The following is a 72,089-nucleotide window of genomic DNA, read 5'->3' on the forward strand; positions in this document are numbered from 1 at the left end:
AGAAATACCTTGGAAACACTTTAAAAATCTAAGACATAACAGGAAAAACTGTCTCAAAGTGTTTGTGATCAACTGCCATCTGCAAACTTTGCCCCAACCGATGTGTGTACAGCGTACAGACTGCTGTACACAGTCAGATCGTTAATTATTTAGCTGTTAAGATGATTTGAAGTGCATGTAGTTCTCAGGATACATCTAAAAGAAACATTGTTTCTAGAAACCCATCTCATCTTATTCCGTATAAAGTCAGTTTCACTGTATGGTGCCTTTTGTGTCCAATATATAAATCATTCATGTTAGGTCTGCTTTAAATTAGTATGAAAAGTGGGTACATTTTGTATTCATGAAAAAATACATATAGCATCAATTGGCCTCAAGGTAAATATTCCATTCTTGACAGTTTGATATAGGAACACTCTTGTTTTGTCATGTTCCATAAGCACCTCATCAGATTTCGCTGTGAGGTAAAAGGATATTATATCGTTTTCAAGTGTTTTCTGATATTCTCGAGTTGAAAAGCGTTTCTGGTATTGTCAGAACATCAGCTGTTCTTTCTTCTTCAGTGGTGGTAATTTACAGTATGTGTCCACCCTTGCTGTATCCCCTGTGTTGTCATCTCGATGTTTTTAAAGAAGCAATTCAGCCATAATATCAAACATCCGTAAATAGAAATTGTCTCCTGACAGATAGAAAAATAAAACATTAACCGTGTGTTCATTTAAAAACATTTTAAGCATTAAATCCTTTATTTGTCTGAGATTTATTCGGCCGTTTCAGATGAAAACTGCTGCACTACTTTGTCAGCACAAATATGCACATTGTCGAGACTAAGCGTCATTGAGCATCCTCCTCTGGGGCTTCTATGTTCAGCATCAGCACAAGTGATTTATACTCATATCTAGGGTCAGTCCGGTTTTTCAACCTGCATCAGGAGTTTACAGTTTTTAAAACTTTTAACAAATGCAGGTGGTGACGAGCTGTGGATCTGCCTCAGTGATAACAACCGAGGAGGCCCAGATTCTGAACTGCCTAAATCAGTATGCCATATTCACAGAAATCATTACACTCATTATTATTCACATTCATGCTCTTTGCAATATTTGGCCAATCAGCAGAAACAATGTCCGGTAAACAAATGATGCCTCTTTGTTGCGCCAGTCGCAGTCGTGCATAATGTGGGCGAAAAAAGGTGTATTTTAGCCACGTAAATCAGGAATGACACGTACCAATAACAACTTTTTGAGATGCTGGCGGGTGTGAGAGGCTGCTGTCACTGATGCAACAGCCATCACCCTCAGTGAGTCAGACAGGCAAGGGAGGTGACCGTCCATACTAGAAACCCAGGCCGAATTTTTAAACAACAGAAGGCAGTGTAAAGAATTCTGCAGCTACAATGTTATCTTGGTGTCTCCTTTATGATTCTATAATGTAGAGTGTTATTTTTCATTACTAAAGCTGAAAAAAAAATCTTCAAATAATAATGCTTCAATCACAGATATTGACAACATTGTACAAAATGTGCAAGATAGCTGTGTGTGTGTGTGTGTGTGTGTGTGTGTGTGTGTGTGTGTGTAGCAGCCATTCTTGAGAACTGAGACAGATCATATCCTAAAAAATTATTAATACCAGCACTATAGTTACAGTTTTTGTGGTGAATATTTAAGGATTTATTAAATATATGTGATGTGAACTGGTTTTAATTTCTAAACACCCTTGTCTTAGACAAGAAGGCACAACTTCCAGCAATTTTAAAAAATGTGTTAAAAGCCTTCAAAATCCAAAAACTGACAACACCTACTGACAACATAGTTATACGGATGTGCTTTACTAGTCACATTTGTGTCATGAAAATGTTGGCTCTTTAAAAATGTGTCCCTCTGTCAGAAAAAAAAAAATACTCCTGTCTCACTTCCTGGTTTAAAAAAGGGATTACTGCCCAAGTACTGGTCGGCTTTCTATTTCTTGACAAATTAATTGCTATCAAACGTGTCTCAAACTTAACATGTCAATTTCAGAGCCCTTATAAATCACAACTGAGCAGATTTATGATTTTAAAATGTTTTTTTATTAGCATTAAGAGGACTCTTAGCAACTAAATAAAATGGCAACAATCTATGACTATGCTGTCAAATGAAAAAAGTACACTCGTTCCTTTTAAAATAAGTTTTTGTGCCAGTTCTCAAGAATAAGTGAAATACATTTTAAAAGAAAACAAACTGCAGCCTGGGAAAATAAGGAGGAAAAGTTGTTAAAGAACTTGTTGAAAGGATGTTGACACTAAATGTAAATGTAAATGTATCAGTAAAATATTCACTGGTAAAATATTTAATTTTCATATTTAATATCCACTTGAAGTGGATAACGCTCAAAACAATCTTTGCATGGTCGGCAATCACAGCATTCAGTGAAGGTTAAAGAAAGATCACGGTCTTGGTTAAATATCGAAAAAGTCTTGAGGCACTTTCTACACTCAAAAAAATAAAATAAATAAAAACTAAAATCAAGGCAGCAATTCAATTTCCACAAAACAAATTAGTAATGTAACCACAAGTTTCTTAAAGTTCGGCACAAGGCCAAATTCCCTCCCTTGTACTTTTTTCACTTAAATTTCAAAGCACCTGCAGAAACACTTCAACAAACAGCAATCTGGTCACCTTTTGATTGCTAATGGAAAAAAGAGAGAAGGCAGAAAGCAGAGAAGCGATTGTCATAATATCAAATACCAGTAAATATAAATTATGTCTTGAGAGAAAGAAAAATAAAACATTATCTGTATGTTCATTTAAAAGCATGTTCCAAAGATTTATTTTTGTCATTTCTGATGAAAACTGACACAAATATGCACTTACCACTCAAAACATATTTGGCAAAACAAATTAGTAATGTAACTTTTGGAGGACATGGTTGATCCACAAATTGCTTAAATGTCTGCATGAGGCCAAAGTCCCTTTAATTCCTTCCACTTTTTCACTTACATTTCAAAGCACCTGTTCAGACACTTCAACAAACAGCAATCTGGTCACCTTTTGATTGCTAATGGGGAAAAAGAGAGAGAAATGAAATGGATTTCTCTCCAAGCTCACCAAAGAGAGCTTTTATTTTTATTTTTTTTTTGACAAGTGTTGCAACCTACCAGTAATTACTCTGAGTTGAGCTCAGTTTGGTTTGGGAATGCGAAACGCCGTCCTCGGGGGCCAGTGGTGCTTCAGTGTGACCAAACGCACAACTTGTCTCCTAGGAAATGCATTTATATACAACTGATTTGTAAAAGCAAATATGTTTTGAAGGAAACTTAATGCTGGATTGCGTTTGTTTTATTAACACTGTTACGACCCCCAGCTTGTGGTAAAACGAGAAGCAACATAAACCAGTTGTAACTGGTAAAAATAAAGTTATTTATCGACAGTATTTGGATAACTGACAAACAGAAATCGCAAGAACTACAAAGGAAAATGGGTCGATGGAAGCTGCTCAAATCTAAGAAATAAACAGAACCAAAGGAGGACTCTCAAAAGTAGAGCTACTAATAAATGGGTAAATGAAATCAAAGGATGCAAAACAAAATCCTCACTAATTTAATTTGCATGACAAAAACAGAAAGACAATGGAGACTGCAGCCACCTAATATTTCTAGACAAATATCAAACCTATGTGCAAGAAAAAAGACAAAATGAGTTATTGGATCTATTCCCCAGCCCAGTCCCAGTTATTATGACATTATTCTAGTTAATGCAACATGTAATTAACATTCACACAACCAGCATCAAGAGGTGGTGAGCTGCTCCATTCGACCTGATAACATTTGGAAACATTTGGAAAGAGCAGAGGAGAAGCAAATCATTTCATCCCCATTCATGTTAGTGGAGAGCTAAACTAAAAGTTAGCTGCTCAGCTAAAGATAAAGGTGGGTAATACTGCAATATTTGGTAACAGTCCACTGCTGAGTAATTCAGGCGCAGAATCGCTGATATTGATACAGATACTTTTTATTATTAAAAGGGGCTTAGATGTAGGGGAGAGCAGAGTGTGAATGCATCACCATTAAGCTACATCTCCCAAAATATATGAAATATAATTGAAATATCAACTTTTAGTTGGCTGAATATATTATATGAGTGTCTGAATATATATGTGGATGATTAAAGTTTGAAAATATAACATCAACCAATGATCTGACTATAATATTAATTTATCTACTATATACCTTGATATTACTTGTCTGATCTCTCATGCTGAGGCATTTACCACCTCTTCCTCCTCCTCTTCTTCTCTCCTTTCCTGAAGGTTTTCTTTGTCCTTGTTGTGTGTTTGAACAAATCTGTGGCAAACATCATAAACTGAAAACACACTGCGAAAGGGTCAAAGTTCTTGAAGAAAACAGGAACAACACCCCAAAAACAAGATCACAGCTATTAAATTGTACACAGGGCCCTTGATACACGATGCTATGCCCCTATCCTGATTGACAGGTCTACCTTCACCCTGCTTTATCATCTGTTTTACTCTAAATGGGACCGTAATCTACTAACTGGACATCATGCTGTACTGAAGAAGACTTGAAACTAGCAAGAGACATGAAGTTTAAAGAAAATAAAAATAAAAGTTTTTTGAGGTCTTAAATCAAGCAAGAAGTAGGATCATTTTCTCAGAGATTTCTATTCAGTCTAATCTAATTTCCTTTTTGCAGTCAGTGGATTTGCTCCTGCTGGCTATTAGGAAGAATGCAGGTTTACATGGTTTCCCTTTAAGATCCAGAGGCTACGTCCAGTTCTAGCGACTGTCTTTTTCATGCATCTGGTACTATACAAATTTAATTTCTTGGAGATATGGTTTAGCATACAAAAACAGCTTTACATATATTGTATACCCAAGACCAAGAAGGTCAAAACATAATAATGCTTAAAACTCAACATAATGGAACGTGTATTTCAGTACTACTTGAAGTAATGTAATGTTGTTCCTATGCAGCTTTCTGTTTTAATAATGGCAGTCTACTTTTGTGGATTATACCAACTTGACATTAACATCCAGTTCCCTTCACCTGCTACTCTTACTTCAGTAAAAGCGTCTCAGTTGGGTTTCTCTTTGTATTGTACGTCTGTCGTCATGACATCCACATCTTTTTTTACCCCTGCAGTTCAGCCTCCTGTTTTTTTTCTTGCCGACTTGGAAAGAAGGTTTTAGAAGTTTAATGTGAGACAAAATTATATTTTCTGATTAAATGTATTATGTTAGATATAAAATCCCTGAATTGTTAAATTGTGTTGTTTAAATTTTTGTAAACTCTCCAAATCAGCTAGCGTTAAGTCAGGCTAATGTAAATGTAATGTCAACTGTAAAAATATACTTTTCTTGAAACCATACCACAAGGTTGTTATGAGTAGTATTTTATTTGTTGGAAAACTTTTAAGTTGGCCTGCCTTAAATTTAGATTGCATCAAAGCAAACTTTGGCCATATAATCTGTTAACTTTATTTGAGAAAACTTAATTAATTTGTGTGAAACCAACTGAAGTAATTTTTTAAGCTGGTACAACAATTCTCTTTTGTCGGTGTAAAAGAGGCGGAAGTAATGAATACAAGTCTGTAATTTTACTCTTGAAGCTGCTACAAGTTTTTAACTGATTATGATGCAGTCTCAGTTTAATATTGATGCCTGCCTACATAAGGCATTAGGAATAATTATATAGAAACAGCCAATCCTCTTGCGAGTGGTCTCGTTTGCTTAATGCCATCAGGTCTGATTCTCTGATGAAATGAGCCTGAGTTTACATTTTCCAAGTTACAGTGAGTAGTGGTAGGCAGTTAAAAAGAACAAGAAGGATATTTTTATTTAGATAACTTTCATTTTTGACATCATATTTTGTGGCTATTATGGTAGCTTTTGTCCACAGGGGTCTCCAAAATCAATACAGTATGAAAGTTCTAATTAGTTACTTTTGAAATTGTAATTCACTCATGAGTAGGCATAAAATTTGACAAATCTTTAAGCTGCATTTGTGTAACCAATGAGGCATTCTGATTTCAATCCAGGAGGCTTTTTTTTAAAAATGAGTAGTTTAATTAAAATTAAAATTCAGTACTCTTTCAACCATTGATTATTACCCTTTTATCACAGCCGAACCTTATACAGTCAGAATGAGAATGAGGCAAGACTCACGTTTTTCCTTTGTGCACTTAAATGTCAGTAACGTCAGCTGTGTCATCATTAGTCATAATGGGTAAAAAAAAAAAAACACTGGTCTAACATGTGTAATGGTTTTAGTCTTCACGCTGAAACACAACTGCTCATGCAATTATCTCCCCCACCCCCATTTCTCAATAAGTATTAAACCTCTGTTCTCTCAGTTCAAGCAGCTGATGCTTCAATATGTTCCGACTGGAGTATTTGTCTTGTGAAATCTGAATTTTCATCACCATTTTATTCTCAAATTGCTCTTTATCTTGCTCATGATGGTGTCATCTGATTGCCCCGACTGACTCATGCGTTTGGACTATGAATACAGGACGGGCGCATTAATATCAGATGGTGGGGTTTTATTTATTTATTTATTTTCTGAGTTATGATGTACCTTCAGCATGAGCATGAAGGTCACACTTTCAGAAATACATTGCTGTCCTTTGCATTTCCAGCTTGTTTTCTTTTTTTTTTTTTTTTTTGCGTGCCTCTCAGCCCGGTGAATTTCCAATTCACTCCCCCTGCCCGGACCTATTTTTCATCTTCATTTCACAGCTGTGGCATCAAAGGTAGTTTTTCTGTGTCCATTAAGCTTTTAATGCTGAGGAAACAATCCATTCTCTCACAGCAATGTCCCCTTCGCTGTGCATTACCTCTGACCCTTCTCTGCTGGACAGCTCTCCCGCTGTGATTTTCCAAGTTGAAAGGTGCGGACTTAACAGGCTCTCGCTGGAGCCAAAAACAGGGGGTCGGTGGATTTGACATCTTGGTCGCGATAAAAGGGAATGACTTCCCTTGCAGTGGGCAGGATTTGATTTACAAAAAAGTACAGCTCTGTGCTGGATTTTTTTTGCTTTCAAGAGCAATAGGACAGATTTGCTTGTGTTGTAAAGAAAAGAAAGAATTAAAGTAAAACCCTCTATCTTTAACCTGTCGACTTTGTTGAATCCCAACAGTTCTCCAGCATGGTGATTTTCTCGATGGCATGATTCCACGTGTGCCGCGAAAAGCTCAGCGACCCAATCAGCAATCAGCCAACATTGTTGTTGACATTAAAACTCAAACCGTCGGCCTTGTTAGCAGGGAGCAAAACACTGAAAGGACGCTAAATGTGTGATAATGCAAGGATTTCATTGAAGAATATGTGTGTTTTTATTCACAAAGAGGTGGCAAATCCATTTTTTAAAATTCAGCTGAAAACAATGTTGCAGTGGGGTGAACACGCAGATCCTCAAGTGAAAGCGTAATTACGCCAAATAATGTGCAATCACGCCAAGCTCCTCTCTCCCTCTCTGTCTCTCTCCGTTAAAACCATCCCAAATCAGTTTTGTATGAATGTGTAATTATTTTTGCAGCACAGAGAGAAAAAAAACAAAAAAACAATTGGCATCCTGCAATTTGCTTCCTCGATGGAGGCAGTGTACATCTGAAAGCGGGGTTTGTGTCGGCAGCCAGCATTGTCGCCAAACAGCCAAGATACACTGGCACTTTGTCGTGTTTCCTCTCCCCGCGCTGACATCTGTGGGTCTCCAGTGTTTTAGTTAAAACAAAGACTATTTGGGAAGAATGTGAGTGGAAGATAACAAAATGGGCCTAAGGTGACAGTGTGTTCTGCGATGCAACAATCGATCTAAAATAATTACAATCTTTATTGAGCTGAGTTGGTTGTTGTGGGTCTCTAATAGTGGTGGGATGCAACTACAAGTACATTTACTCAAGTATACGTACAATTCTGAAGCCCTTTATCTACATGTACTTCACTACCTTTCAGGGAAATATTGGACTTTTTACTTCACTACACTTTTTTGTCAGGTTTACTTACTAGCCACTTTACAAGTGGTTGAATAGAAAACATATTACGATTTCAGCTACAGCTTAGAGGATTATTAAATTAATCAACTGACTGATAATTAATTGGCAACTATTTTGATAATCATTTAAGTCATTTTTAACCAAAACATTTCATGGTTCCGGTTTCTCAGATGATGATTTGTTGCTTTTTTCTTTTAATTGTTTCTATTCATTTTTAATCATTTTGAATTTTGTACAGTTGATTGGACAGAACAAGCATTGTGAAGGCATCACTTCAGGCTATGCGAACTTCTGATGAGCATTTCTCCCTATTTTCTTTTTACAAAACAAAGAACAGATTGATTAATTGATTAGAGGAGCAATATGTAGCAATTGCACGTGCGAAAAGTTTTCCTGTTTTTCCTGTTCTTATAATTATTTTGTATGAAAACATGCGAAAGTGGCCGTTTTCATGAGTAAATCATAGTATGAGACATAAACATTTATTATTTGGTTTAAGCAAAATGTGTTTTTTTTTAATGATTAATTGATTAATCGTTCATTATTGTTACCAATGATTGATTAAGGAAAGTGCTCACAATTTGCAACCCTAATCTGAATACCACTGGTACAGTATATTGTGGTTCTTGCATAGAAAAGCCTGCAGAACATGAAGCGTGTAAGCGTCTCTCACTGTATGACAAATTTACATTTTACCTGAGGAATACGTCAGGTCTGTATTTTACCATTATGTAGCTTTGAAGACCTCAACACCCATCATCGAACTGACATCACTTCATGGCAATTTTCGATAAAGTGTGCATCAAAAGCTCACTGGCGAGATACAGGCACATGTCAGGAGGAAATCTCTAACAGCAGTAGCTTATCGAGACAGGATCTGTCAGGGCCTCCTGAAGAGATGTGACAGGGGAAAAGGGAGCCCAGAACCTGTATGAATCAAATGCAATCAAATGAAATCCTGTCACCAAAAGTGCACATTCTCATCAATCTCATAATGCAGACAATCTAATAAAGTCAGCAATAACAAAACATCCCCGTGGGATCTGTCCTGGACTGTATGGAGAATGCAAAAGACAAATGTGACACAGCCTTTGATTTGATCTTTTCCCTTTTTATTTTCAGTTTAATGTTTCTATGAAGTCACCGTGTCATGTAACATATTGATTCTTTGTTCTTTCATTAGACGACAAGTGTAGGCATGTTACAGACAATGACGACATTCTCAGCAGGGGTGGCAGAGGAGTTGTTGACCTTCTGAAAGTGTTACACAAATAATATTGCCTTGACTCGTCTTCAATATATTTGATAATTTGGACTGTGGACCAAGGCCCTTGTAATATTCAAGAAGATGAAGGACAACAATGGAGTAGAGCGGAAATTCCTCATACAGCAGACCTCTCTCCTCATCTGCATTAGTCGACTACATGATTAAACATGACCACCCTCGCTAATCAGCACTAGGAATACTAGTTGTTTAAACTATTTATCAATATTTCATTCATACACAATGCCAGTTATCTGTTGCCTCTAAGATGTTATGCAGCCTCTTCATGCCGACTGTTTTTAGCATGTTTTATTTTGTCAGTGATCAGCTGTTTGTTTGGTTCAGGTTGATCGTCGATATGTTTCCTAGAATGCAGAGTAAACAAGATTATGGGATGTGGCAGCCCAAGAAGAGAGATCGTGTGTCTGTGATTTATTTCCAGAAGTGTTGAATGGGGCTAGTTTGAGTGCAGTGTGAACAGATTTCAGGTGAGAGCTCCACTTTAAACATTTTTTGCCCAGTGAGGTGAGTGTGGAGTGTCTTGTACTGTTTTTTTTTGTCATGAAGTGGATGTTTTTGCAGACTTGGATCCAGAGGTTGGCATCAGTAGAGACTGATAGGTCTTGCTCCCATTTTATTGTTGGTCTGACTGTGATATCAGTCTACGTATTTTAGAGAAGAGTGAAAATTCCTTATGATCAAATCTTTCTTTGTCTTTCCTTTTCGTTGAAACACGATGTACTGTAGGCTAAACCAGCCTGTGTTTGATTGTGTTCAGCTGTGTATTATGTCTCCTCCCAGTATGCTGCTACATCCTCAAGCCAATATTACCACCATGCACAAGGAATCACAAAGTTCTTTTCATTTTGGTAACACAAAAGTAATTCAAAGAGTTACTTTATCAACATTGTTACAGCACCCTGCGATAACCTAAGAAGCAAAACACAAGGGCAAAAGTTGTGGCTCTCTGCATAAGGTTGTCCATTTTCAATCAGAACAAGGTAATAATCAAAGGGGACTTAGATGAGTGTATCTATTCTCTCATATGATTATGAGGCTTGGACAGAACAGAGTGCTGCAAATTAGGAATTAATGTGGACGTTTTCATCCTTTGAAAGAGCTGTGAAACAGAAAAATAATCATCCAATCATAGTGTTACAGACAAGTCAAGTCTAGGTTTTCAAGAACAGAGAACTGACAGGACGTAGTTTAAGTTACTGAGTACACACTGAAAAATAAAGGTGGCAAATGTAACCATTTCTATAAAAGTTCTTTGTGGACCTTAATTGACTTGGTGAAGAAACACTGAGATGGTTCTTTGAACATTTTAAATTAAATTATTACGGGTAGATGACACACAAGGACATGAACATAGTTGACATTAATTATTAAAGGTAAAGGTCAGCTTTATTGTGACATACACAGAGTACAATTATACAGTCTGATTCAATCTCAGAAAAGACTGTAACACCTTTCAAAAGCCACATACCTGCCACCAAATAACTCAAATCAAGAAACTTTGTTTAGATTATGGTTCATGTGTGGTTCTATAAAGTGCTAGAGTTTCTTCAGTTGTTGACCTTGCTTTGTAGAACCGCAGAACCTTTGAAAAGCCATTATTTTTTTTAAGAGTAAGTCCTTCGTCTAGGCCTCGCCAGCGCTGAAGTCTGCTCTGGTGGGTGGCAGGCCCCACTCATTCCTTCACATCAGTTTAGGTTAGTGCTGGATGGATTCCAAAATAAGAAGGCCAGTTCTCAAGCAGAAGTTCTTAAGCAGGAAGGTGGCGAAGCTGCAGGGTGTCCTCAGCTGAACTACTCTAAAAGCTGGCATCTCTCAATGCTCATTCAGCCCCCGTGTACTTCCCACACCTGAGCCTCGTCCCGTAATTAACTACTCCAGTGGACGCGTGCGCACAGCACAGTGGCGTCATCTCAGCCACACAAAGCTTAAACACAACTCATTTTTATTTCTCAATTAAAAGGTAAAAGGAAAAGAAAATGATCAACTATAACCGCCACTATCTCTCTTTATAGGTCTCATAAAACATTTCCAATAAAAAAATAAAAAACAAAAACCCTTTATTTAGCGTTTCTCTACTTCTCGCAGATACACTTCAATACACAACAGAGTTCTTCAGGATGACAATTTTATGAACAAGATGTTATGATTTTCATGTCTGTTTTATTGTTGTGATGTCGGTGTTATTGTCTGTCTCTGAATGCTGAATCATTCACCCTTCTTGGTTTTTCAAAAGAAAGAACGCCTGACCTTGTGGGGGCGAATCTTAAACTGAGCAACCAGACGGATACAGGAAAAGGTAAAAAGCAAAAGTCTCCTCTGCTTTTTATCAAACTGAGAAACCTCTGTGGAAATATACCCTCAACAGAAATATAAATATAAATGCAGCTCTTTTGTTTTTGCTCCCATTTTTGTGTGCGTGGACTTCTTCTACGTAAAAAGTATGGCTGTTTGACATGGAGTTATAGATGACATTTTTTTTCCCAGGAGGGCAAAGTCATGACCCCTCCCACTTACGCTAATCCTAACTAACCGCTCCTTATGCCCAAACCGAACCTGACATTAATACACAAGACACACATTTGTAATAAACTCGCCATTCAGAAGATGATCATTAAGAAGGATTAAGGATTAGAGGTTGAGGCTGTAATAATACACTAAATAGGAAACAGCCCAAGAGTCCATTAAAAAAATCTCACAGATTTGTGATTTTTTTAGTTCAGGAAACTGTATAAACTTTGGGAAATGCTTTACATGTCAAATTCTTGATCACTTGTCCCTCCTTGTGAATTCAGCAAAGTAATACTTGAAGTATTTCTTTGTTCGCGTTAAAATATTGTCAGGTCGTCACCTGGCATTTTGCTGTAAGGTTCATGTGGGCTCCTCTGTGTCCAAAGTGTGTTTTCTGCAAAGACAAGCAGCACATATTTGTGAAGCTGAACAAACTGTTTCAACTGATTTCACCATTTACACTGTTTTCTGAAAGAAGTCAAATGTTTAATGATGGCAAAACTGCCGAATTTTACAAAAAAACAGCAAATTGATGTTGTGTTATCAACTTGTGAAATGCTGTGAATTCAGTAAATATCTGAATCCCAGCTTCAGCTCTATGTTTTTGTTTTCCTCATTTTTCTTTGGGCAGTGCTAGAATAACAGCCTCCATTCCCTTTGGAGGCACCATCATGTCAGATTTTCTTTATTTTTTTTAAGCATCATATCATACTTTAGCAGCACAATAATTGACTAAACAGTTGTTGCAGCACTGGTTGATCAAATCCATCCACTGACATGATCAATGATCGCCTCTTGGCCAAAGCACTGTTTACTTTACTACTTGTGATGTGCATCATTTTCAGAAATATGACTCATGATATACAGTCTCCAGAATCAACTTTTTTTCCAATGGTATAGTGTTAAATAAGCAAACAGAAATCACAATAGATCATAATATTGAAACCCGCTACTTTGCATACAATTAGCGTGACAGTCCTGAATTGAGAGATAAGTATTTTGCCTCAGCCTTACATATTCATGAAGAAAATTTGAGATCCTAAGAAAAATGGGAGCAAAAACAAAAGCGCCGCATTTATATTTTTGTTGAGAGTACATCCTAAAGCTACAGACTTCTGCAGGTGTTTGACCACAACAAAAACAGCTCCTTGCTCTTATGGACGTCATCTCATGTCGATTTGTCAATTCAAAGGACATTTAATGCGTTCCAAGTGTTTTTAATTAATATGTGCCTTAATATCAAGATGTACATGCATGAAAGGTGGGGCACACAGACACACACACACACACACACAGCCTAATGCCACTACTCACATACACATGCACGGGCCATCTGGCAATCCTGGCAAATGTCAAAGGTTTGCTCTGGGCCGTGGCTTGCAGAAAATCTCTTGGCAAATTGAAAAATAGACAAATATTTGTGAAAGGATATGAAAGCTGCAGGGCACAGTCATTTCGCTGGCCACAACATTATCAAATGCTCGGTTCAATGAAACCAATTTATAGTGGCAAAAGAGTAATCAATGATTCAGTGATGATGGCTGCTAAGTACACAAGCAGGAAATGGCTCCAGTGACCCTGATCAAAGTGAAGCAGTCCATGGTGACAGCACACAAGTGAATTTTATTTTATTTTTTTTCCTGAAAGGACCACAGAGAAAACAAGATAAAAAGGTGAAGTGCAGCTCTGCTTGCTGGTAATATAGATTGTCCCTCATGCATATGTCTCTGGCTGGAAAAGCAGTGTTGTTATAAGCCTCAAGTAGAGTGCATTCATTTTCTCATCATGTTTATTTCAGCTAATACATTTGCCTTGTCAAACCTAAATTAAAAGCTTTCTTGTTTTCCTGTGTTTTGATTGATTAATTTTCTCTACCGCACTTTCTATTTCTTTCATTAATTTTTCTATGCATTTATTTATGGCTGCATTGCATCAAACTGCACTATGTTTTATTCTTTTGTCTATTATTAATTTGCCTGTTTATTATTATTTTATTTTATTTGAGTGTATTTTGATTTATTTCTCTGTCGAATGTGTTGTTTAAATGTTTTGACCTTTCTATTCCTCCTATAAAACACTTTGACTGAATGTTGTTATACAACTTAATTTGAGTTGCTTCACATGGAACAAACCTTTTCCTGAGCTCTTCTAACATGGCTTTACTGGACATTTGCTCTAAAGGATAATTATTGCTTTCACTGAACAGTGATCCTTCACTCCAACAATAGACCGAGGAGAGGTTCAAGTAGACCTAGCTGAACAAGGATTACTGCTGGAAAAAAAACATGGCTAGCCTGTTGATGATGACTGACAGATGTGATACAAACCAAACATTTTCAGGGTTTCAGGTTTTACTCAAGAAAAACACATCTACAAATAATAATAAAAAAAACCTCTGCACAAGAATAAATTCAGCAAGATTCTATATTTTTCTTGCTGTCAAAAAATACATTCTTGTCCAAACAATGTTAGCAGAGCAATACGTAACATTAATTTTAGCTCTATTTAACATGTAACAGGAAAACAATAACACAAGTTACAAAACAGGATAGAAATGTTTAAGGACGCTGCAGCTAACTTTGTTGTCAGAGTCTCTAATGAGACATTGTGGTCATTTTATGATTTATGACGGTAAATATATTGTCATTAGATTTCTCCTTTACAATCAATATTAATAATAAAACATAGGAGCCACACTTTTGCACTGGATTACGTATTCCTTCATCACCGTTAACATGCACAATGTAGTTTATTTTGATTCGATTACACACCATCCAGGTGCCACACAACTGCGTGCAAAACGACAGTTTTCCAAAAGAAGGCAACACTGCTAACGCTAGCTTTTCATCAACCTTCCTAGAATACAGAATACATTGTAGATAAGACAGGTTAGTCTCATAGGTGCTCAGCAATTGAGCCAAGATTGAACTATTGATGTTTCATATAATTTCTGAGTAACTTTCTGAGTAACATTCTGTAAAATTCCCCTGTACTATATCTCTGAATTGTCTCTTTAACCAAATCATACACATTTAGGCTCATGCCCGATAAAAATATGAACACTAGTCTATGGCGAGAGACCAAAAAATTTCCAGAGATAATTTTACAAATCAAGAAAATTGCTGTTTGTTGTAAAACTGTTGAAGTATATGACTGAAGTTAGTTAAATAGAAGGACTAAACCTAACGGTCACTTAAGTTATGTCATGATTTTCTCCCTCAAAAAGCTAATGTTAGCTGCTGAAGCTGCGTTCCCTGATGTTTTCATCTTCACGTCCTGCTCATTCTTTCCCTGTCCGGCTGATAAAAGGACCAGGAGTTACTGGATAAAACGCTTCATGTAAGGTAACGTTACAAGGGACAGAGATGCTGGTGCCGATGACGTATACTGCAGGAGATTCACACAAAAATAAACTAAACTTAGGTAAACCTACCACAATTTTGTCTTGTAAAAGTGTCTTTTAATTCAAGACACAAATCAAACACAAACATTTTTTTTCTAAGGTAAGGTCACATGGATCACACTGGAAGGGTGTAACTTTGTTTCTCTAGTCTATGTCATCTCCTTTTGAACAGTAGTGTAATAACTAATTCCATATTTTTTCACTAACAGTCACCAAGCCTCCTCTGAAAATGCCTGGAGCCCCCCTGGGGAGGCCCACCTCCCACTTTTGACCACCTCAGTCTATCATATAAACTTATTCTTGACCAGTTTGGACATCAACTGGAAAACAGTTCCAGAGGAAAGTGGTCGCAGTCCAATTTATTCACATCTCCTTCATCCTTGTCTTTTTTATATATATATTAAAACAATGGGGGCTCTGTTAATGCCAGACTTATCCTTTAATGCATTAAGGAGCTTTAGATGTTCTCTGAAAAGAAAACAGCATTTTGCCATTAATATGCAAAATAATGCAGGGAGGCACTTCAATATCTTAATGCCAATGTTCTCTATAGGTGGTCTGAGAGTCTCTATTGTTCTTGTTTTATTGTGTTTACAAGGATTTCTACGTAGACAGACACATGTTGTGACGATAATATAATTTCATACCATTTACAGCGGCGGAGGGAAACAATAATGAAGAAAAATCTCCCAGAAAATACAATTTAAAAAAGTATATTTACTTAAGCAATGGATGTGGTTATGTTCCCGAGGGGTAGATCATTTGTAGCAGAGTAACAGGAGAAATAAAACAGCACTGCTTAGTATTTACAGTAGTAATTATTGCTAGGTTTTTACAAATTTGCTATTTCATAATGCAAACAGACAGTCAGGAAAGCTTCTGTGCCTCCTGTAGAGTCACTTGAAGACTTTCAAAGTGTAACTTGTCATCCTGATAAAACATATTAAAGAGTTTTCACTGCTGGTTTCCCACCAACAGCGTGAAAATATCAATGGATGTAGAGAAGAGACGTACTGTTTGATACTGTTAAACAAGCACAGACGGGCGAGTCCTACATGATGAGGACTTATCAGAAGAAAGTAATTATTCTCTCATTATTTTCAGTTTTTGGATGTGGAAATCGTCGTGATAAGTTGCCAAACGTCCCCTTCTGAAGCCGAGGGATCCTGCTGAGACGTTGTAACGATTTGCGGCAGAGTGTTGACATGGCGGGAAATTGATTAGGAATTCATATTTTCATATTCCGCAACTGTGCGAGTCAGAGCTCATTTTACTTCGAGTTTGAAGAAGCAAACAGAGAGAAAAAACATAGAAAGAGAGAGACCAAGGAAGTTGGAATATCTCTTCTGCTCTCCCCGGTGAGCGAGACAAATTGACTGTATTATTCCTGGCTGTCGGCAGTCACTATAATATAATGCTATAAAACAAAATACAGCCATAGGAGCAGCGGGGAGTTTATGCATCATAGGAAGATAGTTGATGGTTATCATTTTGAGAAGAACATCTACAACGAGTTACCATTCAGTCGGCGCTGCCCCTCCCACCACGACAGCAGAGGGGGCAGGTTTGTAAAAAAAAAAAAAAAAAAAAAAAACATCTAAATATTACTGAGTGTTTTCAGTACACAACTTCCTAATGGAGACAAAAGACAGCAGTGTGCAGTGGACTGTTCCTAAAACAAAACATTTCACAAGAGTGCAAAAGGAAGAGGACTAAAAGCTGAAAACACACTGTCCTGATTTCTTCTGATTCTTGTCTTTCCTGACTTTAATCTTTGTATGCACATGAACCTTAATAAGTTAGCAGTACTAAAAAAAAGTCACTATTTTCTTGAGTTCCTGAACTCAGAAGTCAGAGGTTATCAGAGCTTAGATATTTGGAATTACTTACATGTGCTTTATTACAGTCTTATTAAACTGATTAAGCCAAATCAAACATTTTCAGTCCCTGCAAGTCATATTTTTATTCACCCATCTCATTAATAAGTCAACAGAACTGAATAAAACTTTTGTTTAAAAAACATGATTTCATTTTCAGTAAACTCAATAAACAAAATAGTATTTTAATCTGTAAAGAGAAGAGACTGTGAGGTAGTAATTTTATTTCATTTTCCTGATACCTCTGTGGTTGGGGGTGGGAGTGGAGGGCCTGTCTGCTGTTCTGCCTTGTTTGTTTGTTTTATTTGGCCTTATTGAAAATATAAAACATGGAAACATTTGTAAATTTTGGATACTGTATTTATATCTACATCTCCACCAATAAAAAAAACCAAAGAGAAAAAAAAAAGGGTTTTAGGGACCTTAAAACACAAGAGAAAGAAAATTATATTGACAGTCAACATTTTTAAGTTAATAGAACCTCTAAATAAAAGTTCACTACATACTAAAAATAATTAATTTGCGCATTGGTTTTACAGTGTGTGGTTCATTCAGTAATATTGTTCTTTTAATGTTGTGTTTTTGTGTTTCTATGTTTTGTTATGTATTCTTCGCTTGCTATGTGAAGCACTTTATAACTTAGATTTATATTATTATTATTATTATTAAAATAGCACAGCAATGTTATGATTCTAATGATGTAATCATGAAAGTTAGCCAGCTAATTAGGTAGCATTTGTAGCATTTTAAGATCTTTTAGGCTCATAGACACTGAGACTGTCACTGTGTCTGTGTTTTATAACAGCAGCTATGTTGTAGTTGGTTTATTCAGAATTTGCCAGTATTAGCATTGCTGTTGCTCCAGCTAACAGAAGCTAAGTAGCTAAATTTGGAAGAAGCTGTAGGCTTCAGTCTACTTGCTTAAAGCTGCTATGAGGAGTTTTAAATGGTTAAGAAACAATCTCAGTTTAACACTCATGGCTCTATATGACCTACATAAACAAATGAGGCCATCAGTGAGAGGATTAGCTGTTTCCATATAGTTATTCCGAATGTATATATATGTCTTGGGCCAAAAATATGTTGACAAGTTAAAAGCAAGTAGGAGAAGATTTTTATTCAGATAATTTCATTTTCAATGATATATTTTGTGGTTATGATGGTAGAAACACTACAGCTTTTGTCCACAGGGGCTCCAAAATCAACAAAAATAAAAATCTGAACAATAAATTTTGATGAGTTTGATGATGACTTATGTTAATCCAATCAAATATGATTAGCATGCCATTAGCATGTCGTAACTAGTGAGCAAAACATTTCTAATTATTGTTAATGATTCATTTGTTTTTTTCTAATTCTGAGCAGTTGTGTGCTTGACACTGTTTCATTGTTACATTTTTAAAAATTTTAACTTTTCATTTTATAAAATTGATCTTTAAAAAAATACAATCAAAATAAAATTGTTTTTAAGGTGATAATCAGCCTCAAACCTGCCCTGATACACAATTATATTCAATTTAATCTGTAAATAAAATCAAAACAGCATTAAGGCAATTAAGGCAAATAAGGAACTGCTAATAGGTCATAAAAATTAACATTAAACAGTAGAAAAATATAACAGCCTTTTGAAAAGACACACAGGATATAAAACAGTACTTTAAACAACATGTACAGTAACAGCGGTTAAGTGTGAGTCTTGTAAATGCATATTAATATAAAACTGTTCCAAATGCATTTTCCAAATAAGCCTAATTGAATTTCTTTTGTAGATTTGGGAGATGTTTGCTTTGTATTTCTGAGAGCTTCTCGGCTGGAGTAATGAAGCACGCTGAAATGTTTGGAGGAGTAATCAGTAACCTGGCTCTCCTCCCACCAGTACCCACTATTGCAGTCATACAGTGACTATATCACACCCTATTAACCAGAATGACCCAGAACCCAGGTGGTGAGGTACTTATTCATCTCGCTGCTTCTTATGCAGCGTGGTGTAAACTCGGCAAAAAACTGTTATTAAAACACTTCCTCGGGACATAATTTACCATAGGCCGGTGAGCGCGGAGAAAGGCCAACGCGTTTAGAATCCATTTCGCTGCTCGGAAGCCGCTGCGAAAAAGCAACTGTAGGTCTCTGGTAATTGCTATACACCAACCTATGAACCTCTTTAATTTCCATACATCCTGAAGGGATCAAACGATCGCTCTAAGTACAGCGTCAGCGCCGAGGATTGTGTGTGCGTGTGGGCGTGTTGGGGTTGTCGAGCGGGTCGACCTGTGTCGTCCCCGGCTCTCGATGAGGACTGCTGCTGCGCAAACATCTGCCCCTGGGAATCGGCCGGACTCGGGCAGAATGCAGGAGGTGTCGTGGATGAAATATGATTTGAATGCTCTCGCTGAAATGGGAAATATCACATTAGAGGCGTGCAGTGTATGTCTCCGTGCCCTAAAGATACAGGGGTTCATTATGCACCGGCTTTGATGTATCTGAGAGAATTTCAATGTTTATCGTCGTGGACCCTCCCGTCGCCGTGACGTGTGCATTAATATCACACAGCCTCGCTGTTGTTTTCCCCCTGAACTCAGCAGCGGAATTGATAACCGTGGCCTCATTTGTCTGCCTCGGCTGCTTCCTGGGTCAACAGCGAAGCAGCGAGTGAATTGTGTCAGTGTGTTTTGTGGGACTTTGTCCAATTTTGAGAGACTGGGGAAATCAATGTTATTTTGATTTTCAGAGCCCAGACGTAGCTCCGACAATAGACCTGTGGCTAAGTGAGTGGTGTCATCAAAGGTGGCGGCAAAGATTAGTATTATGGGTATCACCTCGTGTATTTTGCAGAGCGTGATAGGTCCAATCACTGCAGCTTAAGGGGGCTTACACTCTCAACGCATCATCGGTACTCCATCAGTGACGAGAAGACGAGCTCGGAGGTGACACAATAGCCTTTTAAAATGCTTTAAAAGCAAATCTCCCCGGCATACTGATGAGCTGTAGAACAAAAAGCAGTATTCATCCATTTGGTCCCATCCTGAGTCAGGAGCTGTGCTGCCGTACCTCTCTTACATCCAATTAAAAGCACGTCTGACTTCTTGGCTGTCAGACACCTTGCACCTTCAAAAACAGAGTACGATCTGATCCTAGCACCTTTTGACAGCCGGTTTAAAAAGTAGGTTTCCTCGATGCATTATGATCAGCAGAGTATTTGCCGCGGCCCGAACGTTTTCAGCATCTTAAAAGGTTGCAGAGCCCGAGCCCGAGCTGGCTGTGCCATCAGTTTGCTTTGGTCAGCATTACCATTACAAACGTGACAATTTGGCTTTCCACAGCTCAGCTCTTTCCCCCAACAGCAATCTCACTGCCACCGAGGAAACTATCCTCCGTGCTCTACACTATCATAAACCACGTTTTGACGAATATATCTGTATGTATCACCCATGCATGCTGGAGGAAAAATGTTCTGAGTATATTCTCTGCCAGGCAACAAAACAAAATGCTATGTCAGGATAAATATCAGACAAGTTGACAATGCTGAATGTTAATTAGTTGATATTTGACCATAAAGGGCAGTCAAAGGGAACCCAAACAACAGTCATTCAAGCATTCATAAAAGTGGCTATAGAAAGAATGATGACAATACATACGTATACAAAATTCAAAATTGTTTTTGCAAGTTAAAAAATATACCGAGTACAATGTAGTGTTGCACATGAGCACGCTAAGAAAGTGTTTTTGAACATGGTCATGGTGTCTGACTTCTTGCCCATTCGATCTGCTCTGTGCTACTTGACGTGGCAAGAGACTCAGCATGTATAAAATGTAGAAAATGAGTAAGGCAGGCATGAGTGTTATTTTATGTGTACACTGAGCTATATGTTAACAGTATCTGAAAAGTAGCAAAGCTGTCAGTCACTGAACTCCAATTATCACTGTCATGAACATGTAGGTTTGGTGTCCCTGCAGCCTGCAGGCAACCAGCCTGAGCTTTGAATCTGAGAAGGAGAACAACTAACTCAACCTATTTAATTTACCATCTATAAGGTGATATACCAGCTCCAACTTGCTATTTGGACTGCAGTACTCATTTTTGAACACCAGGGTCTTACATATTTCACCTTTAATTTGCTGTCTTGTCGGGAGTTTAGATGAGACAGAGAGACACCAACCCTCCTACCTGGCTGTTAAATATAAAGCTGGAGCCAGAAGATGGTTAACATAGACCCTAGGAAGTTGCTGATCCAAGCCAAGAAATAGCCTGGCAAAAACCACAACATCATCAACACCATCATCACATCACTTTTATGCCTCCATGACAGTTACAGCCGTAGCTGTATAGGAATATGTTTTCAGGTTGTTTGTTTGTCTGTCCCATCCTTTTGGACAGATGGAATGTCTTCAAACTTGGCACAAATGTTCACGTCGAGGACGAAGTGACAGGAATTTAGTGGTCAAATGTCAAAGGTCAAGGTCACTGCGACATCATGATGTACAGCTCTCCATCAGTCATCGGACAGCATTTTTCTCACTGGACAAACATGTCAATATAGTGATAGCTTCCATTTCACCAAGAAACACACTCAATGCCTTTAACAAAATCCCCCCTCACTCTTTAATACATATATTATATGAGTCTCGACAAACATGGATGTAAACTGCAACTTGACTCGCTGGTGGAGGCGTACGATTGTAAGGCAGAAAGTCTATTTGCATTTATTTTAATTAGAGTGTTTAAGATGCTTGTAGACTTTTTACACTCTTCTAGTCCCGGACTAACTCGGCACCAGTTAGATTAAAAGTCAAGAATTGTGTGTTCAGAACTACTGTATATAAAAACAAACTGAATTCAGGAATGGGTTAATCACCTTCGCAAATACGGCTACAGCAGAGGGTCATTTTAGGCAACAATCCAATTATTTCATGTTTATTTGAAAAAAAAAAACAAAAAACAAAAGAGATCAGGCTGTCAGCACTTAGATAAGTGACACATGCTGCTACAGTAATTGGTATTCAGCCTAACATGACCCTCCTGTGTAGCGCTGTTTGTAAATATGTAAGTTAGCTCAGGGTTTATCATTTTCCATAAGGTGTTTACAATATGTCTCTGCCTCCTGCAGCTTGTTACTTGAAAAGTGAATGCATGTGTGCATGTAAATGACTGTAAGGACATGTTTTGGAACATTTGGGGTATTTTCATTAATGAAGACAGCAGGGCAGGCCTTCGCAAGCTTATAGCCAGGGAGTTCGGCAATCACTCTCCTATCAGGGGGTGATCTAGCCACTGTGACCAGATTACATGGGGGGGAACCCAAGAGGCTGCCTTTATAATTACTTTGCTGATTGGAAAAATAAGAGCCCTCTAACAAGCTCTGTCAATCAAGCATGCACTGTTTTCCACAATGATTATGTGGAGAAAAATGTTGAGCCTTCTCCGTGTTATTGTACAGCCTGCAGATTTCCTCAAATGCCTAAAGCTTGGCCAATTTGCCAGTTTCACAAACAAAACAATGAGAATACATAAATCCTGCACGTTCATAAATATTTCAGCCTCGGTGACTCCATCACCCAAACACACATGTTGAGAAGAGTGCGTGTAATTGTGTGTGTCTGTGTGTGTATGAATGTAATTGTGCATACATGGGTATTTGCATGTGTTTTTCGTCTCTGTGTCCAACACAGCCTAAACCAAATCCAACAGAAAGTGTTTGTTTATTTGTGTTTTCCCCCCATTGTGGTTCGCTCTCATACTAATCCCTATCTGAGGACTTATTCTGGTCTGTTGTTTGGGGTGAGACTCCAACTTTAGCAAAGCTTGGCAGGAAGGAAGGAAGCCTCTCGCTTTCCTGCTGGCATGTCATTGATGCATGCCATTAGGCGCCATGTGTCACATTCTTCAACTAGCACATGCAGCCTTTTAGAAAAGGCACCAAACAATGCAGTGCAAATAAGGGCCAACCTGCAGGATGGCATTCTGGGAAGATAATAAGGGCAAGCCGGTGCTCAACATGCGAGCGACTGAGCTGTATCTGCAATTCACAGAGGGTAAAGTTTGGTGAAGAACTTAAACAGGTCATTCTGTGTAGCATCCACCCACCCATCAATACGTTGTCTGCAGCAAATAGCTAATTTGTCAAGCTAGGAATGATACCAGTGTTTACCATAATAGCAAGCTAAGACTTGGATGACTCACTACATGTTATATTTAACCAAACACAACTGGGAATTAAGTGTATTTATTTAGCATAGACAATTACTGGTGTCTTTTCAATTTCCTTTCCTATTTTCTTCATTAAATGACCCATCAATTCAAATATCAAAAGCACACACTCACGCACAAACACACATGTGCACACACGTCTCCCTCTGGTGTGCACACTTTGGCTATAAATAGCCCAAGGATGCTGTACCCTTGAAAAAGAGGGTCTTCAGCAGCACTAGTGACAAAAAGAACAAAACAAAACAAAAAAAAGCTGCCATCTTCAAATGTTGTGAGAAAGCATTGGAAAGAACGTGGCCCTTCTGCAAAATTCACATTGTTTTGCATAAGGCTATAACACCCCGGCAAATAAACAAATCAAAAGAAGACAAAACAAGTGGCTGTGATGAAATTGGGCTGCAATGACATGCAATTTAGCCCGAGTGGAGCAATGAAAAGATGTGGAAGGGACTGCTCACCCCTACGTTTTCATCTTCTGAGACAGCTGCTGCTACTGCAGTGCTCACTCTGGGCAGTGTGGGGAGGAGAAAAAAAAAAGACGAAAAAAGCTGCACAAGAGAAAGAGAGACTTGTGCTACTGACTTATTCATGGACACCCCTCAATTGCTGTATGAGCAAAAACCAGCAGAAGGCAATCAACATGTAAAAATACAGACATCTCTTTGTATGTGCAAGGAAAACTAATCGTTTAAGGCATGTGAGGACAACTTACATCTGTTTATTTTAAGTTTAATTTGCATTTCTTGTCTGATTATTAAGGGTGCGCAGGGGAAACAGAGACTTGCTGAAGGATTTTTTTTTTTTTTTTTCAGGATTTGGGTGCAAGCAGTCATAAAGAGATACTGGCACACACTCACTGGTGCTGGCTTCCAAAGTAAATGTACTTTAGGGAATACAGAAAGTTTGAAAGACTGGAAAGCTAATAAACATACCCACTAAAGCTGGTGCATCCTGCAGTCTGTGGAAACAGGATATTGAGGCAAGACATACTGAAGCATATCAGTAAAAAATATCAATAAAAAGAGATGTTGTATTTTATGCAGGAGCAGAACTGGTTAGACAGAAAAGACGGAACTTTATGCAAAAAAAAAAAAAAAAAACACAAAAGAATTTAAAATAAAATAACATGATAATAATAACAGGAAAAATAATTCAGTCTATCAGTACATAATTCTAGGCTGGCAATGGGAGTTCAAAGGTTATTGGCTCAGGGGGAAGGTGATGGATGAAATATTCATATCTAATCATACATAATCTTATATTGTGATTTAAATATATATCAAAATATTAAAAATCTAACTGAGAAACTGTTTTATAGATAAAATTACTTTATTTAAAAAAGTCTGTTTGAGCTAAACTGCTTTATTAAATGCCTATTAAATCAAGAAACTTCATTGCATTGATGCAAAACACTATAAATCCTGTAAAGAGTATAATATTGCAGTTTTTCTTACAATACAACCAGATAGTTTACACAGCTGTGAATATGACAAACTCTCTGGTGGAAGACAAAATGTCAATTATCATGCAAACTCTGTTGGGTCATTGTAAATGCATACACTGCAAGATGACAGCAAAGTGAGGCCAAACCATCTTGATTGCCCCCTGGTGGCGGGCTGCAGCACAGGTCATAAATCCAGTATCCTCAAAGTTAATAGGCAATAAGAAGGAGATGGGCCAAACTAAAAACCTCAGCGTTTGTCCAAATGTTTTTAGTTTGATCAGTTTGGTTTTATTCATTTATTTGATCACATAAAAAACAGGGTCTTATGCCATAATTGACAGCTGAGCTCTGGGCGCAATTGAGACATCCGGCTGTGTGGGTGGGAACTCTAAAGCACAGCTTCAGTGCTTTTATTCTTTACTCTTTATTTTGATCCCCGGTGGCTTCCGCAAAGTGGGCGCTAGTGTTCCTGGGGTCCACACACAAAACAACAATCAAAACACATCAATTTAAAATCACACAATATCAGTGAGATAATAATATTCAGTATCAGCCTGGAATTAAGACAAAGGTAAGTAAAAAATAAATGGTCACAAATGAAGGAATATCTATTTTTAATTTGTCTAATACTGCTAGGGAGCACATTCCAAGCTGAAGAACCTCTATAAAGAACAGTTCTCTTCATACAATTTGTTCATGCCACTAGAAGACCCAGTGCTCACTTGACATGTCACATACCCATGACAAAAAAACACTATATACTAGTTTACCACCAAAGAATTTAGGTGAATTTTTCCAGATGACATTATGCATGAATAACAAAAGAGTAGATTTTCACCATTTAGATGCTGGTCATCTCTGTTCAGACGTCACCGGTGCAAGATGGCAGCCCTCGTATCAGGGATGTTTTGGCTTCATTTTAACCAAATAAACCAAACAACCAACCAAACAATGCAAATAACAAAACAATAAGTGCACTTTTTTCTTTTTGCAAAGAGACAACAGACAACTGCAGATGACTTATTAGCTGGTAAACTCAGTCTGAACACAGGATTTTGGTTTACATAACCCAATTTCAAACTGATTACAATAACACAGAAAATGAATATTTTACATTTTTCCTAAGGGTATGTTAGTGAGGCAGCTCTCAGGAAAAAGAAAATGTCCTTTAAACCTTCTGTATGAAACTGGAATTCATTTTAATTCCTACCATATTTCGTCAAACACAGAGGTCCTGTGATAATATTAGTCTTGTGCAAACTGGCATCCCTGTGATTTGGGGTTGTAATTTTTTAAAGATCCGTTTTCTGTTGTCAGACAACTGAGCCTGAATGCGGCTAATATGGTATTGAACAGCAGTCAACAGCTGTGCTGTGAGATCGGCTATATTGATGTTTAAAATGAGTGATGATGACAGGGAAGGTTAGCTGCAAATGTGTATTTATGCCTGTAACACATGCAAAAAGTGGGCAAAACAACTCTGCACTATATTATTAGAGTGGCTGCTTAAGAAAAGATACTCCATCTCTGAAAAGTTGATAAAGAAATCATCCAGGAATAAATTATGTAATTGAAAATACATATTTAAGCTGACTAACTTTGAAATAATCCTCACATAAACACAATGCTTTTTGAAGGTTTTGTTTATGTCCCCTCTATCTATCTTCCTTCGTGATATGAACCTCATGCTTCCCTTTCGTCTGATGAAAACAAGCACTGGGCCAGTTAATACATGTAGTGAACGTTTGTGGCAAACATTTCATCACAGGTTAGTTAATGGTGTTACTGAGTAAATGGTGCGTGTTGATTGTGCCCGTACATCGACATGAATCAGAAATGAGTCTGGGTGATGATGTAACTGAAGTTTTTACTGTAAAAAAAAAGTACGTCCCTGCCTTAAAACACCCGCTTTCCAAATGCAGTTTGCTTTGACACTCTGCCCAACTGAGGGACCACCAGGAGCAGATGATATTTTAACTTGAATAATTCAGATAAATTGAACTGACTTATGTTCTAATGATGAACCTTGTAAACAGCATAAAGTAACATAAGAAGTGGAGCTAAAATCGACCTGTTTTCTGCTCCTATCGGCTCAGAGTTAAAGATCGCGTAATGAGATCTGCGCCCTTGCACAAGAGGATAATTTCTAAATCTCAAGGTCCCGTGGTGAAACTAGTCCTGCGCAAACTGGGCTTTACACTCAGATATCACCTACAATCACATTATTCTCTGATACTTCAAATTACTTATGGCACTTTATAATATTTTTCTAACATTTCTAAATTACTTTCCTGAAGTTGCAGATGTTCTGTACTCAAATATCAGTTTAGTTTTACAGCAGCTCAAACTTACTTGAGTATGCATGAGTTTTCATACTGAGGACAAACTGGAACACATGCCAGGTGATGTATGTTTTTCATTTTTTATCAATTTTCACAGAGAGAAAAGGGAATATTTAAAAGTATTAGTTCAGTTTAAAGTAGGTTCCACCTAGATTTTATGTCCTCACGCATATAAACAATGTTCTTTTGTTTCCTCCTGCAAAAAGACACGAGTAACAGTAAAGCAGATCCTCCTGAGCACAATGCACTCCTAATAATAGACAATGAAGAAAATAACCGGGTGAATGTCTGCAAATATATATAAACGTATACGAACCACGACATTGAAGCTTATGCAAAATGAGCCAGCGACTGAATGGAAACAATGAGAGAACAATTCAAAGTAACAATAGGCTCCATTTATGAGATATAATTTCCCATGTTAATACAAACAGCTAAAAGCATTGGACTCCAAATTAAACTGTCCAAAACATTTTACAATATGCGAACATACATTTATCTATTTTCAATGAGCCGGTCTCGAGTATCAGTACAGTTAACAGCTCTGCATTCTTCTGCATGACCTCCATTACGGGGGAGGACTTTACTGCATTGTAATGAACACAAATGGAAATTGTATTTCCTCTTTTCTTTCTCTCTCTTTTTTTTTTTTTTTTTTTTTGTAAATGTTTGATTTTTCCAGTGTCTTGGATCGGGAAAAAATAAAATAAAAAAATAAAGAATGAGGAGTTCATTGAGAGAGACTGGATCCAGAGTGTGATTTCAGATCTTGTTCAATAAAAGGCCACTGAAAACTCAACAATTCCCAACACCCACACAATTATTTTCGGGGAGCCTAGAGTAGAGTTTGAACAGATGTGTAAAAAAAAAAAAAGTCTTTGTGCCCTGAAGCAGAATAAATAAACCACAAGTAAAGCTGACATCAGAACACAATGATGAATTTATTTGTGCCCACAGGTTCTTTAAACAATAAGTTAGTGATACAGCAGGTCAAACTGATATATGGTTTGGCTTTTACTCTTAATTTCATTTTAAAAAATAGATGATAAGTTTTCTTGGTCGTCCTTTTAGGTTATTTATTTTCGCTCTGTTAAGATGTTACACCAATTATTGGCGGCTTTTAATTCTGAACTCATGAAATAGAGTAACAAATGAGGGATGGAACTACTTTAAAGAGACAGTTTGGATTATTTGAAGTGGGATTGTATGAGGTACATCCAGTGAATTAGATGCCAGTTGGCACACCGCCGGTTCAGAGAAGCAGAGAGGAGCACCAGCATGGAAGCTAAGCGATGAACTGCTGTGGATGGAGTCAACATCAATAGGTATTTTTAGCCACTTAGAGGGAAAATTCACCCCAAAATCTGCTGTTGGTGCTGTTTATCCATCTAGATTTTTTTTTATTTATTTATTTTTAATGTGTAAGTTGCACAGTTTTGGAAATATCATCCGTAGAGAAATCTACCTTTTCTCAAATATAATGAGACTAAATGGAAACAAGGTCTATGCAGCACAAGCTGACTGACATCTCTGCCACCAGTATCTCCAAAACTCGACAACTCACACCAAAAATACTGAGATGGATAAATAGCATTACAGGTCAAAGGGAGAAGATATGTATTTTTTAACTGTGGGGTGAACTGGCCCTTAAAAAAGAAGGTCTACCAAAAAAATATTGATGCCGCTTTAAGCATATGATGTATTTGGAGTTTTTTCACCACTTTACTTTGCCATGAGACGTCCTTTTCCAGCAGAGAACCACTTTTATACAAACCAAATATGGCTCTCTCTAAAACAGCCAAACTCCATTGGAAAAATCAATCATTTTTCCTGCCAGAACACAGACGTTACTGGTGCACCTCTGCCTTGATCTCTTGGTTTGTTTTTGTTATTGTGTGACTTATGTAAATCTAGACTAATGTTTTAAAACACTGAAGTCACACAATAACACAAGGAAGCTAATAAACCTGAGGCACTGGTAGATCAGCAGCTCCTGTGTTCTGCAAGATAAAATTTCTGATTTTGTCTATGGAGTTTGGTGGGATTGCAGACAGCAATATTTGATTTCTGTAACAGTGGATTTAAGCAGAAAAAGGCTCTCTGACGGCAAAGTAAAGTAGGGAAAATATTCTAAATATAGCGCACACTTAAACTGATAGAATTCTTTAGGTGCACGTCTTTAAAGGGACTAAAATACCTTTTTTTGCTGCCCCCTTCCACAGCAGTTACTGCTTAGCTTCTGAGCTGATGCCCCTCTGCTTCTTCTAACTTGTGACATGCTGACAGCCATCTATTGTGTAGATAATAAACTATCAATAACTACCTCATAAACACCGACATCAAATGATCTGAACTATCCCTATAAATCATCTCGTGTCCCCAGGAGATTTATGCTACGTTCAGAAGATAAAGCTTACATGGCTGAAACAGCACAATCTGTATGCAAAACAGAACAGTAACAGCTAATTCTGGTTCCATCATTAATTAATTTAGCCGCACTACAGGCTGAAATGTCCTCATCCAATTTCTCAGCAAGTCAGAGGGATTTTGATGTATTCTAGCAGTAGGTTTGTGTTTGGCTGTTAGCCTTCAGAATAATAGCCCTGCCTTGTCTCTTCTCCCTGTTCAGTTGTTACTGAACTAATTTTCTATTCACACACTCAAGAAAGTCTTATCTGGGGGAAGTTGTAGGATCGTAGGGTGCTACAAAAGTTTTAATGATGAAAGTGCCAGCAGCAAATTGCGACATGATTCACTGGAGTCTGCAAGAGGCTTTTTTGACAGATGAGACAACCATCAGGAAAAAAAAAAATAGGGAGGGAATAGACCGATTCAAGTCAGGCAACAGATTTGTGCTCAGAAAGTATGAGGAAATAAATGATCTTGGCAACTTATTAAATAAACTCTCAAGCAACTTAATTTGTGCCTGTTATGATTCCAAGGGGGGATTTTTTTAAAAAAAGCAAAGGTTTTGAATTTTCAAGAACTCTTAAAACTACAAAACAAATACAAAACCTCCATCAGGATTTCTTCTGTTTATGCTGCTGTTATTCATGTGGGCGCTAATGGAATTTGCTTTCTTAATACAGAGTCAGGCCTTTTTTTTCTCAGACATCCATCAAACTCATGCAGATGATGAGCAAGACAAATGGACACGCTTACATTAACTATACATAGACACCCTCAACTAATATTTACACGTGGCGCTGTTAGATAAACAGTTGCCTAATTGCACTATTCCACAGCTCATGAAGACTCTCGGTATCCATTAACGTGAGGTAATTAGTCGTAATTTGCATCATTAAAGACAAAACAATAGCATAATGGTTTATGAATACTCAATCAGAGGATAATTACCTAGTCTTGATCTGCATCTTCAGGCTGGAGAGATGAAAAAAAAAATGCAAAAGAGGGTGGGGAGTCTTTGTTGTTTCACTGAAGAACAAGGGCCTGCCTCCTCTTCCTCCCCTGCACCCCCACGAACTCACTTCTTCAGCCTTAACAAACCCTGAAATTTGACTGTTTAATTGCTACTGGCCTGGTTTTTCTTTCCTTTTTTTTTTTTTTTTTTTTTTTTTTTGTGGGGGGGAAAAAAGGAAAACGCACAACAAAGTCAATACTTTTGTCTTGTGTTGTAGCCTGTAAGACTTTGTCTGCAGAATGGCTTTCCCCTTTGTTGGGTATAGAAAGTGAAGATCGTTAGCTGCTGAGGAGACATAATGAGGGGAGCGCTGGAGAGGAATATTATATTGTGTTTGTGATGCAGGTGAACATTCAGTGGGTGAATGTTTCGACTATCAATGCATGTGCGTGCACTGCTGCCCGAAATGTACTCATATTTCTTTATTTTGGGTGATTTTTTTTGTGTCTGCCTGCATGTTAATGTCATGTGTACAGTATGAATATGTTTGGATATTGAATTTTTTAAATTTTGCTCAATTATGTATTATTACTCAGCAGGCATTTAACAATGACTCCTGCAGGTAAGTCAATTTTCTGGGAGAGTTCTCTGTTACCTGTGACAACAGTTGTACAAAGCCTCATGTGGTTCAGGGGAGTTTTGTATGGAAGCAAAGAAAAGCCATAAGGATTTTAATTTTATGAACAACTAAATACTTAATGTGTGATTTATAATTTGAATGTATGTTGTTATAGTGTGAATTAAAGTGTTAAAGTGTGAATTTTAATTTTCAGTAGGTAATTTCAGACGTTTTTTTTTTTTGTTTTGTTTTTTTTCGTTTTTTGTTTTTGTGTGTGTGTAGGATTAGTGAGTTTCAAACACCAAAATCTAAAGGTCCCCTGTGGAGTTTTTAAAAAACATGGTATAACAAACATGAAGAATGCATTTTTTTTCCTCATAAAAACACATAAAAGTTTGAAACCTGCCTTATTTACACCAATGTTAATCTGTAGCCATTGGTTTTTTGGTTTCAGTCAGCATCCACATTTTCAAAGTCCCCAGGAAACAACAACTGAGTTGCAACCTACATGCTGAAAATGGCAAATTAGCACCTGGAACGCTAAGGGTACATGTGTAAACAAGCCAGCAGCTGTTACCTTTTCTTTTGCAGTGATGTACTCATTTTAATGTTGGCCTCCTGACATGTATGTGTTACACCAAGACAAGTTCCTCCTCAACACTATTTTGCAGCATCATCATCGCTGCATCCTGGGCGAAGCAACTGCCCGAGACTTCTTGTGACTGGTTTATTGAAACGCAAACAAATCAGGGTGTGTTTTCCCTTAGCAGTAGGTGTGTGTGTGGAGCTTGACCTTTCTCTACACCAATATTTACTAGTAAGCAGTCATAGCATTACTGCAACATAGATCAGGGAAATGATGTGTCACCCTTGGCATGGATGTATATCACAGCACCCACATGCATGTATGTGTGACCTCGTGCACATGAAGAACTGCCGGATAACGCTACTAGAGGTCACAAAGGTCACACTTTAAATTTAAAGAAGTTAAACTGGAACATCAAAGGTACCACATGGTTCCCAGAGTGCATATTGGTGTTCTTTGAGGCGACTGTGCCTTGAGATTTCGTAACAACTATTATTAATGCAATATACAAATATACAAAAGGTTATGAGTGAATTTTTTTATTCACTATATCAGTACTTTGTACAGAGTCATTTCCCAATTCAGGGGAAAATTCTATTCTCCTTTAAAAGCTTTCTGTCAAGATGAATCTGTTCAAGATGAACCTAGTTTTCACCGTTCGTACAGATTTTTTTCTCACTCGTACTCTTCATTTTGCCTCCATTGTGGTTATGTTGGTTACAGAGGCTGTTTTGCACAGATATGAATACAGGTGTGCCTTGGGATTTTGGCTTTCCATTTTGTGTGCCTTAGGGCACAGAACATGGGAAAACTTCTGCCATAGAGATACCACAGAGCAACAATGATGTGAGGGAATTTTTGTCCTGTTAAGACAATTTCACTCATACATTTTGTCAGTCATGTGATTCAAGAAAAGCAGGATAATGTGAACATGACAAGAAAACCTGGACTCTTGAATGACTTCCTGGTTAGAATTAGATAGAGAGTAAAATACTATTAATTCAGTGGTAAACTTTAAAACTGTGGACAAGTTTCAGCGCAGTCAATTTCCCCTGTGCAATCTGCATTACAAACTGAGAGGAGTTTGACAGACACAGCCATTAACCTGGTAAATGAAGTTTAATGAACACTGCTATCAAGTTATCAAGTTGGGGAAATGTCATGGGAAATGTTTTTGGAACTCTGCGAAACTTAGGAACTGAAAGTTGGGAAGTCTTTTTTTTAAATCCACCACTGTTGTTCCCCCAAAGAGAACGGAAAAGCAGTGCTAAATCGCAGGAGTGTATTTTCTAATTATCAGGCTCAGATGCCTGTTTTTCCTGCCCAAACAAACCAGCTCTGTGAGTTTTGCCAGACAGCTGCTGGACAAAATCTTAGCCAATTGTTGCTAAGATCCCACATGCCACTGAGGCTTGACTCTGTCCTAAATCTTAATGACATCTATTCTCAGTTTGTTGTGGTTTAGATTGATGTGTTATTGGAGATTTTTGTCAAGTTTTACAGACTCTTTGTCTTTTATGTTAAGTAAGTTTTATTTTTCATACGGAGATGTGTTGTTTTATACAGAATTGAGTTGAGTTTATTTGACATTATGGGAAGGAGGACATTAAATCACGCACAACTGCAAAATTGTCGAGGATAAGACAATAAAGTCAAAGGCGTATTTCTGTTTCCTTGGAGAAAGGTGTGTGAAAATAAGATAATTGCAGACCCAATTCGTGCATTCAGCCATTCATCTTTGTAAACTAGACAAAAACACTCCTTAACCATAAAAGCCACATGCCGTGCAGTCGCTAATTTAGAGTTACAGCACCTTTTTCATCCCAATTCCAGTGCTGCCTACAGAGTGGAGGATCATTGCATATGCATAAAGATCAACAGAGAGATTACCCCCCACACAAACACACGCAAACACGCTATACCAACACACACACCTGTACAGTGCAGACTCACTTTGATAGCTGTCTTCCAGCTCTGCATGATGAATGTGAATTAAAGAATTAACACACGTGCATGCACAGGAACAGACACACAGATAGAATTGCGTACACATGCCTGCCTGCACGCCACCTAGACTCGATCACTCACATCACACACACACACACACACACCACCTCTTCCCCCACACACATGCACCACCTCCCCCACCCTAACCCAGATGGTCGGTCCAAGCTACAGAGCTGTGAAACACTGAGGCCACAGAGTATCGGTCCAAGGGATTCTGACTTCCCAGCTGAGCTTTTAACATGCATAACAACGGCCCACAGCCACTGCATATGATGCTATGTGCCCGAGAGAGACAGACAAAGAGAGTGACAGACAGACAGAAAAGACAGACAGACAGAAAGGACGCCAGAGAGGGAGAGGGAGAGCAGACGCAGGGACACAGCTCCCCACAGTGGAGCTGTATTGCACAGTCTACAAAAGGCTGTGGAAACATTAAAAAAAAGAGAGATGTAAAAGCTGCGGCACGAGCACAGAGCTTTATTTACGCCGCCAACAAATCACGTTTTCATTCCTACTCCTCACGGCAGCAGCTATAGTTCAGTTAGACCTCTCTTTAATGCTCCACATAGATATTTTTTATTGCATTACAACAGAATGGCAGTACAACTTCAGGGGAAAAAAAAGCTTTGTGGGACATATGTCGGTCCCTGAGATGCATTTTCAGAGCCTGCGGTGTCAAGATTTCAAGATTTTTCTCCCAAAAGTACAGTATTAAATTGGATTTTTTTTTTTACATCTGTGTGTTGCTTCATGTTTTTGTTATTTTCTTGAGTTTTTATATCAAATCAAGCACTCTGTGAACGGCGGCGGTCGTACATTTGCAATTCAGCCGTGACTAGGGCATGCCCTGTGAGCTTTGTGTCACGCGTAATGTAATTAGAGAATAGGGTCGACACAGTCAAACAGGGGTGAGGAAGGCTAATCAACTCTCCGAGTCACTCTCCGTCTGTAATCAGAGGCAGAGAAAGAGAGAGACACAGACAGACAGAGGGAGATTAAGTTGATTAGAAACTGAAATCCCAGACCAAATATGTTCTAAGAGAAGTTAATTACAATTAAATTGATCATTTTATTTAAATTTTGCATTAATTTCCCCAGTCTCCACATCTGTTTTTTACTTCAAACTTTGGCAAAAGTACTTAATGAGGCACATATCATATACTACATGGCCAAAAGTATGTGGACACCCAAAAAATTACACTAATAGATGATTATTTAACAATCATAGGCATTAATCTGGGGCTAAAACATCCTCCATTCTTTTCGTTTCAGGCTTTCCATGTGATTTTGAAACTTTGGAGCAGAGATTTGGTCCCGTTAAGCCAAAAGAGCATTAAAGGGAAAATTCACCACTTTTTTTTAATGTGGATGTCCAGTCAGTATTGATGGTAAATGCAGTCAGTTGAAACAATAAATCCCACAGTGTGAGCTATATTGATTGAGAAAGCTGAGATCTCCTGCTTGCAGAGCCATGCCAGCAGTGCCCACATGTACCAAGATTTATTGCACGCCAGCTTCTGATACCCATGCCCATTGGCCAAACTATAGCGTGAGGTGACAAAAAATACTCATTTAGCACACCCTCTGGCCACCCTGAGGGGGAGACCATAAATTCCAAGCTGAAATAGCCTGTAGTTCATCTTTAACACTAATGACATCAGTGGATGAAGGAAGAACAACAGATTTTGCAGCAGGAGAACTCAGCTTTCTTGATCAATATAGCACACACTGAAGCACTTATTGACTACATTTACCACGAACATTGACTGGACATCCACATGGAAAGTGGTGAAGGTTGCCCACTGATGTTGGGCAATAAGACCTGGGACCTTTTTTCATCCAATCTGCAACATAAGATCATTCATTCTGTGTTCATTTTGACACATTTCATGAACCAAAACAAGTCATGAAAAATCTATCTAGAGTCATTTGATCTATTCATTCTGCGCTACCGTAGAAAACTTGATGGGGCAACATGGGGGCTTCTGTAGAAGAGGATGTACGCCTGATGTAGATATGAATCGCTCTTTCTAGGCAATGAAAACACAATGATTCTCATTTTCAGGTGATTACTAGTAAAAACATTAGTTTATATCCCCCCACCAGCTGTGCAGCCAGCAGTCCACGAGCTCCCAGTGAACACAGCAAAAGACCAAACATCACCTCTGGGACTGACAGATGTTTGACAACAGGGAATACAGCACATGTGGCTGTGTTAGCTTCAGGTCCAGCCGTGTTAACTGGTAGGCCGTTAGTCTGGTTCCGTTGCCCGCTAACGGCAGCTAAGTTAGCAGACACTCTGTAAATCAGAGTTGAAGCTGAGCAGCTGGAAGGAATCAGGGTGACTCATAACAGAGTCATTAAGTTTTTGCATAAAGTTGTGCTTTTGTGCAGAAACATTAATCAGTGTGCCCCCCCCCCCCAAGCCCGTCGTCTGGTCCATTTAGCTAATGTTAGCTGCTAATGTAGTCCACTGTAAAATCTCTTGCCTACATTCTGCTGTCCCAAATATTACTTTCCCCAAAATGAATAAATTCTAGCCAGCAGGACTGGGGGGAAATAGAACAAGGTTTAAGGTGGCGACCATCTTGAAAATAAGTAACTAGCTAACAAATTAGCTTTAGCACTGCACCGCTAAAAGCTGAAGATTGATTAATGGGTGGATGTCATGGTATCATTGGCTGAAATTGGTTGGTCGTAGCAAGAAAACGCGACTGGATTTTGATATAAAAACACAAAGAAAGTAATTTCTTGTATTTTTTGGTGAGCAGGTGAGCAGTATGACTATGGATGTGATCTAAAAGGATTAAAATATATTTTTATTTCATCTAGACTTAGTATAAAGACCTAGTGCATTGTCTGATTATTATAATGATAACCCATCCATCCCAACTCATTCCAAATAGCCACGATTATCATTCATATTATTCATTTGAAACAAATCAGCATTTTGTAGGTGATATATTTTACATCTCATTGTATTAATCATGTCTACATCTTTATAGATCCCACTGGCATCAAGCAGGTCAGCTGTTCAATGGATGCAAATAAACAACCACATTACTAAACACTTTTTTTGGTGAGCGCAACCTCTGTGGGAGTCACCAGTGGCCTGCTATATGTAAAAGTGTGTATTTAATCCCACAGAGGGGACCAGCAAAGTCAGACGAATGTGTGCAGAATAGTCAATCATCTACTAAGTATGCATGAGCTGCATTGGCATTATTCAAATAAGAGCTGCCGGTGGTGAAAATGCAGTAACCTGTTTCTAGGACTCTCTGTTGCCAGTTCAAATATTTGTAAATGGGTCTTTTATAATCCCCTGGTTATACAATGGGCCTTTTTACACTGGACTTTTTCTAGGGTACTCTGGGTCACTGGCATTATCACATAAGATGGCTTGGAATTTGAAACAGTTATTTCAGTAATTATTTGGCTTTGCATTAATGTTTAGTATCTTTCTGATCATTTACATCATTATAAAATACATTTACTTTTGCTGTTTGAACAGCAAGTCCCAGTGGTACAGTATATCTTCTTAATTAGCTTGCATGAAGAGTCAATATAGAGCAATGCACTTAATCATGAGAAAGACAGCTGTGTTCACATTGTCAATAATACCTGAATAAATAATGAAGTGAAACTGTATTTACAAGTAGCTTTTAATAGCTTGAGCCATATACAAGGTAATAGCATCCTTGGTGTACAAGAATGTCATTATGCTTTGTATGGCTCTCCAATGGCCTTCACCAAGCAAATCATTGGCATTTTACGTTAATGGTTTATGTAAATTAACTTTTGTGTGTGTGGTTTAATTATCAAAGTCTCCTAAGCAAAGGTGGGTTATTTAAGACAGACCTTGATGTATTCTTTCTAAGCAGATGTTCTCCCCATTCGCAGTTGTTATATTCCCATTTTGTATCCCGTTGTGTGTCCCCAGCGCATGTCTCATAAGCGGCGTAAGAGGGAATGTCCTTCGGCAGCTCGTGCACGCAGCAAAAACTCTAATTTGAATGCCTTGGGAACGGAAGGCCGAACAACTTGAACATCCGCCAAACAAAAACACGTTTAAAGTCCTTGGCTGTATCTGAACTCTGTCTGTGTGTGGCATTAATGTGCTACGTTGTAATGTGGAGGAAATTGTTGTGAATACATTTCACACAGCTATCCTGACTCATCCACTTAACCAAAGGTTAGCCACTCAGATCTGTGCTTTCGCAATCTGCACGCTCACTGATAGATGGCGCTAAATCCTGGCCACTGTCCCTTTAATTCCTGGGCTTTAAAGCTGAATTAAAAGATTATTTTGTTACTTGGAGGCAGCAGAACAAGCTTTGAATTAAACTGATGTATTGTCATTTTTGAGTCATGTTTCTACCGGCCTGACGACTGTAGGTTAAATATTCAGTCCCTCCACGAGCTCCTGGGGGAGATATCTGTCTCTACGGCTGCTAAATACTCCACAATGTACACCAGCTAGCTGCTAATTTTGTCAGGCCCTCTCCTTTGGGCACACTGGGCAGGCAGGGAGCATGCTGGGGATTCATCCGAGCTTTTTTTTTTTTTTTTTTCTCACTGAAAACAGCTGCCTCTTGCTGCTGGAAATGAGAAAACAAATTATCAACTGCATCATAAACTGTGGCTGGTTATGGTGAGGCAATGGCTTTTTAGCAGGTTCCTGAATTTGATTCTGGCATCATGTTTTCTCTGCCAAATCTGTTATTTTTGTGCATCAGGACAACTTAGATTGCATTTTTGGATTTGTACCATGGCAGCTTACCACAGGCTAAAAGGGAACTTGTGTCCAAATTGTCTTTTTTGTGTTTTTTTTTTTTTTTCAAAGTTGTTTGTATTCTGTTTAACACATTGTTAGGTCTGCTTCACAAAGAAAAAGAAAAAAGAAGGTGGCATACTAATAATCCCTTTAGGGGAAATAATTTTTTTTTTCAGTCATTTCATTTTCAGTTATTTTACACACACAGGCCTGATGTATGGAGAAATATCAGACGAGGGGGCTGCATCACCGTCAGGAGGGTCCCACCACTGAGAGTTGGGGTAGCATAAAGAATAAGTAATGTTACTGTGGTTATCTGCAGTTTAATTTACACGCAATTTTACAACAATATGTGGTTAACATGTGGTTGATTAAAGACTAATTTGTTAGAGTACAAAAGACTAAAATGTTAGATACAAAAGGTTCTGTTCATACTCAGGGTTAATTTAATCCGTATTTCTGCATGTTTTCCGATATCTTACGGATACAGATCAGTTACAGTTTACATCCATGTCTGTCCAGAATCATAATTTATGTAGTGAAGACACTATACTGACCTGTAACTTTGAGGGAATTTAATGAGAGGCATTAAGTGTATTCGATGGAAAAATTGAAGTTCTCACTATGCACAAATGATTTCAGTGAATAACTTCCAGTGAGAAACATGCTGTCTTTACTTAGAGACTGTTTTTTACGGATGAGTACAGTTGATAAAATGTCATCATTTTATCCAAGAAGATATTTGTGTAAAATTGTGTCACAGTTAGCATATGAATACTTGAGGTATGAGCCAAAAATGTGTTGAAAACCACAGCTCTGGTGGATGTATTGCATCTATGCCAGTATGAGGGACATATGGGAGTACGTGTGCAGTGAAGCAGACGTATCTATCAGGAGCATGAATGAGCCTTAATGTTTTCTCTCACATCTGACTCAGGGAGCGTCGTGTTTACCAAATCAAACAGCTTCTTATGATCTTCCTATGCCCCACAAATGGGCAATATTTTTACAATATAACAGTACCAAACACAAAACAGCTGGGATGCTCATGCAGAAATGGACAAATGAAATGGAAACTGTGCTGCCGCCACGAGACATCTGAGATAACAGACTGCAGCCTATCGTGCATCTAAAAGGCAGAGCTGTGTCTGTGTGTTCCAGACTCTTACATGTAACAATTGTACTTCATCTCGATTTTACCTGGGCTTTCATTGGCTATCGCTCTTCAGCCGAGCCTGTGATCTCCACACACTGAAGGACTTGTTCAGCACCCCGCAGATGCCTGGTCATAAATATGAAACATGTTTGATGGTATCAGGGCAGCTTAGATGTCTGAGTGGCTCAGTCTGGGATTGTTTGGATTTCATCACGCTCAGCTGTCGAGATATCTCTTTCCAGCTAACCAGGTGTTTTGCATAAAATCATTAAACATGTAAGTCTGATTCTGCCACAAATGAGCTCATGAGTTGGACACTGAGGAAAACGCTAAGATAAACAACATGCTATTATGATGAGAAGACAAAAAAAAAACGCTGTTTTCCATCATTGTTATGTGATAGGACGGCTGAGAGGTTGCAGCTGAGTTTGTGATGAATACCACTCCGCGTGCACATCTGACAGGTTTTTGTTTCAAACATCATACTCTCAGCATCTCCAGTGGGGTCATTACAGATGCAAATCCCAGTCGCAGCAGTGTTTTATGACACCTGTTCTTGTTTTCCAGGACGGCCCCGGCAAGTGTCCCGTCGAGGACTTGCAAATCAAGACAGAAAACGAGAGATGGGCGGACAGGTGGGCCCGCTCAGCTGTCAGCGTCGTCCCTTGTCTACCTTCGCTCCCCCCACCCCACCTCCCGCTTTCCTCCCGATCACAGCTCTGCCATTTGTGTTCCCATCAGTCATTTTCATAGCCCCATCCCTCTCCCCTTCCCTCGCTCTCAATGTTAGATGAGGACATTGCACCCCACCTCTGCCTGATACTTGAGCATCTGCTTCTCCCTGCCGCCGGTTGTCTCCGGGGAGTTTGATGTTTATGGGGGTTCTGTGTGAACTGGGTCAAAGAGCCTCCTCATTCCGGTGCAGATGTCTGGTTCGGCAAGCAAATACGTTCCAATAACATGTTGAGGAAATACTGTACCGTGACCAGAGGTGAGGAGTGCAACCATGACATGCTGAGGAATCCTGCAACACCTGCCAAACATGGCATGTATGATAAATTTAGAGGTGTACAAGGCACGTAAAAATAGACCCGCGCCATTGTTACCTGCCTGAACTCTAACCCGAACTGAGGTTGCAGCTGACATTGTTACATCCACAATTTTGTGAGATCTGTGTCCAAATAAATATTGACAAGCTTCTTTGATCTACCCCTAAAATCCTGTTGTGAAAACATTATGTCGGTACTCTTTTTATTACAGCTGTGATCGTTTATTTCCAGGGGTGGAAATAACTAATATCAAATACTCAAGTTACTGTAATTTAGTAGTTTTTTGGGGTACATTTGCGAGTAGATTTTCAAGCCTGTACTTTTACTCATACTGAATAATGATTTTAAAGGTAACTAGAGTCGTGCATACTTGAGTACAATTTGAATTATTTAAATTCAATTGGTCATCTGCATTTTCTTAGCCAATAAGGCGATCTCACAGGTTTTGAGTAAGGATGGTTTATTATTAATCGATTAATTCGTCATCAAGAATTTAACCCATTAGAAAGGATTCATGGATTTTTAATTACTAATCTAGAAATGGCAGCAACTGCACCACATTTGATGGTTTTGTCTGGCATAGCCATTTGTTGAATAAGGAAACTTAAAATGACAAAAACATAACCAAAATATAAATGATAATTTATTAATGATAAGATGTTCAGAGAGATTCAGACTAAGATCTGAAGAAACAGAAACCCCTTTGATTGAATGCTGCTATAGAAAATACTCAGAGTAGTTTTTGAGACAAATACTTTGTACTTTTACTCAAGTATTTTTATTAAAACAGTACTTTTACTTGTAATTGAGTAATGTTTTAGAGTTTTAAGAGACCCCAAATACAGGTAGATTTTCTGTTCGCAGAGTAAAATCTTGTTCCTGAAACTGCAATAAAAGCTCTGTGAGTAAAAAGCCAATAAGAGCAATTTAGCATCTGATGAATAAAGATTAACAACCACAGAGTGCAAAAATGAGGGATGGGTTTATTACGGTAATTATTATTATAGCTCCTTGCACCTGTTTTCCTGAAGGAAAAGCAGCTTATTTAATCATATAGTTTATAGTTTGTATTTTGCACAATTAAAACACAAAAAGGCAAAGATGACAAATGACGTACAGTGAGAGGCACAAACCCAGAGGGCTTATTTGAAGCCTCCGCCTAAATAAAATGTTCACAAACTTATTAAGAGCTCAAAAACACAAACTAATAGTAACAAAATGTGTTTACAACAGTGATGAAAGTATCAATTTAAAAGCAGAAAATGTGTATGTGAGTATGAGTATGTGATGTGTAAGGTGTGTATTTAGGTGTGTGTGTGTGTGTGTGTGTGTGAGTATGTGTGGGGGATATTAGTTCATACTGTATTGATCCCTGAGCAATAGTAAAAAAAAACATCATAATGAGTAAAACAAATAAAACACAGACAATAATACACAAGAAAAATCAGTTACGAAACAGCAGTTAAAACACACCGTTTACTTCCCAGTGAAAGTGTGTCTTAATATAAACACAAAACCTTTCAGCGTTATTGCTGAAGCATGTAAAAGAAATACAGTAATGATATCATCGTCCATCATGATGTTTCATTGTGGACATCAGCAGACGTTGCCTAACCTTATCGGTAACTGAAATGCATTGTACCGTTTTTACCCTGTGAACTTTATACGCATATTTATTCAGTTCTGTTGATTAATTTCTCTCTTTTTTACCATTATCATTTACCATTTTTGTGGGTTGTCATTAATTAATAAATATATCAACCAACAGATTTATTATGGGATGTTAACAGGTGCGTGTCCAGACTTTTTTGACTGGGCTTGCCGGAGTAGGGCTCTGACTTTATGCATGTGGAAGCATGTACATGCACACACATATGGGAATGCATGCATGCACACACTTCAGAATAACATCTATTCTTCATTAAATGATAAATAACCAATTACAACACAACAGAGCGGCACCATACAAACATAATATAAAGCTTCTATACTTTTTCTTTAAGGCTTCAAAGAAAATCCATTCCTCAGGCTGAAGAACTGAATTAATTCTCAGCAGTCCATCATGAAAAAGTTTTATTTTCTATTTTTATTTATTCATTTATTTATTAAGTAGAATAAAGGAAACTACATCTAATATCTCATTATACAAGCATGTGTAATAAAATAACCTATAAAGTAAATTAGCCTCGTAAAAAATGAAAAGTAGGCTACATGCAAAAGAAAACTGCACATTAAAAAATATCTGTCAAGCAGTTGGTTCAAACTGAGGCCCCTCCTCTCACATGACAACCAATCATACCTGAGGATAATGGGGGGTGTTTGGTGTTGCAAGTAAGATTACAGGGGTGGCTAGTGCCCCCCCTCCAGAAACACAGCTGGACATTAGGGGTGTAATATTCAAAGTGTAAAGCTGATGTTAAATTTTAACCCACCAGCTCACTGTCAAATGTGCAAATGTGTGCCTGAGAATTACGTGTCTCCAAAGTGGTGTGTGATTATCTTTAACCTTACAGCAGTATCATAAGGGCAGGGTTTGTTCAGCCGTGCCTGTGCCTGCCTCCTACTTTGCATTGTAAACTAATGATTTGCCTCGTCCTGTTTTTTAAACTTTCATGAGGTTTGTGTGGTCACTACTCTCAGGAGGCATTCCAACCACAGAAAGCAACAAATCAAACTTTCTACAGCCAAAACGCTGAGGTAAAACATATTCTTTCGATGGAGGGAGTTTGAGGATAAAAAAAAAGTAGAGTGAAAGCTGACATTTCTGTAAACCCTGGGCCTGCCTGTGCCGCAACTCAACGTGCACGGGCTTGTACCTGTAGGGTTTGTCAGGTGGGAAAAGAAGTCTGACCAGCTAAGGATCAGAGTGTGTTGTTACTTGCATTTTTGCTCTACAACTTGCAGCTCCGAAACACACTTCAGTCTTTTTTGGCAACAGAAAACACATGTTGTAAGTATGAGCTCCAAATTGGCTTTAAGCTTCGAGACTTTTTGGACAAACTAGTTGTCTGGCACTGAGGATTTTGATGCCGTTGAACATTTTGAATGTTTTACTTCCCCTCTGGTCTGCCTTGTTCTTCGGTAATGACTGACTCTCTCTGATCTTGCTCAGCCAAAAAGCATGTTGCTAAAATAAAACTAGGATGTGTTTTGCGGATGGTTCTCTCTTGTCTGAGGGTGTGTGAGCAAGTGTTTCTGATAGGGCTCCTGTGATCTCTGCAGTTTTTATTGGAAGTTTCTCCCTCTGTGTTTCTGTGGTTCTCTGTGCTTCTCAGTATGCCTCCAGCTCTTTCTCTTCCTTCCTTTCCTCCCAAAGAAAACATGAAAAAGGTCCAAAGACGAGTGAGAATTCTTTGAGCTAAATGTGCTCTGTGCTCCATATGATGCATTCGAAAAACTGAATGGCTGCATCAGGATATAGCCTTTCCTCTGATGTCTTGTCCTGCACTTCTGAGGGACTTTTTGATAATGCATCACTTGAAAGTACAGCTCAGAGCTGCACAGTTAAAGCTGTCAGAACTTTTTTTTTCTCCCATTTTCTTACAACTTTGTTAGATGAACTACTTTCAAGCAATTAGTTTTTCCTATCAAGAAGGACATAAAAATTCTTTTTAGGAATTCTGTGATCTAGGAGGAGAAGTTTAGACCGCCAGTTCTCCGGCTTTTATCTGATCGGCTGCTTCACAGAAAAAAGAGGATTGTACATAACAGGAATTGTTCCAATATGCCAATGTGTGCTTACCTAGTTAGCGCTGTATATTCCCTCTTTACGGCCACTCCAGGCTTCTCTTGAACACCCCAATATGGCGGTGTTTTTCTGTTACCATTACAGGGACAGCTCCACATAATAAAATCAAAATCAAGAATATTTTTGCTGCTTTAACTTGTTTTCAGACAACCTTTACCGACAGGAAAGTGCTGTTGTATGAGCTAAATATCGCTCTCTCCAAACCAACCAAACTCCATAGGCAAAATCAGTAATTTTACCTCACAGTACACGAGAGTTGCCAATAGTCTACCACCGCCTCAGTCTGTTTGATTGTTTGTATTATTGTGTGACTGCAGTGTTTGGATTCACAGAAGTGGCTCAATAACAAAAACAAACTAACAGATCGCGGCAGTGGTACACCGGTAACTTCTGTGTTCTGCAAGGTAAAATCACCGATTTCCGTAATGGAGTTTGGTTGGTGGGATGTTCATCTTACACAATGGCGGTTTCCCGTCGGGAGAGGCTATCTGCAAAGTAAAGCAATGAAAATATTCTAAATATAGCATACATTTAAACTGATAGATTTTTTTAAGTGGACCTTTTTTAAATGGCTAAAATATGTTTTGTTGCTGAACCACTGCTTAGCTTCAGTACTGGTGCCCCTCTCTGCTTCAAGCATATAAAGTTTACCGTTTGGGCCAGGATTTCACAATGATGTCGCACACACACAGGGCAGAGAGTAGTCAATGTATGTCTTATTGCTTATCTTTATCTTTCAAGGACAATTCAAGCCACATTGTTGCACACAAATCCCCAATAAATCAGCAACAGAATACATGAATGTGATTCTGTGGAAAAATAACTGGAAAAGTTACGCCTCGCCTCCAGCACAGGTCTGTGTAAAATCATTACAGATGTGTGTAGCCACACACACACATGAACTCTGGTCAGTTCTCCAGTCTGTCAGCTAGACAGCTGTCACAGTGGAAAGAACTGTGTGACACTCAGCCGGGAGTGTGAGTTTTAGACGGGGCAGGCTGCTGGACGGTGCTGCCCGGAGCAGTCTTGTTCCAGGTACTGGTGATGATGACTAGCTGGCAAGGTCAGCCTAGTGCTGCTGGCTCAATGACATACCAGAGAGAGAAAAAATAGCCAATTCCAGTATGAGGAAGTGCTTTGGTAACCACAACCAAAGCATATAAATAGCTTGTGAATAAAGGTTTAAAAAGCATGGTAAAGTGTCAGCCACAACTGTGGCGTTACTTCCTTGTTGACAAGTTGTGTTCAGCTGCTCCCACAGCCACTCCTTACTGCAGGGTTTGGCTTGGCAGTGAGGAGAACTACTGCTGTTTATCATTTTCATGTGACTTCAACCATTTTATGGCCTCTGGTCTATGTAAAGCAGTGACTCTGTACCTTTTATCATCACTAAAGATGCACCAATGCACTTTGTTTCTGTCATGATCTGATATCTGAATTTGGATATCTGCTGATACGATATATCAGGGAGCTTTTTTGCTTGATTATGTCTTCCTATTATTAGTAGTAGTAGTAATATTTATGGTGACCAGGTGTCCCACTTTATGTGTCACTGCACAACATTTTTAACCCTCGTCCCTTCGTCCCACATGTGGAGATGATGTCCCACATTTTGATAGGCTCTAGCTTTCAAAAGTCAAACCACTGCAGGACAAACACTTTAGAAAATCTGGGCTTTTATCCAGTGGCTTTGAAGAAAGTAGGGAAGGCTGTCAAGTGCAGGTCAACCTGCCACCATCTTTGCTGCCTCCAACACCCAGTGTGGAAAATTATGAGTCATCAGCTACACAGATTTGGGCAGAATATGATGGAAACTACAACAAATAAAAGTAAATACATCCACAAAAAAGATGTGACAGTATAGAAATGTTTATGTTTTTAAAGTTAGATAGACACTGTATGATTTTAGTCTACCTTTCAACATTGGAGACATGTCCCACACTGTCTCTTACAAACACACTCTTTGTCCCACATTTGGTTTGGTGGAATCTGGTCACACCAATAGTTGTAGTAGTTGTTGTAGAAGTAGAAGTAAGATTACATCATCATGGTGAAAACGTCTGTGCCAGTTGATGTTGATGGACTGTGTTTGTGTTCACATCTAGTCAAAGTTTTCACCATCTGGATAGGTCGTGTAGTTTGTGTAATGTAACTAGTCTAATGGCATCCTCCAACCATTAGTAGGAAGCTGGTTTATTGTTACACCATGGATGAGGTGGCTAGTTTTGTTTGGCATTTCTTCAACATGCAAAGTGCTTCTGAACTTGTGCAGCTTGGCAAAGCATTTACAAACAGAAAACATGTGGCGCCATGGAATTTAGATCGGAATGCAGATCTGTGACCTGAGTTTGATACCCGATGAATGCTTAGCATCAATATCAGACCCCGGTACGGATACTGGATTAATCTTTTCCATCTCTACTCATCACCGAAGACAAAACATTCAGTCCTAAAAAAAATTACTACCATGTTATTAGCATAAAATCCACTCACACTGTATGTTTAAAAATAAGCTTCGCCAGAATTCAGAGGAGTTGCCACAACTTTGAGATAAAAATGAGACACTTCTCTACATACTGAAGCTGCTGTACCTGCCTGCTTACAATGCATATTTATATATGTCCCGGTTGTTATCTCATCCACACATCAGATAATGTGAATAGCTCTTGCACATCCACTCCAGCCTGTGAGTCTGTCAGTGCAGATGCTACAGTTCTTTATTTATTTGCTCCACTTTCCACCGTGTTCACGAGCTGTAATTTCTCGTGTTACATTCACTGCTCTGACTTATTCTTATCTGATTTTCAGCTGCTGCTACGACCCAGTTTCCCCACAGGGATCATTAAATTTTCATCTAATTTAGGATTTCCCAAAACAAGTAAACTAATGACAACGGTATGCCGCTGGTTTGGCTGAAAGCTGCCATGCTGACATAAGTCGAACACATTGCACGCACGTTAAAATTTAACTTACAGAAACAGAATTATCAATATAGGTTAATGAGCCCAGCCTTGACAGTGGTTTTAGTGATTCCTGCAGAATATTAGAATAATATAATCTTATTTAACTATCAAGGTACTTTTTACAGCAACACATTAATTTTAGTGCATTTATAGATAATATGGATATACATAACAATATATAATACCAAAACACAGGACACAGATAGGCTGACAGTGAAGAACAAACAAACAAATAAGGGAAAACCTGCTTAAATGCTTCTGTTCTTTGACTCAAAGCTGGTCTTTTGCTTGTTTTTTTACATTGTGTTATTCATCTTACTTAAAGCTGCACTGGTTATTTTTCTTTTGGCCACATGGGGGTAACAGAACAAGATGTAAACATGAACATAAACATATTTAGTACCACCTATAAAAATGTTGATAGGCACACTCCACCAACTCCTGCTTTCACCGGGTTATTTGTGTATCGACTGTTTTGTGTTTTTTTTTTTTTTCTATTTTTTTCTTCTTTTTTTTCTTAAATTACTTGAGTGCTTGTTTTGATTAGTATCATGATGTTTATTTGTTTTTTTGTTGTTGTTTTGTCTTGAATAGGTGGCATACAGTTGGCTTTTAGTGCTTTTTGCTGAAGACAGCTGCCTTCTGCTGCTGGAAACAACTTTGATGAGACTGGTGAGACTCAAGCAAAAGAAAAAGTAATGAGCTATAAAACCAAAATAACAAACTGAAAGATGATAAAGAAACACTTTGTAGAGCAGAGGGGAAATGAGGTTTGTCATTACGAACAACAGCTTTCACAATGATTTGTTTAATTGTTAGTATAAAAATATTAATTATTGCTACTTTAAGTAAAATATCTGACTACTTCCTTCATCATAAATGAAAAAAATAATAATATAATTGCTATTTTTTAAATCTATTTTCATGTGACTGTGGTCAGGAGGGAACCCACTTCCTGTGGACAACGCTGACTATCTGAGCCACCGGCTAAGATGTGAGTCGTCATTCATTTAATTGGAAATCTGACTAAATGAGGTGTCAGTCCATAGTTATTTTTTAATAAATTCAGAGTATGAGTGATTTATAGCAGTTAATAAAGAATGACACTGAACTAAAACTTTAACAGATAAACCATTAATCATCCATTTGTCTGATGTAACATGTAACTGAAGAAATTGGATTTTAAAATAAAGTTATGACTGACAGGGATACATCTCTTGTCCTTTGTGCCCTAGATTCTCAGACCGTGGCGCAAATACCACTGGTGGTACTCGAGCTCCATCTAGTGGTACACTGAGGAATCTCCTAACATTTAAAAAAAATTAAATTAATTACGTTAAAAACATAGATAAAAGTACAATAAAATACATATACCACAATAAATATATACCACGATACACATAAACATACACAAGTACACCAAGAAATTTTGAGCACAATTAGCTGAGAGTGGATTTACTTTTAGCCGACACTTTGTATCTTTTGTTGTAAAGGATTTTATATCTGGAATCATTTAGATTTCAGTTAGTAATGTGTTCCACGGTTGACAACCCTTAATGGAAAAACCTGACTGTCCAAATGTAGATTTAAAATTTGGTATTACAACTGCTATTCACCTTGCTTCTAGTCACTCTGTTACTGTCTTGTCTTTGATTAAATGTGGAAAGAGGCTCTGCAGTTAGACTGATGATGCATCTGAAAACTAATTTCAGGAAACAAAAACTGATGAAGCTGTCATATGCAACAGTGATGCCGCCAGGCAGGCTTTTTGTTCATGATTTTCAGTGTAACTGTAATTCAAAATTAGCTTCGTCTTTCCTGTAATATTTCAGTTTGAGTATCAGCCTGACATGAAGTCACGTTCGTGCAGGCACAGGTCATCCATGATCAGTTCAGAGCTGAACCGTGTTGGCAGTAAGCCACTGCCTTACTGTGAAGGCAGCGTGTCTGACAGTCGGCAGTAACACAGTCCCTCCAGGTAGTTGTGATGTTGTGATCACAACAATTAACGAAAATTCACCCAATCCCCATGAAGTCTGCACAGTCTCTTTTTTAATATATATATTTTTAGATTAATAAGAACACAAGGTTTGCCATTCTTATTGACATTTGACATTTGAGGGCCAAAAAGATTTTGTTCCTTTGTCCCCAGGTGCCTTTCTTTATTTTGTTAGATTTTTTTGAAATCCTGGGCTTTTTCATTAAACTTTCATAGAGCACTCAGTGCAGTTTTATTCTCCCTGGAATAAGTTGCCTTTGATTAGTGTACAGAAGATTTAAAAAAAAAAATCTACTTTTTTGCAATTTTCAATAATTTCATTGCAGACACATTCAAAAACATTGCAACATGCATCACATTTTTGGGGGAAATTTGCTGTGAAATCAGGCATTTTAGCTGCAACCATCCTCCAAAAAAGCCCACAAAGATCCTGGAGGGGCTGAATAAGTAACTGTCTTATTAGGCAGAGGTGGCAAACACACAGCACACACACACACACACTCTTTACTGAAGCAGAAATACATATCCTTGTGTAAAAAAAATAAAAAAAAATAAAAGTAGGACTGACTCAACTTCTTTGCCCAAGTAAAAGTGAATTCAAGTAAAAAGTTACCCTCTAAAAAAAAAATTTCTCTGCAAAGCTAACTGAACCTTTTCTCCACGATTGAATCTCCCTCTCTTGTGTGTTACGTCTTTTGTTGTCTTGTTACGTCATTTTTCATCTTGTTACGTCGTTTTTTTGTCTTGTTACTTTTACATCATTTTTCATCTGGTTACGTTTTTTTTACGGATGGATATTTTCCCATCCATTACTGTTGGAATCAGTCTTCATGCTTGGGTGTGCAATAAAGCAAAATAAAAATAATCAACTATCCCCCTCAACAGCATTAAAACCACCATTATGACTGATATTAACATATGGGAGCAGAAGCCTACACTATTCAGCTACGCACAGGAGGCAAGTTTACTCCTAATAACAGACGTGTGAAGTATAAGTACAAATACTTTGATACTGTACTAAAGTTTTCAGGTATCTGTAATTTTATTTTATTTATTTATCTGACAACATTTCACTTTTTCTCCCTGTAGTTTGACATAAATATATGCACTTTCTACTCCTGACATTTTAAAAACCAGGCTTATTACTTTAATGTACATCACCTGTTTGACATTGTGTCATTTTGTGATATTTTTTTTGCTCTGCAGGGCTCCTGTTGATGATGTCGTGGCGTGGGGAGAGTCACTCGACCATCTTCTGGAGTGCAAAAGTAAGCGCACTTAAGAATTTACTCCTCACTCTTTTTTTGTCACAACATTCCTCTCTCTCAATTCTCCGTCCTCTCTGTTCACCCCGGCAATTCTCTGCCGCTCGGCCCGGCATATCATCTTGAATTGCCCTCGGGTTCCTTTAGGAGGATCGAAAATATATTCTTCCCTCAAGTTCATCAAATCCATTCAGAGATATATTTAAGGAGGATGACACTGGCAGAGATAAGAGGCGTAATCTGAGCTGCCAGTGTAGATAGGGTGATTCCAGCCCGCTCTTATTCATTATAAAGCCGGCACTCACTGATGGCTTTTCACCTGACCGTATTCCTGGCCTCCATTTGAAAATGACTAAAACAGGCAGACGGGTTCGTTCCCTCTCCCTCTTTCCGACGTCTGTCCTCTCATCGCTTCACCGAAATAAATTCAGCTGATCTGTAATATTTCAGCCCGTTGTCTCCCGCGTCAAGATTAACTGTCCTCCGTATGATGAATTTTGTCTTGCGCCCTGGTTGCTCTATTTCCCTTTGAAGGAACGCGGTGACACGCGTGACAAATCGGTAAACAGTAGCAAAATATAAATAGTTGTGCACGTGGCAGTTGCAATCTGATGGCGTTCGTGTACTTTTACGTTTAGCGTGATTTTAAAGAGCCGACTCTGAAATGATTGAAAGCTCAGATATGGACCGAGAGTGATTCATAGACGTGAACAAGCTGCCTCTGGACAATATTTTGTTTCTTGTCAATTACTGTCAGAGCGCCAGCTGTGATTTATGTAAAGCAATTTGTGTGAATAACACTGGCGCTCGCAGTTAGCTGTTTGTTTGTGCTCCCAGAAGACGTGCTAAGTATTTTACACCTGCATTAGAATCACAGCTCCATGAATACTCCCGTAACAATGGTAATGGGTGTGAGGAGAAGATAACAAGAAATATAGGTGTATGCAATTATATGATGCTGAGGCAGCGCACATTGGGATGCAGGGTTTGGTTTTTGAAGGTTTTTGAAGTTGAAAGCGCCTCCAGACATCCGCCACAGTACCTGCCAGTTTGCTGCAGCATCTCTTTGTTCGCTGACTTCTTTGAGCTAACAAGGACTATGTTGAGGAAGAGAGAATGTGAGTGAAAGATAACAAAATGGCTTAACCTTTAGCTATGACTCATTACAGTTAAGAGTTTCTCCTAAAACACAAAGAGCAGGTTCATTTAAACCTTTTTTTCCCCCCTGATTTCATAACAGTCTACAGTGAACAAAGTCCTCCCGTAACAAGCACAAGGTCAGAATCTTATGGTAAACAAAGTGGAGATAAAACACAATCAGCTGCTGAGTGCGTTGAACAAAAAGTAGTGAGAATGGAAGTTCTTGAAACTTTTGAGTTTCCAGACATACGTCAATATGTCTGACAAAATAATTAGAACTTTGTCCGAGCTTTTTCAGTCACATGTCATGGTCCTTACATAAAATACAGCAATAAAATTCCCAGTAATTATTGAATTAACAGGCAAGCATAGGAATAAACAAGGAAGGAATGTATTAAAAACCATACATAAAAAAATAAAGGATAAAATTTAAAAGAAAAAAAAATACATAGAGCAGTGCAAAATCCAAGTGCAAAGTCAAGAATAAAGTACAGTGTAACTTAATGGTTAATAATTAAGATTAAAAGTTTGATTTAAAAAGAAAATAATAATAATAAGTCTGTCAGTGATTTCATGGCCAGGCTGTGAAGAGTTTTAAAAGTAATAAGTAAAATCTTAAAATCAATGCTGAAGCAAACAGTGCAAGGTCATTAAAATTGGAGTAATGTGTTCTCTGTGCTTGATTTTTGTTAGGAGTCTCGCTGCTGCATTCTGAACACTTTGGAGTCTATCAATTTCTGATATCTGTCAAAAAAAAGACGATTACAACAGTCCAACCACGAGGAGATAACAGCATGAATAATGATAATTATGATAATGAATAACAGTAATAAAGGTGTCAGTATCAGTTCCATTTGCTGATAAAGAATGTGAAAGGTCATTGCACATTTGAAAGGTCAGATAAAGCGGACCTTGATTAAAGATTTTGTCACACACGAGTCATATTTCGATTCTAATCATATTTTGATTAGATTTTTTAAACCAAATTTTTGACTCTCAGCCCCCTACAGAGCCTTAAAAATCCTCAAAATCCCGAAAATCTTCTTTGTCCTCTTTGTCCTCTTCTTAATCTCGTCGATCAGACATATTTACACCTGGTATTAAAATGTGATCTGTATCCAGATATGTTGTAAGGACAGACCCATGTTAATGCGAGGTGTGAATAAATTGTGATCGGAGCGCGATCAGACCTGCCTGAGCACATCTGGAGGTAGTCTGGCATGCAATGATCAGATCTTAGGCAGGTGTAAACACAATCCATGCAACAGTCTGGGTAACATATCTGGAAAACATACTGTTTTAATAACAGGTGCAAATAAAGCATAATATTATCTTCACACCAGTAAATATCTTGTACTGTAAGTCAGTGGGCCTCCTGCAAGAACTACTCATGCAAACAGATTTGTTTTTGCACACATGACTGATTTCACAGAATTGTTTTCTCATATTTAGATTTTTAGGAATTTATTTATATATTTAGGTATGAACAGTTTGAATAGTTCCTCCATTCACAAGTGAAAAAACTTGACTTTAACCATAATGCTTTAATCTAAACAAAACCATGTCTTAAAGTTTTTTTTTTTATTCAAAATTCAACACCAGTGTTTATTTTCCATGCAGGAACTACTTTGTTTCTATAGTAGAATCTAAAAGAGATACTTTATTTCTAATAGAAAGAAAATAGTTCCTACATGAAACTGCTCACAATCAGATCTGTAGATTATCTTGAGTCATCGGGTCATGATTTTTTTTGGGGGGAAAAGGGACACTGTTGAATTTTTCAAATGATTTTTTTTTTTGGCATTTTGAGCACCACAAGCCGAGCGCCATCTGGTACCGTTATGTTGGAGTGAAAGCAGGCATCTCCACAGTCTTCATCTCCAAGACTCCATATACACATACATAGAGACTTCATGCTGAACTAGAAGAGTGCAGTCAGAGTGCAGATCTCTGCCAGGCAACCTGTCAGTAACTGTAATTAAATTATACATGTTTTCACAGTTACTATAAGAGGTTACATCCTATTAGATATTTGTGTGTAATTTTGTCATAATTAGCGTATGAGTTCTTGAGTTAATCTCTGACCACCAAAATGTAATCAGTTCATCCTCAAGGTGTTTTGGAGATTTCACATTCTACATTTTAAGGTTTTTCCTTCAGTATACAGTCACAAATGTGCACAAAAAACAGGCTGATCGGTGTAGTTGAATGAGAGATTAGCTGTGAACGAGTTGCAGATCTGTTGGTCATGCACACACACACACGCAACCAATCACATGGTGAGCCTGGAGGGGATAATTAATAGTCTTTTCACAAGATCATCACCACTGAGTTTTTCTTTTTTTAGATTTCATGATTTTTATCGGCACAATTCAACACAGCAGTTTGTCCAGTTCAGTTGTTAGAAAATCCTCTGCTCTCACCCTGACAGCTGCCTGAGGCTCTTTATGCAGGTTTCTGTCCGATACCAACCTCTGTTGCACCGTATGGTGTAACATCAAGCACTGTGGGCTACAATATCATCTGGTCTATTATCTGCACGGCTGTCACGTCACGTCCCCCCTGCACATTAGTGATGGACCGCTTTGCCTCAGACACTTCTTAACATCTAACATCTTGTCAAACCATTTTGTCTTCATGTCACAGTGCGGCGCTGATGACCTATTGATGAAGGCTGTACAGCTAATATTTTCTAATTGTTTCGGGCCATGTAGTACCTCTGCTGACACTGCTGAACCTGTCTGCTATTTCAGTGCAGTGTGAAAGTCTTCTTACTGTTTGCGAACGAAACTTGCCCACAAACAGAAGCCGAACAGGAAGTCATATATGGAAATTCAACCCAGTATCTGCAGTCTGCATACAGATAACATGACTTTAGCGGGCAGCACATACGCCAAAGTCCAATTTTGCATGCAGGTAATACAACAATCCAGGAGGGAAGCCTTTCCAGTTGATTCCACTGGGCACAGCACACCACAGTTTTGATCCATCCTCCACGCAGCTGCGTGCCACCACCAGCCGTGTTTCAGAGGCGTTTCAGCAGCGGAGCGTTTTGCCTTCCTGATTATGTTGACTTCAGGCACATGCACAGATAGACCCCCAGGTGGTGCTCAAACGCCTGTCCTTTCGGCTCCTGACTACATTAGTGCTCTTTTTGCAAGACAATTTTTATTTCTTTTTCTACTTGTATATTTTAGTTTTTAATATAGCAGCAAATCTCAATTAAAAGAGTGTTCTGATGTCTGACAACTGCAATGTAATTCTAATTCTGTAAGAGAGCAGAACCTCCTGCCCCGTCTTCTTTGACGTCTGTCACAGCCACGATAGTTAACACGCAAAATCCAGTGACCTGCAGTGTATTAAACATCTGCATGAGTTTTGGTGTTGAAATAAACAAATATGTAAACAAGGAAAAAATGCGCTATTACATCTAACTGTATTTTTTTAAGTTATTATGAGAGGAATACCCTTTTTTTCCAGCTTAAGCTTCTCCTCCTCAAAATGTCTGTGCACATCCCTCGTTGACTTGCTCAGATTTTGTTGTTTTTTTGTGCTTCTACCAAGGATAAGTAGGTCACGTAATTGAATAGCTGAATGGTTTCTTTTCTGCCTGTGCAAGTCTGCACAGAGTCTTTAACTTTGAAAGTTGACCAGATTCTCTTTGCTTTGTCTGTGTCTGACTTCCTGCCCGCTCGTTCTGCTCTGTGCAGACTGATGCAGCATTGGCCAAAAATAGACTCATCACATGGTTAATGCGAAGCATAGAGTCACAAAAGAATAAGAGAGCTGTGAGGTTGTATGGGGTCTTTATTGATAGTGAGTGTAGTGACTACAGTAAATGGCAGTCAACACTCCCCAACACTAAGGCTAAGCAATGTACTGCTGTGGACAGGGTCAGTAACAAAAGCTATTTTAGGTACTTAATAAAAGGTCCATCTAAAAAACTGTCACACAGCCTTTTCTGACAGGAAACTACTGCACTGCTCTCTCCAAACCAACCAAACTCCATGTGTGAAATGAGTCATTTTGTCTCACAGAACATGTGAGTTGTTTCTCCACTGCTGCCTTAATATGGGTGACTTCAGTGAATCCACACTATCCTTTTAAAACACCAAAGTCACACAATGACACAAATAATCTAACAGTTAGAGGCAGCAGTAGACCAGCAACTCCTGTGTTCTGCGAGGTAACATTACCGTTTTTTTTTTTTCAAAAGGAGTTTGGTTGGTTTGGAGAGATATTTGGTTTGTATAAAGCCTTTTCTCTTTAGAAAAGTCATACACTTGGACAGATATTGATTTTTTTAAGTTGGACTTTTTTTAAGGGGCTAAAATACCTTTTTTTTGCTTACACTGTCCACAACAGTGCATTGCTTAGCTTCCAAGTTGGTACTTCTGCTGCTTCTCTAAACTGAGGATGTGTCGACCATCTATTGTAGGTGATACACTGACTATGGATGAGATAACCCACTTCAAAAAATCTGAAGTATCCCTTTAAGATTAAAAAAAAAAAAAACTTTGGGGACTTCAGGGCCTCTTTATATTTCAGTTTTACACATGTAAGCAAAAAATGGAAGCTATAAGCACATTTATCAATATTCATCATTGTACAGCTTGGTGGAGCAATGTGCACATTAATACATATGTGTAGTGGACTTAGTTGGACCTTGAGAAAAAAACCTGCTATAACGGTTTTCCCCTGCAGTACTTCTAAGTACCTTATATTTTGTTGGAAGTGAGACACCCTGTAATTAAGGTTAAAAAAAAGAGGATTATGGCAGACTAGCCAGGTCCTTAAAAACCTTGTAATTGAACTTCTGATGAATGTTTGAAATGAAACTGTCCAGGTTTCAAAGTGTCTTTGCTCCCTCTGCGCAGCAGGCCAGCTGGTGTTCGAGGACTTCTTGAGGACAGAATACAGTGAGGAGAACCTTCTGTTTTGGCTGGCCTGTGAGGACTACAAGAAATTTACCAGTGAGACAGAAATGACGGTGGCTGCCAAAAGGATCTACGCAGAGTTTGTCCAAGTTGATGCGCCCAGACAGGTACGGCTTTTGAAAGTGAGAGGAGAATAAAGTGAGAGCTGTGAAACTTCAAATCAACCTCAATTGCCGGCTTGCTTGTTGTCACTGTCACTCCTCCACACTTCCACTCACTTTTACAAAGAAATACTATGTTTGTAGGCACCTTTTCTTTATTTGTTGCTCTGTGCTACAGTTTCTTTTACTATTTGAACACGTAGTTAACTTTCTGAAAAGGCATGATAATGAAAAAATGTCTCCAAACAGAAAGAGCTCATGAGTGAAATAAAAGTTTCTGTTTTCTGAACACAGATAAACATTGACTGTGTGACGAGAGAAGAAATCAGTGAAAATATCTCTCAGCCGGGGCCAAATTGCTTCGACAGGGCGCAGAGACTGATATATGGGCTGATGGAAAACGACTGTTATCCGCGATTTCTGAAATCAGAAATCTACCAGGCTCTCCTGGAACAGCAATGAAAGCAACGTGAGTGGGGAAAAAAAAAAAAAAGCTCATCCGACGCCTTCTCTGAATGATTGATTCTGCACTTCAGCAGACTCTTCTTAGAATCGCAGTTTAAAAAAAAAAAAAAACGGCTTGTCTGTCAGAGGAAGCAGAAGAGAAAAGAGATACGGAGCTGCAGGTATGGGGACTGACAGGATCTAAAAGCCCAACATGATCTAAATAATATATTAAGCAGCTTTTGAAGTCAATTCTTGTTTGGATTGCTTTATATTGCACAAAAAGCCTATAATTCAGAGAAAGGCAGACACCGAGCTCTGAAAGGTTGTTTGGAAAGGCATGTATAGAGGGTAAAATGTTTATAATTAAGTTAATGGCACAATTTATAACCAAGAAGGGCTCATTACTTTAAGTGTTCATGTTCTGTGAAAGCTGTCAGCTGCTCAATATGACTCTGGTTTTTATTATCCCAGTGACTCTGTGTGACATCATCATTTTGGTCTGTTAAAATTCAATGATTATTTTTAATGGGTGATTCTACATTTTCCTTATATGTAACTTTAAACATTGTGTGTGCTGGTATACAATCCAAAAACCTGTTATTATCTTTATGCATATGATAAATGATCAGTTATCACCAGTGTAATCAGTCCGATCTACCACCCCTGCAATTCTGTATTTGTTGGCTGTACATCACATGAAAATACAACAGAAACTTAAAAGCATCTCATGCTTCCTGCTCTGAGGTAAATTATTTTTGACAGTAAATGCTGTGTTAGAATTAAAACTCTGTGTGTGTTTTTTTTGTTGGACAAGTCCCACAGCTGTTATGGCTGATTATGATGATTAACAAATGCTTCTGTGTACGAGCATGTGTGTATGCAAATGTTGTGAATGAGTGTGGGCGTGCATGTGTGTGTTACGAGCATGCAAATGTCCATTCGGGGGTAGAAAAGATGGGCGAAAATCTACCGAACGTAGTTCATCGGGGTTTGGTTCTGCCTTAATTACTTGTGGAGGAATTTTCAGAGTTTCCTGCCTCTAAATTGATCGATTTGTGCTTATTTTGTGAACTTCTGCAAAAAACCCAGGAGCAGAAAATAGGCTGGTTTTAGCCCCACTGCATGCTGTTTATAAGATTCATGATTATAAGGTAGGTCAACTTAATTTACATGAATTATTAACCCTAAAATGCCCTCTGCTCCCAGCAGTCTTTCGAATGGACAGACTGTTAAACCCACCTCCTTTGTAAAAGCAGGTGTTTTATGGTAGGGACTGTCTTCTGATTCGCTTCGATCTACAGGCACAATCAGCACACGTGTTATTTACTCAGTAACATCATTAACTAACCTGTGATGGAGTGTTTGCCACAGACATTCACAACAAGTATTGACTGACGCGGGACTGAGGCTTGCTCTCACACCACAACAGGAAAGTGATGCATGCGGTCCAGACCACCGAGCAGGATACACAGCAGTCCCTCCAGGAAGCTGCGAGCACAACACAATTTCAACCAATCCCTGTGAATTCTGCACAACCTTGCAAATTTTTTTTTCCCAAATTTGACCTGCAGTTCCACCAATCATAGCAAACGTCATACATGCACGGTTTAATGAAGCAACTCAATGTTTTTTATTATTTTTAATACAAGGTTGTCATTGTCATTTATCAATTTTCTGTACACTTATATATTCTATAATTTTGTGCTTGCTTGAAGTTGAGCTCCAAAAAGATTTTGCTCTTTGCGGAATACCTGTCAGGTGTTATAATGTTTGTAATCTCAAGCCTTTTAGGTGAGGTTACTCAAAGACCGAGAACAAAATATGGTTTTATTCTAACCAGGACAGAATTTGTGAAGACAAGCTGCAACAATCCCCCAAAAAGTGAAATCCTGGAGGGCCTGACATAGGGTGTTGTGTGGAGTTGGCTTCTATTAAACAATTCATTTAGAAATAATTTGAGGGGAACAACTGCATGTTTTTTTTAAGTAAAGTCTGGTCCCCTCTGGGATCTGCTCCCAAGACTAAATCTAACAAAAGCAATCATGTTGACCAATCATGCGACGGTGGTTATCTGCTCGGTAAGTCGACCCAGGGCTCCTCAATCTTGTGACCAATCACATCATGCTGGTAGCGGAGTGGCATATTTTACAAAAGCAAACCATAATATTAGACAAATAGCAAGACATTAAATACATAATCCAGGCTAAAAGCAACACAGCTGCAGCTGCCAAATACAGGAGGGACAGTTGGCAAAAACAAAGTGAATAATTATGATAATACATTTTAGCTTAAAGAGCACTTTTCAGGATACTCAAAGATCCTTTACGAGTTTATATATGTCCTATCAATGCCCCATCATCACATTTGTTTTTCATTAAGTAAAGTCTTGCTTGAATGTTCTCTTATGGTGTGACAGTTTTAGCCTTATTCTTTCAGCTGCAAATGGATTTGGGAGACAGGATAACAGAAATATAACATTTAATACTGTTGGGAAATTTTCCAATCTTTGGGCAACCTGCTAAGAGACCTACACTAACTTTTAACAGACAGTAGATGCAGCTGTCTTCTCCTTTCAGATAGGGAACAACCTGATAGTGTCGCTACGGCGGCTGAGGTCGGAGAGGCGTTGTCTTGTCCCTCGGTTTGGATAACACTGACCCTGAGCTGGGGAGCCAGCGGTGTGGAACTGTGGTCTCAAACCTCGTCTATTCATAATTCCCGTGTTTGGATTTACAGACCAATAGGCTAATTCAGTGTGTTGGGGCTGACTTTATTCGGGCACAGGTTCATCGTGACCTTGTCTGTGAATGTTGAAAGACTGTCCCGGAGGACTGAAACTCCAGAATTGAAAGGAACATCAGGACAGAGTGTGTTCTGATTATTTTTTCATTCTCCTTGGCCAAGTATTATCAAACCAGTTTCAGCATAAGACATACTGGACTCCTGAGTACTTCCTCCTTTTGACGTATGGGCAAAAAGACAAAAGATGAACGTATTAAATGAAAGATTTGAGTGCGACCCTTTCTTCTTTATATAAATACATACATCTAGGATAAGGCACAGTTGGTCAGAACCACTTCGGTAACGGATTACATGTACAAGGATTAGGTAATCTGGATACAAATAAAAAGAAACTGTTACACTTTAATAAACAACAGTAAACTACCATGCACACTGCTCGCATAGTTGCCTATTTATTATCATGGCCTCTACAGCAAAAATATTTCAGTGGCTGGAAATTTCACCATTTTTTGTCTTTAAATAAATAAATTTTGCACGACAAATTTTCTAATATTAGATTCTTACTCTTGGATTTTGATCAACATTTTTCAGTATTTTATTGACCAAACAACAGACTGACAATTAATCAACAATTAATCAATGAAAATAATCATTGCGCTACAATATATTAGGATAAAGAATTCCATCATATTTTTTATTGAGGTAATCCAAAAGTAACAGAAAGTAAAGTTAATTTACTTAAATATTTTGATACTTGGATTACACGACTAACTACATTTTTTCAGCGACTGTATGGGAATACATTTTTAAAGTAACCCTCCCAACCCTGGTCAGAACACAGAATGGAACTGGGAGCAAATAAAAACCTTATAAATGACGACCTGCACCCCCTGTTGGGGTTTATTTTACAATAACAACCTGCTCACTGTACATTATTCCTTAGTGCAGACTACAGTTCCACCCAAAGGACCATCTGTCACTGATGAGTGGGCGAAGCAACAGGATTGAGGATGCTGAGGTAGAGCAGGTTGAGAAAGGGAAAAAAAGGACTTTACTAAAGCAATGTTTAAATTAACCAACTCCCAGTCAGGCATGAGAATGCAGTCCCAACAAGCAAATAAACTCAGAGAGGTAAGGCAGGCTGGTCGAACACAGGCAGCAGATATCAAGAAGAGGAAAACAGGTACAGATGGCTGGAACACAAGTGCACAACATGACAAACTGGCAAAGGGAAAGTGCCGGTGTGCCGGGTACATACGCCGAATGACTGATGAGATAACAAGAGGCAGGTGTGTGAGCAGGTGGGGATGATTTGGGGACACGAACAGGTGGATGTGGGAGTCCAGGTGACGGGGATCGGTGGGAAAAGTCCAAGGTCGTCCGTTGGACAGGCGGCGAATGGCAGGTTTGGAAAGCTCCTCAGAAGTGCAAGGGTGGTCCAGAGGGGGGGGAGTGAGAAGTGGCTGGAGGCAGGGACAGAGGGGTCAGACCGAGCAGGATAAAAACAACTGAGGCAGCCGGCGTGACACCATCATAAGGGAAATGTTGCACAACAAACTGTCTGAGCATAACAGCCTCATGACCTGTAAGAGGATCTCCTCACAGTTGTTTTCCCTAAAGAGAAAATGACAACGACAGTGTGTAACTTTCCACCCATCCTTTAATCTACATGAAAAGATTAACCAGAAACCAAAGACTGCATACATTGCACTATACAGTAAATTTGGTATTAATAGTGAAAAAAAAAGTTTATAATTTGCTTTGGAATATGCTTAACAGACATGATGATAGATGATTGTGCAAAAATATCTGGTGAGTCAGACTCATGTGGGGATATGGATTGAATGAGTCTAGAATCACAGGTCAGTCTCTCAACTTGTTGCTCAACCACCATGGGACCTTACGCCAGAAAAATGAAATTGAAATAAATAACATTGTCAGTGGTTAGAGAGAAATATTCTTTGTATTGTTTCTGCTCAGGCGTACATGTCCTTTAAAAAATATTAGAGGTGTAGGTGTGTTAGCGGCCATTCTTTGCTGCTGTTCAAGCAACTGCCTCGAATTTAGAAATCCTCAGGCGATCAGTATGCAGTAAGATCTCCAATCGTCTGGTATAATGAGATGAGAGAGAGTCCTGCACAGTAATTAACATGGTAGTTGCCTGAAAAACCGCCTGGTTTCTAAGCATCATACAGAGGAGCAATATCTGCACTCTGTTAGGCTCCAAATAAATATTTGAATTCTCTTTTGCAGTAGCAGGACTCTTTAAAGGCAAAGTTTTGATCCACAAGATCTTTCTCGGAGAAATAGCAAAGAGGAGAAACAACTCTAATAACTATCACCTGCTGAGCAGTAGGCAGCAGGAAAAGCAAACCACACGGTGGCATTCACAGTACTCCAGAAAAATATAAACACCGGAAAATACACGTACAAGATTAATGTGACCACCAGGTTATTCCGCTCATTCATTCATTGTCTATAACCGCTTATCTTTGAAGGGTTGCGGGGGGGTTGGAGCCTTTCCCAGCTGACACTGGGCGACAGGCAGGCACAACCTGGACAAGTTGCCAGTTCAACACAAAGCTGACACATAAAGATAGACAACCATTCAGGCTCACACCAACGGGCAATTTAGAGCCACGAATTAACCTGCATGTGAGAGGAAGCCAGAGTACTCAGAGAAAACCCACACCAGCACAAGGAGAACATGCAAACTCTGCACCGCAAGACCCTGCCCTACCTGAGAAATAAACTCCTAAGCCCCCCAGTTAGCTGGGGGATTCAAATTCAGAGCTTGTGTGTTAGGTGTTAACCACTGCACCACCATGCCACCAGCTTATTCTAATGAACTAAAATTAAACTAAAAAAAATAGTTGTGGAAAAAAAAAAAGTTTAGTCAACTGAAATAAAAAACAAGACTAACTAAAATATTATTAATATTAATACAGGAAATGTCTTTAGTCTTTTTCAATTTGGTCAAATCTATCAACAGAACAGATGTGAGGAGACACTGGTGCATAAGTTTACTGACACTGGAGTCTCTGCGTGATTGAACTTCTTACATCTTCCCCCTGACAAATACATGTATTATAGTAAAAAAAAAAACTAAAATAAGATGAAACTAACCGGTGGTGGACAAAGTACTTAACCCGAGTCAAAGTATAGATACTCCTGGTCAAATATTACTCAACTACAAGTGAACGTTGCTCAGTCAAAATTTTACTCGAGTTAAAGTACTTGAGTACTAACTTTTAAAAAAATACTTAAGTGCTCAAAAGTACAAATTACAAAGTACATTTTCCAGTATCGATATATTGCTGTATTGTTTTCACAATGCATTCACAGAACCTTGTAACTCTGAAAAGACCTAATGATGCACTGACCTGTTTGTAGAACCACTCTGCTACACAAAGTCTATAGAAACACCTAGAAAAACTTCGGCATAAAAATACATTGTACAAATGTACTTTGTTACTGTCCACCACTGAAACTAACTGAACCTAAACTGCATTGGAAACAAAAATTAACAACAAAATAAAAATGAAAATAAGTGAAGTATGCAAAACTACAATAACTAATAATCGCTAAGTTAAGCAAACACAAAGCTAATGGGGAAATGTATCCCAGACATGAAATATGACCAACAAAAGTCCAACAAAACTGACATTATTGTGCTTTTTCTGCACCTGTTTCTGCTCTGCCACCCTCTTTGCAGACCCTGCCATTCCCTCCCTGTCCAGCAGTCGTCCCCACTGGGCTCCCTCTTTTATCACAGCTGCGCACCTGCTCCCTTTTCTCTCATTAGCTTTCCCTGATATATATGCTAGCCTTCCAGACCCCGTGCTTTGCCAGTTCATCTGGAGGCCTAACCCAGGTGTTACCAATAACGTTAACGATGGCTCTGTTCTATTCATTTGTCAGTAAGCCCTGACAGCGAGCCAGAATGCACAATACCAGGGCCCCGAAACCGCAGCGGCTGAATGAAATTCATCCACCATTCTTTATTATTTACTCCTGTGTGTTTCCTAATTAAAAGCTCTGCTGTGAAAAGGCTCAGGGTGTGTTTCTCGCCTGCTCCTGTGGACTGCTCTGACTATTCCTACTGCTGCAGCTATACAGTGTGCAGGTTTTACAGTTTGGTCAGTAACCTGGATGCACAACCAATTCAGAGATCCTGGGTTACAAACAACAGAACAGATTACATACTGAATATTGGCATTAAGCCGACGGAAAAGTTCAGGAAAAGGTGTGGAGACGTAGTGAACTATGTTGTTTGTTCACCAACTGAAAACTCTAAATATTACATAGGATTGGAGGCTTACAGTCAGATGGTGTGTGGTATCAAAGTGGGTGATCAACTGATCTTTCCATTTTGGTAATTTAACTGAATATCTAAAAACTTTTTAGGATTTTGAGTCTAATAATCTACTAGTCAAACTTTTTGGATCAAAATGCGGATCGGTCATAAACATACAAACAATTTTAAAAAAGTCCCTTTTCAACTAATTTCGTAAGGAAGTCAGCTGATGAGAAACTAGTTTGTCATCCTGACAAGCATAAGCTACATGGTTGACCAAAGCTGACCATTTTGCGCAACAATTGCTGCATTTTAAATGGAACTCGTGTGAAGCTGCGTACACAACTCGTGAACTCAGAGCTTTCAGGCAATTTCTCCCAACAAGGTCATGAATACAACTGTCGATCTTGTGAGTACAGTAAACGCAACCCCATTTGGATGCAGCAAATCATCCGGAACGGTGGCGAGTTTGGATGCCAACATGGCTGACCTCGCACTTAGCCTTAACCTTTACACCTCTGATTCACATTCAACACCGAGAAGGAATTGGATCATTTTAAATTCTCCAAATCATATATTCTTGCTCCTTCAGGGCTAGAGAAATCGTTGCCACTGATTAAATTTACAACCTTGAGGATTTTCACTTAAATATGTGTAAGTCACTATCTATTGAAGAATGAAATAACATAATGGTAACTGAGCCTATGAGCTCCCAGCGGCGAAAGTATTTATATAGTTTCAGGATTATAAACTCTGTGTCTGTGGTGACAAAAAAGAATGCTGTATAAAGTTGTTGCTAATGCAAACTCAATATTTCCTACCGCTGCAGCTTCACATTAAAAGCATTCCACTCGCAGAACAAGGATTGACTTTCATTATGAAGTGGTGACAGTGAATTTTGCATTTTTTTTTTTTCAGCCGATGAGCTACAAATTTTGCAGAAGAGTGATGGAACAAGGATGGAACAAGGAGGAGCAGCCATCAGCCAGACATCATATACCCAGCCTAACTGAATGTGTTTTTTTGAGACTGCCCTTGCTCACTGCAGTTTCAAAATAAGAAATGCTCAGACATGAGGTTATTTTGCTCCTGATATGTCTTGTAACACATGAAAAACACCTCATGGACATCTTAACAAGGTTTAAAAAAACAAGGTTTTCCCAGGGGGTGTGTCTTTAAGATCCTTTGTGAGGAGATTGGTTAGGAGCTTTCATCATACAGCATGATCTTTCACAGTGGATTGCTGATAATGTAGCCTTGCCATCAGTGACCCCAACAACAATACGAAGTGTGTTTACACGGCCTAAGATCTTGTTTTATTTGGCACACAGAAGTGCAAACATCCGGTGGGAATGAAGTAAACTGAGTTTATCAAGCAGCATGGCACAATTCTGAGATCAAGCTCAACCACAGACATCAGCCCCGCATGGTCTAATCTTAGCGATTCACTCACTCCCTGTTGTGTAGCATTTGAAGAATTCCCCTGTGTGTTTCTTGAAGTCGTTTTTTGTGTTTAATACCTTCAGGCTGTTGCCACTTGGATAAAAGCATTTATCCTAATACAACCCCAATTCCAGAAAAGTGGGGCTGTTGTGTGAAACGCAAATATAAACAGAATGCTATAATTTGCAAAATCTTTTCAACCAATGTTCAATTTAACACAGTATAAAGACGAGCTATTTACTGTTCAAGATCCATTGCTTTTTGTAAATATACACTCATTCTGAAATTGATGCCTGCAACACGTTCCGAAAAAGTTGGGACACTGTAATGTTTACCACTGTGAAATTCTTCCTCATTCTTGCTTGCCACATGACTTCAAGGTGTCTGTCTGTTTTATTTATTTATTTATTTTTTTTTTTTGCTTTATAATCCACAACACATTTTCAGTGGGAGACTGGTATGGACTGCAGGCAGGTCAGTCTAGTACCTGAACTCTGTTACTACGAAGCCACGTTATTGTAGCATGTGCAAAATGTGTCTTAGCATCATCTCGCTGAAATAAGCAGGGACGTCTCTGAAAAAGACGTGGTCTGGATGGCAGCATATGTTGCTCCAAAACCTGTATGCACCTTTCAGCATTAATGGAGCCTTCACAGATGTGGCAGTTACCCATTATGCCACTGGCACTAACACACCCCAATACCACCACAGATGCTGTGTTTTGAAGTTAGCTGGATGGTCCTTTTCCTTTTTAGCTCTTAAGTCACAACGTTCATGATGTCCACACAGCACATGATTTACCACAGCACACTTTTCAATGTTGGTTTTCAACTTTGGCTCTTCCATGCAGAGATTTCTCCAGATTATCTGAATCGTCAAACAATATTATTGATTGTAGATGGTGAAATCCCTAAATTCTCTGCAGTTTTGTGTTAAGAAACTTTGTTCTTCAACTGTTTAACTATTTGCCCATGCACTTTTTTCACAGAGTGGTGAACCTCACCCCATCCGTGCTTGTAAATGACTCAGCCTTTTGATGATGCGCCTTTAATAATCATGATACTATCACCCGTCAACGATTAATCTGTTAACCTGTCAAACCACTCAGATGATTTCTGAGCGTTCCACAATGTTCCCAGTCTTTCATTGCCCCTGTCCCAACCTTTTTGAAACATGTTGCAGGCATCAAATTCGAACAAGTTTATCTAGTTTATCTGTTGCAACATAAAATATTTTGTCTGTTATGACCCCAGGTCGTTTGTAAGTTTCTGTCATTTTGCTGCAGTTTGTTCCCACCTCCTCAGTGTGTATGTGAGCTCATTCTCTCTCTCTCTCCTGAGGAGTGACTGAAATTGTGAACGGGTGTGGCCCAGCGATTGGCCCATCCAGCGTGATTGCTGCCGCAGGTTTGGTTAGGGGGTGGACCACAGCCCATCTCCCTCCAGCCTTCCTGTCCCAAGAAAGTACCAGCTCCTTGGTGTAGTTTGTGTCGATGTGTGTAAGTAGAGTAGCAAACCTCAGAAAGCTTCGAGGAGGTATTTGTTGTACTCTGCAAACTTTGACAGATCTGTTGAGATTGTGGTAAAGTGAAGTAAATAATGGTATCTAGTAAATATTACCTGTAAATAGTGGCAGTTAGTACGAGGGAGAAACCTTTTTTATGTTGAATCACCGTTTTCTCCTGTTTTTCCTGATTTAGGAATTAGATGAGTCAATTTGTCATTTATTTATCTTTTGTTTTTTGTTGCAGGAAAATTAGGGGTTAATTTAGAAAAAAATTGTGTGTTGTTTTGTGTGTTGCTCCCTCTGAGCAAAATAAAACTGCTTTTTGCAAATCATTGCGTTCTGTTTTTATTTATGTTTTACACAATGTTTCAACTTTTTTGGGAATCATGGTTGCATTTCAAGTAGTAAAACATTTTAGGAAAAATGATCATTGGTATATAGATGGATCACAAGCTTACGTATGAGACCATCTGCTAGCTGTAGCTTCATACTGAATGCACAGATAGGAGTGGTATTTTCTCGTCAGTTACCTCTCAGTTCATCTTAAATCATCTTTTCAGCCTTATTCTGAAGCAGACATTCCCAGCACATGTTGTTTCCATGACAGTATTGATCATTTCAGTCACCATCCAGTCCTCGTTCTTTTCACTTTTTACAACCGCATGAAAAGAACATCTTAAACAAAAGAACCAGAGAAAATATGTGAACACATAATAGTGACTGAGGCAATGCCAAAATATCTGGTTTGACACCCACAGAAAACTCAAAGAAACAGTGGCATGGTGTGAAATTTACATAAAACCTCCCCAAAAGCTAGAGGTGACATGGAAATTAAGACTTTTTAGGAAAACTGTGCCAGTGCATTGGGGGAACAAAAACATGTTCATACAGCAAGTTGCTCTTTCGGGGGAGATGGAGGAGAGTTAACATGTCTCTGCCAATAAAAATGAACACTTTGCACAGCCACTTTTTGTTTTCCTGTTCTGGCAACACGTCTCACTGGGCACACAAACAATTATGATGATGTTTTATAGCAAAAACTAAAACAAAAGTGAGTTGGAATAAATTTCTATCTTCTAGAAACATGAGGTTGTTACAGTTCTTTCCCATGTTTCTTCTGCAAGCAGGTCCTTGTGTCATGTTGTTGACCTCATGTGTGGGCTTGAGAGCGCACGTTTCCTGCTTGCTTGCATCAGTGAAACCTTTCTTGGACCTCACACACAGAGAGTTTACGTGTGCATCTGCAGAGTGTAGTCACATGTTGAATGCCTACAGGCTGTTGACGCTTAGAGAATAGCATTTATACTGATCCTTCAAGTAGGAAAACTTGTTAAAAATGTGTTATAATAAGGAAATATAGATAGAACACAAACCTGCTAAGCTAAGCTAACCGCACAATTTCATTTCTATTTAATGCAATAGATTTTTGAGTTTTGAGCCCAACTCATACTCTTTAATTTTGGAAATATACTTAAAAAAAGAGTTTTAGTTTAGTTGAGATTATTTTCTTCCTGTTTAGATTAACTTGACTCTTTGAATTTTAGAAACTCAAAAAAGAAAAAAATGTATTTCAAAAATAGTGAGCTGTGAATCTTATTTGTCATTATTTGGTTGGTTGAAATGGTTTCTATAGAAAACACTAAATTATTAGCAATTATTCACTTTAATTTCAAAGAATTTAGTAAATATTTTTAATGCATTTTTTTCATCTATCTAAAGAAGAAGAAAAGTAAATGATCTAAACAAATGATTAATAGCTGGTAAAACTTTTTCAAAACATTTGATTTGGGCTCAAAACTCAAAAATCTATTGCCGTACGTTGCCTTGAATTTTTGAGTTTTCTCAAGTTTTTCTTTTTACAGTGCATCTGCTAGCGGTACTGAATGGACACATATAGGAGTGGTATTGTCTCCTCAGTTAACTCTTGACAAGAAAGTGAATGTGCATGTTTTCCAAAATGTCAAACTATCCCTTTAACCTTATTCTGAAGCAGACATTCCCAGCACTTTCTTGTTTCCATGACAGTATTGATCTGCAGTCCAGTCACCATCCAGTCCTCATCCTTTTCGATTTCTGCAGCCCCCATGGAAGGCATGAAAAGAACAACTTAAACAAAACAACCAGAGAAAATATGTGAACATATTATTGTGACTGAGGCAATGCCAAGATATCTGCCTCGCATGGTGTGGAATTTAAACAAAACCTCCCCAAAAGCTAGAGGTGATATGGGAATTAAGACTTTTTAGGAAAACTGTGCCAGCGCATTGGGGGAACAAAAACATTTTCATACAGCAAGTTGCTATTTCGAGGGAGATATAACGATGTTAACATGTTTCTGCCAATAAAAATGAACACTTTGCACAGCCACTTTTTTTTTCTTTGCTTGGCAACATGTCTCACTGGGCACATGAACAATTACGATGATGTTTTACAGCAAAGAATGAGACAAAAGTGAGGTGTAATAAATTCTTGTCTTCTTTTTTTATGATAGAAACTGAGGTTATGACATTTGTTTGCTACGTTTCTCTTCAAGGATGTTCTCGTGTTATGTTGTTGACCTTGTGCGTGGGTTTGAGAGTGCATGTGTCTTGCATGAATGAAACCTTTCTTGGACCTTACACACAGAGTTTACTGGTGCATCTGTAGAGCGTAGTCACTCTGTGCCAGCGATTCTGCAGGGAACTACCTTCTGCCAGTTTGATTGGAGGTCCAGCATTATCTGATTGTATTTCTGGCCCTGCTGAAACTCAGCATGGGCTTAATACTCTGGAGAGATGGGATAGGATAGGAGGGGAAGGTCAGAAAGTGGGAAGGGGAAAAAAAGGAATGTGTAATTAGAAAGAGGAGTGCAAAGGCTGGATGGAAAAAGGGAGGGAGGGATTGGACAAATAAAAGCAAGCAAGGTAAGGGTATTAGGAGTAGGGAGAAGAAGGAAAGGAAGGAATCAGTAATGAGAAAAAGAGGGATTTGAAGAAAGCGTAGGATGAGAAGGAACAAGATGAGGGGTGACTGAGGTGAGGGTATTAGTAGAGGCAGAAAGGGAAGTAAGTCAGAGGGCAAACAATTTAGGAACGGCTGGTAAGGATAGGGGGAAGACGGGAGGCAGGGAAGTAGGAAGTGATTGGAGGAAGGGGGGAGGACGGACGGATGGATGGACAGTGGAGGAATGAGGGAGGGCGCAGAGGCAGAGAAGCCCCAGCAGGTTGACCTAATGCGAGCAGCAGAGGCTGAGATAACACCCCACGACTTTGGGGCTCGGCGAGACGCAAGTGGCAGAGTTCGCAACGGGTGGGAGATAAGGCAACCGAGTCTCTGCTGACAGCCACAAACTGTTCTTTCTTCCCGACCGTAGGGAAGGAAACTTTATACTGTCTCAACACAGAAACTCCCAAAGATTAACTCCTCCTGTGGCAGACTTCCAGTGCTTTAATACTTAAGAGTAGGAGTGATGAAAGACTGTTATTTTCCCTCTTCTATCTTATAATCTCAGGACCCAACAGCGTTTCTCTTCCAGCTTCCTCCCAGCCAGCGAGCTGCGAATGTGTTGTGTGTGAGAAACAAAGAGAGGGACCCTGCAGCCTTGCTGTATCATTCTGTAATAAATATTTGACATTGTTTTCATCACTGAAGTCAAAGCTTAACACTGAGAATATGTACACTGATTATCACATAGAATTGCAGCTTATCTTCCTCACAGCAGGGTCACACTAAACCGCTTGGGGTGTCGAAATATACTGAATATCTTATCATGCTGAAATAATGATTCAATTAAAGGTTCCCTCTAGTTTTTTTACCACTAGTCGTGCTATGGAGCAATGCTTTAATGATTAGCTCCACGTTATATTTATGTTTTACAGTTCTATAAGGACTCACACACCTGAAATGTGATACACATTCCTGCCAGAGGTTTAACACTATTCCACTGATCAACATAGGCCTGGGTGATAGCAATAAATACTGGTGATAGAAATAGCAATAAGAAAATTGTTCAGTAAGGTGTTACTTAAATGCAAACCACAATGAAAGCACAAAACAAATATGCCCAGGTTCATAAACAGCCTGTCATATTCCTGGGTAATGGAGCGAGCAATCAGTGACATGCAAACAGCCAATCATTTCACAGGTGTGTTAAAAAATGAGTGCAGATGGAGAGGAAATTGTGGAAAAAAAAGGACAGGTGAGATCAGCAGTATGGCGGTTTTTAGTGGCTTTCTTAGGTCAGACAACTATCAAAGAGTGAGGGGCTCGGACATTTGCAGAGAGCACGGATTAGAGCTGCTCCTCCTTTGTGCTGAAAGGTCACAGCTGAGGTGCACTGCTGGGGCGTCTACTGCCACCATGAGATCTGACCGTGGATAAGTGGAAGACATCCAGATGGATGTGCAAGTATCAGAACACTGTTGTGTGTAAACTGCGAAAGAATACCTTCCCTGCCAACACCGGTAATGAAACCTACATGATCAATAATTCAGAAGATGGCAACCGATGTGAAACTTCACTGGTGGTGGTGCAGAAAAGTGAGATGACGCAAATGGCAAGAAAGAATAATAGAAACAATGCATGGGGCTTAGAACGTATATAAAATTCACCTTATTCACACAGCAGTCATGATGAAGTCTTATAAATTTAGGGAATCTGAAAAATCATAATCATCTCATTGCTTCCCGATTGATCAGCAACTGAAAAGACAACGGGTAGTAAAAAGGCTGAAACAGTATATTTGATAACAGATGAGGTACGCACTCAGCCACGTCCTAGCTAACGTTACGGACATCATCATTACAAACACACCCCGCTGTGGTACGTAATCTGTATGAACATTACACAGAAATCTGTGGTGCCGGGGAGCAAAATGTCCCACGTTATTACTGACTTAACCAGAACACTTCTGAGGTC

The 72,089-nt window shown here is 38.7% G+C and overlaps 1 protein-coding gene across 6 annotated transcripts; it reads left to right on the plus strand.

Annotated features, from left to right (window-relative positions):
- Positions 1 to 43,245: 43,245 nt before the first annotated feature.
- On the plus strand, positions 43,246 to 57,990 carry LOC146324281 (regulator of G-protein signaling 21-like). Of its 6 annotated transcripts, none has more exons than XM_084722293.1 (6): positions 43,246 to 43,302; positions 47,911 to 47,988; positions 48,257 to 48,310; positions 50,522 to 50,583; positions 56,598 to 56,764; positions 57,053 to 57,990. In XM_084722293.1, coding segments are annotated over exons 3-6 (399 nt in total). In that variant the 5' UTR covers positions 43,246 to 43,302; positions 47,911 to 47,988; positions 48,257 to 48,308; the 3' UTR covers positions 57,221 to 57,990. The 6 variants fall into 6 exon arrangements, with proteins under 6 accessions (XP_084578419.1, XP_084578421.1, XP_084578422.1 ...); XM_084722296.1 differs by lacking the exon at positions 43,246 to 43,302 and adding an exon at positions 43,328 to 43,555 and having other exon boundaries at positions 56,601 to 56,764; XM_084722292.1 differs by lacking the exon at positions 43,246 to 43,302 and adding an exon at positions 43,332 to 43,555.
- The last annotated feature ends 14,099 nt before the right edge of the window (positions 57,991 to 72,089 follow it).

The sequence above is a fragment of the Lutjanus erythropterus genome, chromosome 7, assembly GCF_056507025.1.
Source record: "Lutjanus erythropterus isolate fLutEry1 chromosome 7, fLutEry1.hap2, whole genome shotgun sequence".
NCBI classification, from domain to species: domain Eukaryota; kingdom Metazoa; phylum Chordata; class Actinopteri; order Lutjaniformes; family Lutjanidae; genus Lutjanus; species Lutjanus erythropterus.

Coding starts and splice junctions, on each gene's coding strand:
- LOC146324281 (XM_084722291.1), top strand. Junction 50,584..56,597: donor CCATCTTCTGGAGTGCAAAA/GTAAGCGCACTT, acceptor CCCTCTGCGCAG/CAGGCCAGCTGGTGTTCGAG. Junction 56,765..57,052: donor AAGTTGATGCGCCCAGACAG/GTACGGCTTTTG, acceptor TTCTGAACACAG/ATAAACATTGACTGTGTGAC.